The sequence below is a fragment of the Salmo trutta genome, chromosome 19, assembly GCF_901001165.1.
Source record: "Salmo trutta chromosome 19, fSalTru1.1, whole genome shotgun sequence".
NCBI classification, from domain to species: Eukaryota; Metazoa; Chordata; class Actinopteri; order Salmoniformes; family Salmonidae; genus Salmo; species Salmo trutta.
The window spans coordinates 27,532,714-27,600,976 of NC_042975.1; the positions used below are offsets into that span (position 1 = coordinate 27,532,714).

Below are 68,263 nucleotides of genomic sequence, written 5' to 3' on the forward strand. Positions count from 1 at the left end.
CTTTCAACAGAACAACGACCTTAAGCACACAGCCAAGACAATGCAGGAGTGGCTTCGGGACAAGTCTCTGAATGTCCTTGAGTGGCCCAGCCAGAGCCCGGACTTGAACCCGATCAGAGGGACCTGAAAATAGCTGTGCAGCGACGCTCCCCATCCAACCTGACAGAGCTTGAGAGGATCTGCAGAGAAGAATGGGAGAAACTCCTCAAATATAGGTGTGCCAAACTTGTAGCGTCATACCCAAGACAACTCGAGGCTGTAATCGCTGCCAAAGGTGCTTCAACAAAGTACTGAGTAAAGGGTCTGAATACTTATGTAAATGTAACTCTTTTGCAAAAATCTCTAAAAACCTGTTTTTACTTTGTCATTATGCAGTATTGTGTGCAAATTGATGAGGGAAAAAAACAATTTAATCCATTTTAGAATAAGGCTGTAATGTAATTTTTGGGGGAAAAAGTCAAGGGTTCTGAATACTTTCAAATGCACTGTATACACACAATGCCAATCAAGCTTGTTAATTTGTGTAGGTGTAGGACAGGTAATTACCAGAATGTCTGATCGTTGCATAAACTAGAAGTTAAAATCCCAACTGACTATTTTAGGCCTAAAATAATTTGAAGCAAGTTTGGGCGGAAGACCCTAACCAAACCCAGCCAGACTGGAAGGAATTACACTTAACAGGTATGGTGGAGAACCTTATAACTGAAGCATAGACACATTGGTGAACACCAAACCTCTTCTACTGTACTTCAAAGAGACTGACCCCATCCAGTGGGGTCACACATGCAGCACATTGGACCACAGTAGAAAGGTGTGATTCTCGCTCCCCTATGCTCTCCACTGTGACATGTGAGGCTGGGCCCCCAATACTTTAAACAGTGCATTGTGGTCCTTGGCTGGCAGTGCCATGTAACTGAATGGCTTCTAAAAACCTATTCCATTCGGTTCAGTTAAATGATACACATGCCATACACACAGTATCTAAATACAGTATTTACAGGTTAAAATAATGTTTTGTAGTTTACAATATATCTTTGATTACCCAAGTGCCACATCTAACATTGGTGAATAAAGTACTAACACACATAAATAAGAATACCTAAGTCAGACTAAATGTTAAAAAACAACGTTTTGAAACACACTCAGAAAAATAAGTAGTGCAATAAATGCAATGAATGGTAGCCAATAAATTTGGTCCAAGGGGGCTAGTTAACCAATAGCCTCCAGCAACACTGTACAAGAGAGTTAATTGATCATTCTGATGACACTAAAACCTCCCGACTCAAACTGTACATGGTATTAATTAAAACATGGTATTGTTCATTAAAAACACATCTAGAAAAATAGTGCATTTTAACACACCCTAGTTAAACACCAAACATATATATTTTTTAAATGGAAAAAAAGTAATCATTCACCTATTTTGAAAGTGTGTGTATGAATGTGTTTGTGTGTGAGTGTGTCGACTGTGCACAAACACACATTGTCCTCCCGTCCTGTCCTGTGACCTATAGAGGCCACGGTTCAGAGGTCAGGGGTTGAGGTTCAGATGAGGACCTCCACCATGTCGTTGTCCAACTCCTGTTGGGAGGCTGATGGGGGCTGGGGGTGGGACTGCACAGGGGCGCGCCTCTCCAGGGTACTGCTATGGAACACAGGCACATCTACAGACAAACAGGGAGAAGGTTAGTCAACTGATCAAAGGGAATGTCTACCCCTAAAACAAAGACTCATCATAGTCCCCAATCCCCGTATAGATCACTACTCTTGACCAGAGCCACATACAGTTTTTATAAAGTATTCATACCCCTTGACTTATTCAAAACATTTTATTTTACAGCCTGAATTCAAAATGGATTGAATAGATTTTTTCCCCTCACCCATCTACACACAATACCCCATAATGACAAATTAAAAACATGTTTTTAGAAATTGTAGCAAATTTATTGAAAATGAAATACAGAAATATATAATTTACATAAATGTAATACTTTGTAGAAGCACCTCTGGCAGCAATTACAGCTGTGAGTCTTTCTAGGTAAGTCTCTAAGAGCTTTCCACACCTGGGTTTTGCAACATTTGGCCATTCCTCTTTTCAAAATTCTTCAAGCTCTGTCAAATTGGTTGTTGATCATTGCTAGACAACCATTTTCAGGTCTTGCCATAGATTTTCAAGCAGATTTAAGTCAAAACTGTAACTCGGCCACTCAGGAACATTCACTGGCTTCTTGTAAGCAACTCCGTTGTGTAGATTTGACCTTGTGTTTTAGGTTATTGGTGGAAAGCAGACAAACAGGTTTTCCTTGAGGATTTTGCCTGTGCTTAGCTCCATTCGGTTCATTTTTTTTTCCTGAAAAACTTCCCAGTCCTTATCGATTACAAGCATACTCATAACATGATGCAGCCACCATTATGCTTGAAAATATGGAGAGTTGTACTCGGCATTGTGTTGTATTGGATTAGCCCCAAACATAACACTTTGGATTCAGAACAAAAAGTGTGTTGTTTTGCCACATTTGTTGGATTATTACTTTAGTGCCTTGTAGCAAACAGGATGCACATTTGGAATATTTGTATTCTGTATAGGCTTCCTTCTTTTCACTCTGTCATTTAGGTTAGTATTGTGGAGTAACTACAATGTTGTTGATCCTTCCTAAGTTTTCTCCTATCATGGACATTAAACTCTGTAACTGTTTTAAAGTCACCATTGGCCTCGTGGCGAAATCCCTGAGGGGTTTCCTTCTTCTCAGGCAACTGAGTTAGGAAAGACACCTATATCTTTGTAGTGACTGGGTGTATAGATACACCATTCAAAGTGTAATTAATAACTTCACCATGTTCAAGGGGATATTCAATGCCTACTTCTACCAATAGGTGCCCTTCTTCGTGAGGCATTGAAAAACCTCTCTGGTCTTTGTGGTTGATTCTGTGTTTGAAATTCACTGCTCGACTGAGGGGCCTTACAGATAATAGTATGTGCAGTGTACAGAGATGAGATAATCATAAAAAATCCTGTTAAACATTGTGATTTGTTAAGCATGTTTTTACTCCTGAACTTATTTACTGTCAGGCTTTCATAACAAACGGGTTGGACACTTACAGACTCAAGACATCTCAGCTTTTCATTTTTTATTCATGTGTAAATTTTACATTATGGGGTATTGTGGGTAGGCCAGTGAAATTGTTTTAAACAAATGTTATATTCAGACTAACACAACAAAATGTGGAAAAAGTCAAGGAGTGTGAATACTTTCTGAAGGCACTGTAAGTAGTGCACTCTAAAGGGAATAGGTGATTTGCCTTAGAGAAAACAATATCCAGCACACTATATTTGATAGGATGTTTGACCCCAAATTACCCATCCAGAGCATCTGACCCACTCTCGCTTATCCACTTCCCCTACAGCTATTGGTTTCATAACTCCACTTCTTTATATGGTTGAAACAAATTTGCAGTTCTCGGATTATTTCTTGAATTAGTCTCGCAACACGTCAAAACAGATTTTAAACAAAAGTGTATTTGTTCTTGGTTAGATCATTTTCCTAGAAACGATTCAGGTCAGTCTATTGCCTGAAGTGATGGGCCACACTGACAATCACAAGTGTTGTTTGCCATTCTGCAGTGTTAGCACTGCACATTGCAGCTGCATCCTCGTGGGTCAGGTCTAATTCAACGTTTATATTTCTCAAATTGCAGACAGCAAACACTCAATATTAACTGGGTCTGACTCTGGACCCTAGTTAAAGGCTATAATTAGGACCTGTGGTCAGGAAAAACCCCTGGCCCTACTTGTGTCCACAGCAGACTACACTATTGTGGAGCGTTGACCAAAAACCTATTGAATGTAATATACTATAGCATAGCCCTAAAGCTGGCAGCTTGCCCTGTCCTACTGTACCTGCGATGCGGTCTGGTATGTAAACAGGACTGGGGCTGGAGAGTCGGCTTGGCAGGGTCATGCTCTGCAGGGCTGGGGTGCTGGGCTTGCTGCTAGCCTCCTGACCCTGGCTCTGGCCCTTGTCTGTCTGAGTGCAGCTGTCCCTGCTGCCTGTCTTAGAGTGGCCCCCTGTCAGGGGCAGGACCGGAGAGGGAGATGACGAGATGGACTCTGTCCTCAGAGAGTCAGTACGGTACTCTGGACCCAACAGAACTCCTGAGGGGAGAGAACAGAGGAAACCTGTTAGACATGTGGTGGTGCTGGGTTACCCATGACAAGCTCTCAAGTTTTTTTATTCATGCACATGGAAGCAAGTTGAAGTAGATAGTAACACACGGTACATTCAGAATACACACAACAATTAAGCAGCATTCATTCAATCCCAACTGAAAATCAAAAATCTGAGTTGCATAATATTTAACTTCCCACCCTCCTTCAAGACCACCCGATTGTTATTCAGCCTGATGATTACGACTGAACTGTACATTCCATACCCGCAGCTGACGACCATTCATGTCCTTGACACCCTCCACACCCCTTTGTCTGTCCATCATCACGTTCTGACTAACACATCTCAGAGGCCTGTGAATCACCTTCCTGTACTCTCCCTGCCCTCTTCATCCGAACCAGACTTCCAGCTGTTGTCCCTCTACCATGACACCCTATTCCCCTTATAGTGCAGTACTTTTCACAAGAGCCCTAGGCTGAGTCTAGTCAAAAGTAGTGCACTATATAGTATATAAGGAATAATGTGTAATTAGAAATCTCTCCTAAAGTCTGCAGTTCCAGTATCTACCCCACTCAATTCAAATATAACAAGGGAAAACTTAAAATAGCCTTTGTTATGTGGCACATCACACAACCTAACATGAAAACCAATAGCATTCCCACCCAGGCTGCCCTTCCAGCTGCTGTCCTTGCGCTCCTCTGTGATGGGTGAGCTGCTGAGGCCAAGGCTGTGGGAGAGCAGGCCCGAGCCCCCCGTGTTGGCAATGGACATCAGGGACTTAGAGGGCCGCATGATGGCCTGGGCGTCCCGGTCCTTGTTGGGATCCTTCCTGGAACGCTGATGGAGCACCTTGATCATGGCATCCTTCTCTATGATCTGGGCGTGCAGGTTCTTTATCCTGTGGGACGGGACATGAGTACAGTTATTCAAATAAAAGGAAGCACAACATCCTGTAATGTGCAGAATGCATTAAATGTACCGTAAAGACTTATATTGTGTTCTGTATGATCAGTGAGAACAATAGGAGTTTTAGACTGGGTTTGACTGGGGTCATGGTTGCTTTGCTGTACTGAGGTTATGGGGCTAGGGTAAGTGGTTGTGTTAGGCTGTTAAGGACAGTATCTGTATAGTGGTCTGTACAGAATATATTTAATATTATATCAAATTTAAACGCTTCTCCAGGCTTTCCAAAGATCAAACACACAGCTATTTACCTGCTTTCCATGTCTAGACAGCGGCGGTTGGCCATGAGGATTTCCTCCTCCTCCTTCTGGATACGAGCCTCCACTGACAGCTGCTGCTCATAGCTGCTGCTGGGGGAGTGACTTATCACCGACGACAATGTGTCCCTCTGGGTGGCGACAGAGGCGGCGGCATCCAGGGCAAACTGCCTCATAACGCTCTCCTCCAGGTATTTCTGCTCCCATTTGGTCATGTCTGCCTCCAGAGCCAGGATTCTCTCCTCCTTCTCCCTCAGGTGCTCCATCAGGGCCGTGGCACTGTACTCCTGACCACTGCTGCTGCTCTGGGAGACCCCTTGTCTCTGGATGGGGGGAGCGGAGACAATGGGGGTGGAAGGTTTGGTCGTCAGTAAACCTCACAATTATTCAAGAGCTCAACTGCCATCCAAGTGAGGCATCAACTTGCAGTCACAGGCACTTATGCATTTGTAATACACACAATTGCTGTCTAAACCATGGCCCCAGGGGTACGAGGAATTCCGTCAGGGTACGCTAAATAAAAATGTGATTCACATTTTCAAATAGTCCATTTATATTTTCCAACGGGGCTATACATTTGGGTGATGTTTTTTTCTCACCTGAGTAGCCTCGTTTCACTGCCAAAAATAAAATGAAACCATCTAGTGTTCAAAGAAATAACAACAATGTCAAATACAGGCAGGAGATGTTTTGAAACAATTACTGCTTCACATACAAGCCAGTGAATTCTATGCATTACAGCTGAATGAGTCAACAGACGTGGCAGGCCTGGCACAGCTCCTGGTATATGTCCGTTACGTTTATGGAGGGGGGTCAATTAAGGAAGACATCCTCTTCAGCAAACCACTGGAAACTGGGACAACAGGAGAGGATATTTTTTAAAGTATTGGACAGCTTTGTGACATCAAATGGACTTTGGTGGTCAAGATGTGTTGGTATCTATACTGATGGCGCAAAAGCCATGACAGGGAGACATAGTGGAGTGGTAATGCGCGTGCAAGCAGTTGCTCCAGACGTCACTTGTTTACATTGCAGTATCCACTGAGAGGCTCTTGCTGCCAAAGGAATGCCTGACAGCTTGAAAGATGTTTTGGACACTACAGTGAAAATGGTTAACTTTGTTAAAGCAAGGCCCCTGAACTCTCGTATTTTCTGCACTATGCAATGATATGGGCAGTGACCATATAACGCTTTTACAACATACAGAAGTGAGCTGGTTATCAAGGGGCAAGGTATTGACACGTTTTTTTAAATTGAAAGACGAGCTTAAAGTTTTCTTTACTGACCATCATTTTCTCACTTGTCTGACCGTTTGCATTCTCACACGACTGGCCTATCTAGGTGATGTTTTTTCTCGCCTGAATGATCTGAATCTAGGATTACAGGGACTCTCCACAACTATAATCAATGTGTGGGACAAAATTGAGGCTATGATTAAGAAGTTGGAGCTCTTCTCTGTCTGCATTAACAAGGACAACACACAGGTCTTTCCATCATTGTAAGATTTTTTGTGTGCAAATGAACTCAAGCTTACGGACAATGTCAAATGTGATATAGTGAAGCACCTGAGTGAGTTGGGTGTGCAATTACGCAGGTACTTTCCCGAAACGGACGACACAAACAACTGGATTCATTATCCCTTTCATGCCCTACCTCCAGTCCACTTACCGATATCTGAACAAGAGAGCCTCATCCAAATTGCAACAAGTTCTGTGAAAATTGATTAATCAGAAGCCACTGACAGATTTTTGCGCTCAGAGTATCTGAGTGTTAAGACACTGATGCCCTTTGCAACCCCATACCTATGCGAGTGAGAGTGGATTCTCAGCCCTCACTAGCATGAAAACTAAATACAGGCACAGACTATGTGTGGAAAATGATTTAAGACTGAGACTCTCTCCAATACAACCCAACATTGTTATGTCCAGCCTTTCAAGCACACCCTTCTCATTAACCTGTGGTGAGTTATTCATAATTTTTGATGAACAAATAAGGTTTTATATGTAAGCTGGTTAAGTAAAGAGCAAAATGATTGATTATTATTATATTATTATATGTCCCCTTGTCCTATAAGAGCTCTTTGTCACTTCCCACGAGCCGGGTTGTGACAAACTCACACTCATTCTTATGTTTAATAAATATATCGTATAGTGTGTGTGTGACAGGCTTACAACGATGACAAAAAACAACATTTGAGAGTGCGCTGACCCTGGTGCTAGAGGGGGTACAGCTGGAGGTTGAATGTTTGAAGGAGTACGGGACTATAACAAGTTTGGGAACCACTGGCCTATGCAACACTGCCAGGTAGAGAGGCAGGGCTCCAAGTCTGTCTTCTCCCAAAGGCTTGACTGGAATATACATATGGCTGCTCTTCCTCTTTCTCTCCCTCCGCAGACAGAACCTCTGGTGTTCTGTCAGCTGCAACCTTTCCCCCACATTCCCAGCATCCCCCTGGCCTGAATGACCTGGCTGCGCTTAAGTAAATGGAAAACATTCTGTGGTGCTTCGCTTGGACACACAGGAAGAGACGATGGAATTTATGGAAGAGAACATTTTGGGAGAGAAAGAGCCTGAAATTCTGGGTCAGGATGCCCCGCTAACGCTGGCTGCAGCTGAGACACTGCTTTGTTTCCGTGTCTTTAACACACCGTGTGTCTCACCTGCTGCATGCGCAGTGACTCCAGCTCCCTCTCCAGCCGCGTGCGTAAGCGGTGCTCCAGCTGCTCTCTCTTCTCACAGGCAGCCTGGAGCTGGGCCAGGGCCTGCTGCATGCGCTCCACCTTCTCCACATACACCTGCTTCTTCTTCAGCTGCAGCCAGGGAGACAAACACACAGACAGGATGTGGTCAGGGCACAGAAAGGAAGTAGACAGGAAGTAGGGAGTTTGCATTCCATTCCAGAAACCTCCTCCACTTTTAGCCTGGCTGGGTTGGTGAAAGCAATACTTTCACCTTCTTTGCGCCACAATATAATTGCTGTCAACTATTCAGTCCTATTAGGTATTTGACAATGCGTGAAATACGACCAGGGAGGAGACAGGGAAACAGGTGCGCCCTTTCGTCCAAACAACCCCACCCAGTGACCAACCCAAACAGCCCACTCCAAGATAATGCAGTGATTGTGTACCCTAAGTCTCAAAGTCCCTCTGCACTGCAGCCCCTTTGAACTGCAACAGGAGCTATAACTGTGGCTCCACTCAATCGACTGATTTAGCTCAGGGAGACTCTCTGTAAAGAAAGAGAGGAAAAGAGAGAAAGAGGGAGAAATAGAGAAGCATATACAATGTTCCCACACAGAGGAGAGAGAGAGCAGGCGAAGAATCTGGCCCTGTTCAGAGCTTTCATGGCAGATATAAAACTCAAACTCGACAGCCTTTGTTCGGGGAAACAAGCAGGCGTTTGTGGTGGTGCCGGGCAGAAGAAGTGGAGCAGCCCTGTGCTTTTTAGGACACTACCGGTTCGTTTCCCGCTCCACTCAGCCCGCTGGCTAACTGGCCCTCTGGGCTGTGGCCAGGCTATTTCAGACACATTACCAGCCAACAAACAGAACCTACCAGTCAGGGGCATCAATGCTCAGAGCAGCTCCAGTTTTCCACAGGGGAGTTCTGTCCAGGCCCACACAAGGCCACAGAGGCCTTTTGCATTTCTCTGGCCTCCAGTAGGCTAGACCAGGGGCAAGGCTGGGGTGATTTACCCTCTAGTCATCAGGGACAGCTATCTGCTCACTGTAGTGGGACATACTGATCTTATCAGAAACACTGACTTCTGAGGGAAGCAACTTCAAAGAGGAAGGATCTTTATTTGGGGGATTGTTTGTGGTTTTCACTGATTTGGATCTGAGGACTAGTAGCAGTTGCTTCGTTAACAAGAAACTATGTTTTGAGTAAATGTAAAACCACTTTTCAGTCTTCCATCTTACCTTTTAAACAGTGCAAACCAACCCCATGGATCACAACTGAACGCATACCAGACCCTTTAAACAGTGCAAACCAACCCCATGGATCACAACTGAACGCATACCAGACCCTTTAAACAGTGCAAACCAACCCCATGGATCACAACTGAACGCATACCAGACCCTGTCTTCAGCCAATAATGTAATCAATACCAGGTGATAGGATGGATGACATTGTGGTTCAATATTGACATTATCAGGCTATCAAGCTCAATGGTGACACAACCAGAGAAAGACAGGGAAGATAGCTAGATTATTTTACGCTCAACAGAAAGTCATGCCTATGCTTGTCCATCAAGGGGCATAAATATATCCTCGAACTTAATCTGTCATGGACAGATTCTCATGGACAGATGAAACGGCGAGAATCTGTCAAGGTTCACAGAATTATGTGATTACGAGCAGCAGTATTTCCTGGTTTGGGGTTTTCGTTGCTGATTATCTGGACGAATCAGGATTGGGTGAAAGTGGTACTTAAACTGGTACGGTGATTTTCAAGTCGTGTGCGCATGATAAGCGGTTTCCACTAGATTCCACAGCCACAAAGTCAAAATGGTCTATAGTAAAATTCATGAAAACAGACATTTGCTTTTTGACCATGATAAACATGGGTGAAATTAGCGGAAGGGGTTTGGCCGAGAGTTTCCGTTTACGAGGGAGGATACTTTGCTTCCTTCCTTTCCACAAAGGTCATCATAATTGTTATTGACATCCCCCCCAGAAGAAAAAAGGAATTGACAAACCTTCGTGCGAGAACTTGACTTCTGGATAACCGAGATTACCTCAAGCTCAATCAACTGAACTAATGCCAGGATGAATTCAAGCATCCAAGACATTTCTGAAATCACCTATTCATGAAGCAACAGTGAGAACATTATGATACATAAAGCTTGTTAGACTAAGTCAGATCCTCACCTCCTCCTCTAGTTTGACTACTTTGGCCTGGGCGTTGTTGAGAGCCTGGTCTCTAATCTCAATGTGTCGTCTCTGGTCGTCCGTGGTGGAGCGCAGGGCGTTCAGCTCCATCTCCAGCTTCTCCTTCTCACGCACCGTCTCTTTGTCTGGGAGACACATACACCACACACTGAGGACTAGCCCTCTGAAGAAGTGATCTTCCTTTGATTTACTAAAGTAGTTATGTCATGAGCTTACTTTTTGTTCTGATGAAGGTCTGATGACCGAAAGCTCAGCCTAATATATTTAAAATGATTAATTGATCCTGAGTGTGCGAAGGTTCCTTTTCAATAACTAAACATCATAAACAAATGTGTTTTGTGTGTGTGTGTCATTTTTGTTAAATGCCCAGTGCAGTCAAAAACGTGATTTTCCTGTGTTGTATTTACACTGAGTACACAAAACATTGTATAAAAATGTTTCATGACATAGACTATCCAGGTGAAAGCTATGATCCCTTATTGATGGCACCTGTTAAATCCACTTCAATCAGTGTAGATGAAGGGGAGGAAACAGTTGAGACATGGATTGTGTATGTGTGCCATTCAGAGGGTGAACAGACAAGACAAAATATTTAAGTGCCTTTAAACAGGGTATGGTAGTAGGTGTCAGGTGCACCGATTTGTGTCAAAAACTGCAACGCTGCTGGGTTTTTCACGCTCAACAGTTTCCCGTGTGTATCAAGAATGGTCCACCACCCAAAGGACATCCAGCCAACTTGACAGAACTGTGGGAAGCATTGGAGTCAACATGGGCCAGCATCCCTGTTGAATGCTTTCGACACCTTGTAGGGTCCATGCCCTGACAAATTGAGGCTGTTCTGAATGCAAAAGGGGTGGGGAATACTGTGAAATTGTGAAATTTATGATAATGCCCTTTTAGTTTAAGAGCTGTTTGAAAAGACAGTGACATTTCTGCCTGTTTTGGTGGGATGGAGTTTTGGCCTGCTTGGTGGTAAATTAGTTAATAGACCAATAAGAAAGAGAGTTCCAAACCTCTCTGCCAATAACAGATAGTTTTAAGGTTTCCCCTCCCCACTCAAACCACTCACAGACAGTCCTAGCAAAATGTATCTTTGCTAAGAAGCTATTTTTGTTTCTTTTTGACCATTTTAATTGAACACAATCACAGTAAGGAACTTAATTGTTAACCAGAAATGATTTGATATTGAGATAAAAGTGGCCTCATTGGACCTTCAAAAACAGTGACTTGAATGACATTTCTAGTGGATACGTAGTGTTCTACAGTACATGAACCCCAGACCCTTTGCCTGGTTATGTCCTTACTGATGAGGCCACACAGAGGTATGTTCAGACTGGATGTAGAATGTTGGAGAGGCCTGGCCTGGTGTTCCCTGGTAGCTGTGTTAGTGATGTACTCACTCTGGGTGAGTAGCTGAGAGATGGTCTTGCGGTTGTCTTCCGATCCCTCACACTCCTTAGCAGCTAGCTGTTTGTTGGCAGTTTCCATGCGCTCTGCAACAGAGAATGTCATTGCCAAAGTCAGGTCAGAGCCAGCCTGAGGGTCTAGTGGCCAAAGAGACACACTGTGCACACTCAAATGCCCGTGAACACACACATACATGCAAACTCGTGTGCGCGTACACAAAGGCATGCCCAAATATGCTCTAATTCTCATAAATCAAATCTTTGCAGGAAATTAGATCATAAAATGGCAAGACAACATGTTAAAACTGGGGAATTAAGCTCCTTAAAGAACACACTGTTAAACTCCTTGCAGAGTTGCACATTCAATGTGGTCAGCCTCTAGTTAATATGCAGGATATGCATGGTATGTATGGGGATTTTGGTGCTATTAAACAGCTCAAACAGACTTTCGACATACAGCTCTGTGATTGTGTAAATGTAGCCATACAGACAGAAGGCCATGGATTAAAGTGAATATGGAGGTGGAGGGAATTCACAATCCCCTGAAGAGAATTTAATAGGCCTGGACTCAGAGTCAATGTGGAACTCAAGTTCTTAAGATCCAAACCTTCGTTACATGCACATAAAACGCCTTGGGGCCCGGTTGCTCAGCAAAGTCGAGCAAACAAAAACAAAACAATAACTTTACATGCACACATTTCCCCGCAGAGGGAGAGGAGGAGGTCCTCATTCTCTAATGGAGTCACGAGAAAATTGGCCTGAAACAAAACAGGCCATTATTTCTGGTCCAAACGTTAAAATAATATTTAGTTGAGTGCTAAGTCAACCAGGCTGGACCATGAAACAACCTGAGAGAGCATTCCAGAAACAAATATTCAGTTGTTTCATTTCCATTCCTTGTGTTTCTCAAAACACAACAATGAGTGGGGTATACATTTACGCTAAACCCCCGAAAGTGAAGAAAGATATCAATTTCACATATATAAGGCTGCCAATACGATAGGAGAAAAAAAGAGAGGAAGGAGAGTCCTAAAAAAAAGGTTTCTATGTGATTTGTTGTAAAAGCATGGAATCTCCCAATGGACCCGATCTTGGCAGGGAGCCATGAATGGAGGTTTTTCTTTCCTCTGTAGGACTGAAGAGCTTAGTGAGGTAGAAACTAGAGACATGAAACTGCCCCCACCCACTGGGCTTCAGCTCAGAGCTTCCTACAGAAACAGAGAGTGAAGATTGGAGCTCGAAGGGTCTTCGGTCTGCTTTATAGTAAGTTATGAAGTTGAGACTTTGGACTGCCTGTAAACACTAACATATCCCATTGATTGATCATATTGATTAATTGACAGATCGAGCAATTGATTGCTCTTTTACTTTTACTTTTTCTCTGTGCCACAGTAAATGCACAGTAGTACAATTATGAACAAGACCAGTTTCAACATCACAGCTCGTAAACCGCACCAGGCAAAATTGGTGAAAGCTGTCCTCAGAAAATCTATTCAAATCAAACATACCAGTGCAATCAATGCAAACCAAACACAGCTTCTGAACATGAATAAATATTACTGAACAAATATGCAGGCAATGCTGTTGAGGTATCCCAAATCTAATGCAGAAAGGACACACCACACACACCTTTTCCTACTAAAAAGTTGTTTTTCCCCCCAATAAATGCAGTATGGAATAGATTTCATCTACTGCCATAAATCCATGAACAGGTATCCTTTGAACATTAAACTATTATTTTGACCAGCAGGACGTGGTAACCTACATAATGGATATGTATGCATGCCATGGACATTCCAGCTGATTGTGACCTCTTACCTCTGAGGTCCCTGTTGAAGTCGTGCAGCCTGCGCACCTCCAGCTCCAGCTTGTTCCTCATGGTCTTCTCCAGAGCCTCCCTTTTAGTGGATGACTTGGCCAGGTTTTCGTAGGCCTCCGAAACCAACGTGATCTCTGTCTCCAACTGACCAGGGAGAGAAAGGGGGGGAAGAGAGAGAGAGAGAGAGGGGGGGGGGGGGGGGGGGGATTATGCCCAATTCCAAATCCACCCCTAGCCACTTGTGTGGATCTAAAAGGATTAGATGAATTTAAGTAATATGGCAGAAGAGGGCAAGGTGGAAAAATAACCACACTGCTTATACCCATCCAAACCTTTTAGATCTACATGAAGTGCCCAACATAGTGACTTTCAGGGTTGTAACAGCTTTTTTTTAAACAAACTATAATCCGTTATGTTACCAGCAAAAATATTGTAATCTGAAAAAATGCATACATTTAAGTTTGTTCCTGCCTGAGTGAGTCTAATGACAAATCACATTATGATGACACACCAAATGCATTTGATGGATCACAGAAAAAGAGCAGTAATAGGCTTTTGTAGGCTAAAGTCCAAGTTATGTCTTCCAGTTGTGGTCTAGTCTACGGGCGATATGGATATCACTTATTATTGATATCTAGGCTACATAGCGCATTGATGTGATTCACACCGCTGCTCTCTCATTTAACTATTTGCGCCTAAGGCTGTTGCGGTGACCGCATTACCTCCACACCAGCAGTCATAAATCATGACCGCAGTCAAATTCCACGTGACCATTGAGTTACTGTAATCTCCGTTTATGTACTCTGGACATGTGTTGGTAGTATCCAACTAGCTAACAACCGTCAGGTGGCTAATGCCCTGGACCCGGATTCTCAAAAGCATCTTAAGGCTATGTTCATCGTTAGAACCTTCGTATGAGCATCATTAAATCCGAGCGATTTCAAAAAACTATACTTACTTAAATTGCTCTTGAAAATGCTCTTTATTTAACGACTGCGTCTCACCACTCATAGAACAGTTAAGTACTTTTTGCCCTTCCGCGTCACTTTATACACAAGATCTCTGCTAAACACAAAATCAAGATGTTTATCCGTCTTTCTGTGACCCTGATTCAGAGATGAATGTGACAGTGACTACAAATACAAAGTTGCCTATTTCTTTGCATAACAAGTGAAGGACATAGACGTTTCAAATGAAAAGCGAAATTACTGTATTAAAAGATAAATACAGTATAGTCTACATGGACCTATATATTTGAATGATAGTGAAATAAATGTCATGTTGTCATGTTCATTTAATTTAGCTTTTTTGTGTTATTTATACGCTAATGTCAATTTATTTTTATGATGTGGCAAATCTTGATTTAGTGCGTTATTAGAGGGTAAACATTAGAATAAGCTGCCTCAATATTTGTAGCCATATGTGATATATATTTCTAGGAGCTGATCCGTCATCAGTATTGTCGAATAATTATAATGTTAAGGTAAGATTGGAAAGGTAGAACGCGGATCCGAGAGCAGTGCTTGCTTTCTTTAGATCCTATCAGTATCCACACATGCCTCAACGACGCACTTAGCGAACATTCTCTCTGTGTGGTGTTTGGGAAACGCATGTTACATCTTCGGCCGTTGTTAAAACACTCGATTTGCCCAAGTTCCATCGCTATAGGGAAACCGTGACCTGGTACTCACTCTATTGTCCCTCTAACATCAATGCAAATGCAAGATGCAGCCCTACAGTTACAGTTGAAGTTGGAAGTTTACATACACCATAGTCAAATACATTTAAACTCAGTTTTTCACAATTCCTGACATTTAATCCTTGTAAAAATTCCCTGTCTTAGGTCAGTTAGGATCACCACTTTATTTTAAGAATGTGAAATGTCAGAATAATAGCAGAGAGAATGATTTATTTCAGCTTTTATTTCTTTCATCACATTCCCAGTGGGTCAGAAGTTTACATACACTCAATTAGTATTTGGTAGCATTGCCTTTAAATTGTTTAACTTGGGTCAAACTTTACCGGTAGCCTTCCACAAGCTTCCCAGAATAAGTTGGGTGAATTCTGGCCCATTCCTCCTGACAGAGCTTGTGTAACCGAGTCAGGTTTGTACGCCTCCTTGCTCGCACACACTTTTTCAGTTCTGCCTACAAATGTTCTATGGGATTGAGGTCAGGGCTTTGTGATGGCCACTCCAATACCTTGACTTTATTGTCCTTAAGCTATTTTGCCACCACTTTGGAAGTTTGCTTGGGGTCATTGTCCATTTGGAAGACCCATTTGCGACCAAGCTTTAACTTCCTGACTGATGTCTTGAGATCTTGCTTCAATATATCCACATAATTGTCCTGCCTCATGATGCCATCTATTTTGTGAAGTGTTTTTTTTATGGAGGTTTTGGAGCAGTGGCTTCTTCCTTGCTGAGCGACCTTTCAGGTTCGTCGATATAGGACTCGTTTTACTGTGGATATATATACTTTTGTACCGGTTTCCTCCAGCGTCTTCACAAGGTCCTTTGCTGTTGTTCTGGGATTGATTTGCACTTTTCGCACGAAAGTACTTTCATCTCTAGGAGACAGAACGCGTCTCCTTCCTGAATGGTATGACGGCTGCGTGGTCCCATGGTGTTAATACTTGCGTACTATTGTTTGTACAGATGAACGTGGTACCTTCAGGCGTTTGGAAATTGCTCCCAAGTATGAACCAGACTTGTGGAGGTCTACAATTTGTTTTCTGAGGTCTTGGCTGATTTCTTTAGATTTTCCCATGATGTCAAGCAAAGAGGCACTGAGTTTGAAGGTAGGCCTTGAAATACATCCACAGCTATACCTCCAATTGACTCAAATGATGTCAATTAACCTATTAGAAGCTTCTAAAGCCATGACATAATTTTCAGGAATTTTCCAAGCTGTTTAAAGGCACAGTCAACTTAGTGTATGTAAACTTTTGACCCACTGGAATTGTGATACAGTGAATTTTAAGTGAAATAATCTGTCTGTAAACAATTGTTGGAAAAATGACTTGTGTCATGCACAAAGTAGATGTCCTAACCGACTTGCCAAAACTATAGTTTGTTAACAAGACATTTGTGGAGTGGTTGAAAAACGAGTTTTAATGACTCCAACCTAAGTGTTTTTAAACTTCCGACTTCAACTGTATATGTTTTGATTTCTAAGACATTCTTAGGTTTGCATCATTCACAACTAAAGTTGCCAAATAACTCAAACTCGTATAGCGTATAGGACCTGTTTCAAAATATCACTTTTACACTCATATCTACTTCATATGAGCACTGACTCCGGAATGGGAAAATATATATTTTATTCAACGAAGTTAAATTATATTTTTCGTATAAAATAATGGCACGGGACTTATAAGCATATCTTGTCTGCGAAATGAACTAGCCTACAGCCTATGGCATGGTGCATACACAGATAACATGCAGTAGGCCGAATCATATTCTGTTCTTCTGAAATACATTTTCTTTATATCATAATGTTTCTCTAGACCTGCCTAAAATAAATAATGGATTGATTGTGATGGTGTATATTAAATGGATTTATTAGACTTTTTTCAATGTAGATGTTCCAAAGGCATGTTTCAGTGGCTTGAATGCGGAGGCCTGGAGATGCTAAACGTGTTTATGTTAATTAACCATCAATCAGTGGTGGAAAAAGTACCCAATTTTCATACTTGAATAAAAGTAAAGATAACTTAATAGAAAATTATTTAAGTAAAAGTGGAAGTCACCCAGTAAAAGTCTAAAAGTATTTGGTTTTAAATATACCGTAATTTCCGGACTATAAGCCGCAACTTTTTTCCCACGCTTTGAACCTCGCGGCTTAAACAATGACGCGGCTAATATATGGATTTTTCCCGCATTCAAATGTTTTTTCTCCAAAAAAACACATTCTGTGACGTGCTCAGTTTTTTGGCGGCATGAAGCTTTCATTAGACCAATGAAATTGCCGAACGGGTTAAGGTCAAACAACTTTTTTGTTTACTGTTTAGATGAAATCGAGCGCTCTCAAACTTCCCATCATTCTGATTACGGTAGTCATTTTGTCACCCTCATCATGGCAAAGACACAGAGAAATCCATATGATGCAGCTTTCAAGTTGAAGGCGATTGATCTGGCTGTTGGAAAAGGAAATAGAGCTGCTGCACGGGAGCTTGGTCTTAATGAGTCGATGATAAGACGTTGGAAACAGCAGCGTGAGGAATTGACTCAAAAAAAGCAAAAAGACAACTAAAGCTTACTGCTAATTTTTTATTTTTTGTTACAAGCCGTGTTTTGTTAAAGCCTATTTATTTTTGTTACAAGCCGTGTTTCGTTAAAGCCTATTTATTTTTGTTACAAGCCGTGTTTCGTTAAAGCCTATTTATTTTTGTTACAAGCCGTGTTTCGTTAAAGCCTATTTATTTTTGTTACAAGCCGTGTTTCGTTAAAGCCTGTGTAAAGTTAATTTGTTTCAATGTACCGGTAGGCACCTGCGGCTTATAGACATGTGCGGCTTATTCAAAATAATATTTTTTTTTTAATTCAGTGTGTGCGGCTTATATTCAGGTGCGCTCAATAGTCCGGAAATTATGGTACTTAAATATCTAAATGAAATATAATTGCTAAAATATACTTAAGTATCAAAAGTAAACGTATAAATAATTTCAACTCCTTGTTTTTTTTTGATTTACGGATAGCCAGGGGCCGCTCCAACACTCATACATAATTTACAAAGGAAGAATGTGTTTAGTGAGTCCTCCAGATCAGAGGCAGTAGGTATGACCGGGTATGTTCTCTTGATAAGTGTGTGAATTAGACTTTTTTCCTGTTGTGCAAAGCATTCAAATTGTAACGAGACCGTTTGGGTGTCAGGGAAAATGTATGGAGTAAAAAGTACATAATTATCCTCAGGAATGTAGTGAAGTAAAAGTAGTCAAAAATATAAATAGTAAAGTAAAGTACAGATACCCCCCAAAATTACTTTAGTAATACTTTCAAGTATTTTTACATAAGCACTTTACACTACTGTGGTCAATTACTGTATTTACAAGACAATAACCGGCTGACCAAATGTCATGACCGCAGTAGCCCTATTTGCGCCTTACGGATTGTGGTTGTTGTGGATGGCTGTTCACAAATGTATATGTGTATTTTTACCCAATAGCCTAATGTTGAATTGAAGACGTTTAAGATGCCTATCAATCATTGTTTTTGCGACCAGGGGTGTATTCATTATGGAAACCGTTTAAGAATCAATTGGAAGCAAACAGAGCAAAACCAGAGTTTTTATTGGACAAATTCAGGTAGATCCGTCCCCGTTTTGTTCCGTTTGCTTCCATTTAAGATATGTTTTGGAACAGAATCAGCCTAACGAATACGCCCCAGTGGACAGCCAGTGAAAATGCGCTCTTGCAACAGCCTCATAGAGCAGATCCCAGCCTATGGAATAAAAGTTTGTGTTCCTCCCTTCTAAACTCCCCTGTGGTATTGTGCTCCATACTGTCAAAACGAGTTTAATACAAAAAAAATACGATTGAGACTTTTATTTTCATCATGGAAAATTACCATCTATACTGAACAAAAATATAAACGCAACATGCATTACAGTTCATATAAGGAAATCAGTCAATTTAAATAAATTCATTATGCCCTAATCTATAGATTTCACATGGGCAGGGGCACAGCCATGGGTGGGCCTGGGAGGGCAAAGGCATACCCACCTGGGAGCCAGGCTCAGCCAATCAGAATTAGTTTTCCCCCACAAAAGGGATTTAATTACAGAGAAATAGTCAGTTTCATCAGCTGTCCGGGTGGCTGGTCTCAGACGGTCCCGCAGATGAAGAGCCCGGAAGTGGAGGTCCTGGGCTGGTGTGGTTACACGTGGTCTTCGGTTGTGAGGCCGGTTGGACGTAATGCCAAATTCTCTAAAACGACGTTGGAGGCGGCTTATGGTAGAGAAATTAACATTCAGCTCTGGTGGATATTCCTGCAGTCAGCATGTCGATTGCATGCTCCCTCAAAGCTCGAGACATCTGTGGCATTGTGTTGTGTGACAAAACAGCACATTTTAGAGTGGTCTTTTATTGTGCACCTGTGTAATGATCATGCTGTTTAATCAACTGATTTATATTCCACACGTCAGGTGGATGGATTATCTTGACAAAGGAGAAATGCTCACTAACAGGGATGTAAACATGTGTGCACAAAATTTGACCGAAATAAGCTTTTTGTGCATATGGAACATTTCTGGGATCTTTTATTTCAGCTCATGAAACATGGGACCAACACTTTACATGTTGTTTATATTTTTGTTTAGTATAGTTTTTCACATCTAAATAGCACTTTTCAGTAGTGCTCAAAGCATGACATTCTGAGAGCAGCATTTATCTTTCAACTACAAGCAATGAGTTTCAATCAGTCCTCCATGACAACAAAATCCTAGGCTAATTAGTCCTTAGGTTTGGGGTTATGCTCAGGTATAACAATTTGGCTAATCTATATTTCCAAGTCCTATTCTTGAAGATCAAGGGGTATTAAATTAATTGATATAGCCTAATCGTATTACTATCTGAAGTAGAAAGCAATGGGTTAGAAGCAGCCTACATAAACAACACATCAAGTAAAATGCAACATCCATTTATGGCCAGCTATGTAAACTCTAACATTGACTTAGATGTTGATGTTGTTCAATTGGTAATCATTTTTAAAATCAGGTTTTATGACTTTGTGGCTGTGCCAGCTACTAACCTGTGCATCTTAAGGTGAAAATAATCTAAAAGTAACTGAAAGTATTCAGATTACATTACAGAGTTTGGGTAACCCAAAAGCTATGTTACTGATTACAATTGTGGACAGGTAACTAGTAACTGTAACAGATTATATATAGAAAGTAACCTACACAACCCTGGTGACCCTGCCTAGCATTTTAAATGTGTAAACGATCAACCTTTGCCCCCCTTTTACCTTCTGCAGCTTGTTGACCTTATCAGAGCACACCGCCATCTCCTGCTTGAGCAGCCTGTTCTCTTCTGACAGCATGTCCACCATCTGCTGGGCGCGTGCCATCATGGCGAAGGGGTCCCCCTGGGGGTGGGGGTAGTGCTGGGGAGGGTGGCCCTGGGATGACTGGGAGTGGTACTGTTGGTGCTGGAGTTGTTGTTGTTGCTGCTGCTGCTGCTGTTGTTGTTGTTGCTGCTGCTGGTGTTGTTGTTGCTGTTGTTGAAATTGGTGGTGCTGCTGCTGCTGGTGGTGCATCCTGGAGGTGGAGCCGTAGGGGTCGTGTGGGAAGCCGTGGCCCCTCTGAAGTGGAGGGTGAATGGCCCCAGGGCAGTACAGGTCTCCCTGGTGTGATCCAGGGCCCTGGGGGCTGCGGGGGCCCGTGGAGGCGTAGGGATCCCCTTGGGGGTGGGGGGGTGTGTGGGATGGGTGAGAGGCACTGAGGAGACTATTGAGGGTGGAGGACTGGGCTCGGGACAGAGAGCCCACAGAGGTGACAGAGGAGGTGGGGCTGTGGTGATGGACAGATCTCTGGGAGTGGACCGAGCTCTCCTTATTGGATCTGTGGACACGACAGCCAATCAGAGGTTAATACTAAGAAAGGAATGTCAGTTGGTTTACCGTATGACTTTATGTGGGTCTCCAACAGTCCATAGATAGAAATGATGATACTATCTTTGTGCTTGTTTTAGTATACAACAAAACATATCACCAGGCAAAACATATACAATGATACTATCCGTTTACTATGGTCATTCACCTGCCATACACCAACAAGTCTGTTTTTTCCCCAACTGACAAAAAAACAATTGTGAACCGCTTAGGAAATAAGCAAACATTCCTGTGTCTATAAGGGACGTCATCAGAGAGTGAACAATCATGTCGCCACAGGTTTTAGCTGATGATAAAAATTCTGCGGTACTCATCTCTGTTTGCCAGTGATTTACTTTGAGGTAAATGAATAAGCAAGCAGGAGGGAAAACAGGCAGAACAGGATCTCTATCCCTTCTATCCAGACAACTGGCTCTGGCTCTGTGTGTGTGTGTGTGTGTGTGTGTGTGTGTGTGTGTGTGTGTGTGTGTGTGTGTGTGTGTCTCTCTATGTGTGTGTGTGTGTGTGTGTGTGTGTGTGTGTGTGTGTGTGTGTGTGTGTCTCTCTGTGTGTGTGTGTGTGTGTGTGTGTGTGTGTGTGTGTGTGTGTGTGTGTGTGTGTGTGTGTGTGTGTGTGTGAACATGCCTTACTCCTCAGCCTTCCAGCTAATCAATAAACCTGTTCACCTCAACAGACAGCCTGGCAGTCAAGTAGGAAGGCAAGCAGGCAGGCAGGCAGGGAGGTAGGCAGGTAGAGAGGCAGGCAGGCATGCAGACCGGCAAGTAGGGAGGCAGACAGGGCGGTAGGGAGGCAGGCAGGTGGGTAGACAGGTAGGTAGGTAGGTAGGTAGGTAGGTAGGTAGGTAGGGAGAAAGGCAGGCAGGTGGGTAGACAGGTAGGTAGGTAGACAGGTAGGTAGGTAGGTAGGTAGGTAGGGAGAAAGGCAGGCCGGTGGGTAGGCAGGTAGGTAGGTAGACAGGTAGGTAGGTAGGTAGGGAGAAAGGCAGGCAGGTGGGTAGACAGGTAGGTAGGTAGACAGGTAGGTAGGTAGGTAGGGAGAAAGGCAGGCAGGTGGGTAGACAGGTAGGTAGGTAGACAGGTAGGTAGGTAGGTAGGTAGGTAGGTAGGTAGGTAGGTAGGGAGAAAGGCATGCCGGTGGGTAGGCAGGTAGGTAGGTAGACAGGTAGGTAGGTAGGGAGAAAGGCATGTAGGACGGTAGGCAGACAGGTAGGTAGACAGGCAGGCATGTAGGTAGATAGGCAGACAGGTAGGTAGGTAGGCAGGCAGGCAGGCAGGCAGGCTGGCAGGCAGGCAGGCAGGCAGGCAGGCAGATATATGAAGGACAGGTAAGTCGCCCTCCAGCACTGTGTGTGTAGGCAATGACCCCGTTTATGACTGAAAGTCACAGAGTTCAAGGGTAAAAGCCTAAATCACCCCTAGGAATGTTAAAGAGGTCTCAATCATGTTAATTTGACCAAAAATACTCAAGACTAGGGTTGGGTGTTATACTGTATATACCGTATCCCGGGGTGTTTTGAAATACCCTTGGTATGATTTTTCAATAACGTCAATACAGTTTTTGTTTTATAAATTTGATTATTTGTACTTTTTAAATAAATACCTGCAGTCAACTTCTGCACTAAGTAATAGATAAAGCAGATTGCATCATTTTTCATTATGATGCATACTGGTACTAGTTTCTCATACAGCTGTTTTAGCAAGTCACGTGTGTTTATTTACAAAAAAAGCACAACGAGCAAAACAGACGCTTTGTGAGGTGAGTCACTCCTGCAGCGCAATTTACAATGTCTTCAGAAAGGATTCAAACCCCTTGACTTATTCCACATTTTGTTGTGTTAGTCTAATTTCAAAATGGATTCAATATAAAAAAATGCCTTACCAATCTACACACAATAATGACAAAGTGAAAACATGTTTCAATTCCCATCACAATTCTCTCTATATGGTATAGTTTCTGCTCTGACATGCACTGTCAATTGTGCGACCTTATATAGACAGGTGTGTTTCTTTTTAAATCATGTCCAAACAATTGACTTGGCCACAGGTGGACTCAAGTTATTGTGATATCTCAAGGATGATTAAAGGAAATTGGATGCACTTGAATGCAATTTGGAGTGTAATAACAAACAGTTGTAAATTAGATATTTCTGTATTTAATTTTAAATAAATTAGCAAACATTTCTAAAAACATGTTTCCACTTTGTCATTATGGGGTATTGTGTGTAGATGGATGATTCTATATATTTTTTTACCATTTTGAATTCAGGCTGTAACACAGCAACATGTGGAATAAGGGGTATGAATACTTTCTGAAGACACTGTAAGTAAGGTGACGAAGTTACAAGAAAATCACAGTACATTTTTGCCAGCTATATATCTTATAACTATTCAATTAACTATGTAAGATTTGCCAAATAAATTCTCTCCAGCTGGGTTTTGCTAACTTGCTAATGTTAACTAAGATGTTTGGTGCAGTATATCAAGTAAAAATGTGCATGAAAACTAGTTGTCTATCGTTGAATAACAAAAAACACTTCATTGAAGAATCTCTACTGTTGACCAAAAACCGATGAAGGGCCGTAGACTTCAGCTACCGAACTTCGGCTTGCCTCAAGATTTTTTTTTGTTCGTACAGACGGAAAAAAAACGGAACACCAAAACAAAAACGTCACAATTTTGTAATAATATATGCGCAAACTGTTTAGACTGGGAAGCATACAATAAGCTTGGTAGTTAATGTTTGCATTTGCTCGTTAGCATTTACCTAGCATTCGCTATGGGAATTCCTTAGTACTTGTTAGCATTTCTTTGGCATTCTGGTAACTGACGTTTTATACAAACTGTTTTTACGTTAGAAAAAAATGTTTGCCCCTTGTGTGCACTGCCAGAAATACTGTATATCCCAGGATTGCACAGGCACGGTATGAAGGTATGTAAATCTGGATACCATCCAATCCTACTCAAGACGCAGCAGGTATACGAATTGTTGAAGCTTTGGACAGCACACCAACAGAGACTTTAAATAAATGCAGTAAATAGACATTCCTTAGCCAGCAGACAAGGGGCAGTCTGTCTCTCTAGGGCCATGTTGGGGGAGTGTGTGTGTTTCTCAACTGGGTCAGGTGTGCGTGATTCAACTGAACAAGACAATGGGATCAGATTTCTTTAGCTAAGTTCTGGTAACCACATCAACAACATGAAATTAAAGTTTGATACTATAGTAACAGTGATACAGTTCAGACAGACAGGATGTTCACTCGGACAGTCAGACACACAGTGAGTCAGTACGGAGTGAAGTGGGTTCATCTTACTCACCTGAAGGAGCCGTACTCTGGTGGAGGCTGGTAGCGGACGTGTGGCACCTCGTTCCTGCCCTGGTCCCTGGGCCGATGCTCCTGGTAATAGTGCCCTCCTTGCTCCTGATGCTGGGGCTGCTGTTTGGAAGGGGAGCCCATGTTCTTGAAGGGGTAGTCAGGTGGGGGGCCCCGGTGCTGGCCTGAGGGCTTGTAGTAATCCCCCGGGGGACCTGGAGGGGGAAGCTGGGGGGAAAGGGGGGCACTGGTGATGGGGGCATGGGCCTTGACCCCGCTGGTGGCCAACGAGAGTTGCATGAGGCGCTCGGAGAGGGAACGTACGTGACCTTGCTTCAGGTCCTTGAGTCCGTCGTCCTGATGCACTTTGCCCCCGGTGCTCAGCCGCTGCACCGTTGGACGCCCCTCCGTACGCACCTTGCCGTTGTTGGTTGCAGCTGTCACGTAAAACGCAGCGCCCACCGACGGAGGCAACTGTTGTTGTTGTTGGTGTTGTTGATGTTGCTGGTGGTGCGGGTGGCCCCGGAAATACTGCGACTGCACCTTGGCCTCCTCGTAGGTGGGTAAGTCCTCGGGGTTGGGACCCTGGCTACTCCCTCCCCCACCACCACTCATTCCTCCTCCTCCACTACTACCCCCGCCGCGGGAGCCAAGCTTCTCCACGCCACTGTCTGCCTGCAGCTCCTGTCCCTGAGGCTCCTGCCGGGCGATGTGGGGCACCATAGAGTCGTGCCGTTCATCATTGGGGCCAACATGGCCCGGGTAGCCCCCGCTCACCCCTCCCTCCTGCTGCTGCCTCTGTTGTTGTTGATGTTGCTGCTGTTGCTGCATGGCCAGCTGGTAGTTGCGTCCCTCACCATAGCGCATCTGCTCCTGTAGGAGTCGCTGCAGGACAGTGTTGTTGCTGCCGCTGCTGCTGCTTGACGTTTCGTCGGCCACCGGCCTCATTTCAGTTTCCCGAAGACCACGCACCTCATGGAAGGATGAGCTGCGCCCGCGATCGATGTTCCCTGGGAGAGGGTAGGGTGGGACGAAGGAGGGTGGGTGAGATGAGGAGGGGGATGAGTCGAGAAAGGATTGAAGAGAGGGGTTGAGATGGAGAGAGGGTGAAAACAGGGAGATAAGTGATAGGGGAGAGAGGCGTTAGGGTAGGCGGGTGGAGAGAGATGGAGAGGGGGAAAAGAAGGGAGAAATGTGGGGGGGAATAGAGGAGACAAAGTCAGAGAACACACAAGCCCTTTACCAACGACCCCTAACACTCATCATGAGAGTCATAGCTGAGCATACTGAACACTAGACATAAGTGATGTTAAGGTGAAACACATAATGGAGATGAAAACAATGACAACGGGACTGAACCACCACTATGCTCTGAGAAACGTAAAGAAGACGTGAACCCCCCAGCAACTACTCAAGAGGTAGTTCAGACCAAACCAGAAAAAAGCATATCAAACCAAAACTCTTAACATTTTGACAACTGGGTAGCATTGGAGGGTATATCATCAGTTTTAAAGGCCAAATCTGGTGCTTACAAGTGCCGGTTTCTTTTTGGAGCCAAACTACAAATATGACTATATGACACCATCGTCAGCAGAAATACTGACTTATAGTCAGGCCAAATTGATGGTCACCCAAACCAACCGATTACATGGTACTAAATCCCAGAGTCAGAGCGTTTAGGACCACCCAGGTGTGTATACTGTAACCCCATTCCCTTTGTGCAGGACAGGAGAGAACATCTGATTATTACTGTCAACATGCTGTGTGCACTACTATTGTCGAAATTAATCATGACCATTTTTACACACCCAACTATTTTTATCATTACCCAGCAGATAATTTGCAGAATGCAAAATGATTGATTCAAAAATCAAAACTCTTTTATCCCAAGCTAGGCATGTGATTGGTAGACATATGACAATCATACAGTAGGGGAAGGCATATGTGTTTTAGTAAAAAGATACAAAGTCAAAGTAGAAACCACCCAGGGCATGTTAGCTGTGAATTAGCTAACATGCCTGCAGGTCTAAATCAAACACACTCATTTCCGGAGAGTGTAAATTTACGCTTTAACTACATCCAATAAAAAGCCACAAGCAAGTGTTACGCTTAAAGGGCTTCACTAGATTAAGGAGTTCTTTTGAAACTGACTGCCTCAATGTTTTTGGGGTGGGATTTCAAACTGGGTTCTATGGAGTGGTTTCCACTGACAACCTTGAATGCCATTAAAGAGAAATTGTGGTTAAAGAAAAAGAGGCACCATCTACAAAGTAATGAAGGTGAAATTATTACATCTATTGCTTTCTGATATTCTTCTCATTCTCAAGGAGGATGAAGCTTTTTTCCGAAACATCTGTGGTAAATAAATATATATAAAAAAGTCAGCTTTGGGGCCATCCGCAAGCGGGGCTCTCTTCCAAGTCGAAGAAGGAAAAGAGAGAAAAAAAATGAATGTCACAATGGTAGTATACTCTCCCCGACATACTTCCACTGCTATTTCCTGCCGCTCTTCCCCCAAATCTTCTCCTTTCTGTCTCCCCCTCTTCAGAACCAACTAGTACCAACAAGGACAATGGACAAATGGAGGATGGAACAGAAACAAAACAAAAACACACAACTGAAAATAAATGTGGAGAGAAATGGAGGATCCACTGGTATGACAGAGGGAATTGTTTTGACATGGCGAGACACAGTGACTTATGGGTTGTTTAAAGGTTGCTGCCTGCCTGCCACACAGAGAAATCAGGGAATCTGACAGGCAGGCAGGCGGCACACTGGACCCCGAGCAGGCGTTTCACATAGTAGTCTCTACTCTGTACTAATGCTACATTATGAAATGACATTGGCATTCAGAATCGTCTACTTCTATTCAATCAAATTCAATAAATGTTAAAACTACTACTGTGCCAGCAGAATTGTTAGGTTGCTTGAAATCAAAACTCAGTCATACTGTACTGGCTTATTTAAAATCTGCTCATTAACTTTTCCTCTACCCCCCACCTCTGTGAATTCATAACCCCAGCAATCTAAATGCGGAAGACACATTTCAGTTGAATGCATTCAGTTGCACAACTGACTAGGTATCCCCCTTTCCTTTCCCTTCTATATCTCCCCTAGACTTATCCGACTCCCTCCCCCTGGTCACCTACCTGTGTGGCTGCTCTCACCGCGCTCCTCCGGCACCGCTCTGACTAGGCTCTGCTGCTCATGGTGCTGCTGCTGTTGGGGGGGGACAGGTACCGAGATGGGTGTCTCCAGGGGGTCCGGTGGGGGTCTCCTCCTGGTCCTGTAGCGTCACCAGTTCCTCCAGGTGCTCCAACGCATAGATGCGCTGGTCCACGTTGCTTAGCACCAGCCACTCTGCAACAGGAAGAGCCACTCTCAACCAACCAACCTCAACAATGGGGGTGGGGTCCGGTATGCACGGCCGCAGGAGCCGCACAGGGGAAGAGGAGGGGCGGGGATTTTGGGAATGTAAAATAGGGGACACTTTCAGTGAAGTCTTTTCCTCCTCTGGTTCGGCCGTGAGCAGAGAGCGAGGGCCAGAGTGAGCCGTGCACCATACAGCTGTGTGAATGTCTGGCAGGTTATGGGAAGTAGGGGTGTGTGTGTTCAGTGTTGTGTTTGTGTGTGTGTGTTTGTTTTCAGTGTGTGTGCACACGCACCTGTGTGCGTGTGTGTGGGTCGGCCTTTCGCTGGAATCAAACACAGGATGTGAGGATGTGCAGGGTTCAATCAGAACAGAGAGAGAATGGAGAGCTGAGCTGCTCTTGACAAAACAAGACAACTCCCATCTCTGTGTGAACCAGAGGTGATTTTCTGGACACAATCTTTCCTGGCGACGTTACCGAACATTGGTGTTATTGTGAAAGCCAGTTTGGAGTCGGCAGACTCAGCCACAGAGAAGCAGTTACAGCTAAAACAAGAGTTCAAGTGTTTGGAACAACAACTTTGAAAGAGAATGTCAGATTAAATGTTCTTCAATCTCTGTCAACAGACGTTTGAAAGTGGGTGAAATCCCGGGGATAGTATAATCCATTTCTGTTGATGTTTGACTGACTCGGTAGCCATACAGCGCACGCACATGCACACACACATACACGCACACACCGACACGCACACCGCCCTTCCTCTAACACAGCGAGAGCAATCAGAACTGATAAAGCCAGATTTGGATTCTCAAAACACACACCCCCACGAAGACACATACAGTACATACACTTGCAAAAACACATACAGTACCAGTCAAAAGTTTGGACACACCAACTCATTCAAGTTTGTTTCTGTTGAATAATAGTGAAAACATCAAAACTATGAAATAACACATATGGAATCATGTAGTAACCAAACAAGTGTTAAACAAATCAAAATATATTTTAGATTCTTCATAGAAGCCACCCTTTGCCTCGATGACAGCTTTGCGCACTCTTGGCATTCTCTCAACCAGCTTCACCTGGAACGCTTTTCCAACAGTCTTGAAGGAGCCCCCACTTGTTGGCTGCTTTTCCTTCACTGCAGTTCAACTCACCACAAACCATCTCAATTGGGTTGAGGTTGTGGGATTGTGGAGGCCAGGTCATCTGATGCAGCACTACATCACTCTCCTTCTTGGTTAAATAGCCCTTACACAGCCTGGATGTGTGTTGGGTCATTGTCCCGTTGAAAAACAAATGATAGTCCCACTAAGCGCAAACCAGATGGGATTGCGTATCACTGCAGAATGCTGTGGTAGCCATGATGGTTAAGTGTGCCTTGAACTCTAAATAAATCACAGACAGTGTTACCAGCAAAGCACCCCCACACCATCACACCTCCTCCTCCATGCTTCTCGGTGGGAACCACACATGCCGTGATCATCCGTTCACCTACTCTGCGTCCCACAAAGATACAGCGGTTGGAACCAAAAATCTCAAATTTGGACTCATCAGACCAAAGGACAAATTTCCACTCATCTAATGTCCATTGCTCATGTTTCTTGGCCCAAGCAAGTCTCTTCTTCTTATTGGTGTCCTTTAGTAGTGGTTTCTTTGCAGCAATTCAACCATGAAGGTCTCCTCTGAACAGTTGATGTTGAGATGTGTCTGTTACTTGAACTCTGTGAAGCATTTCTTTAGGCTGCAATTTCTGAGGCTGGTAACTCTAATGAACTTATCCTCTGTAGCAGAGGTAACTCTGGGCCTTCCTTTCCTGTGGCGGTCCTCATGAGAGCCAGTTTCATCATAGCGCTGAATGGGTTTTGCAACTGCACTTGAAGAAACTTTTAAAGTTCTATGAAATTTTCAGGATTGACTGACCTTCATGTTTTAAAGTAATGATGGACTGTCATTTATCTTTGCTTATTTAAGATGTTCTTGCCATAATATGGACTCGGTCTTTTACCAAAAAGGGCTATCTTCTGTATACCACCCCTACCTTGTCACAACACAACTGATTGGCTCAAACACATTAAGAAGGAAGGAAATTCCACAAATTAACTTTTATCAAGGCACACCTGTTAATTGAAAAGCATTCCAAGTGACTACCTCATGAAGCTGGTTGAGAGAATGCCAAGAGTGTGCAAAGCTATCATCAAGACAAAGGGTGGCTATTTTGAAGAATCTCAAATATATTTTGATTTGTAACACTTTTTTGGTTACTACATGATTTCAAATGTGTTATTTCATAGCTTTGATGTCTTCACTATTATTCTACAATGTAGAAAATAGTAAAAATAAAGAAAAAACATTGAATGAGTAGGAGTGTCCAAACTTTTGACTGGTACTGTACATTCACGTGAAAACAAATGTAGACACACAATCACACTCTTGATAGGACGGTATGAGTAAGAAAATCAGTATCACAACAAGGACTAATCCCCCTCCCCTCTGAAAAATGACTTCCAGATGGTCCCGTCATACTCCCTCCCCTCCTCACCCGTCTCCCCCCATTTGCTGATGCTCAAATTGTAAGTTCCTTGACTGTTTCAGATAAACAGTTTATTCTGTAGCCAGAGCTGGCCACAGTGCATTCGGGGAATCTGGCATTCTGGCTGCTCCTCAGATAGGTCTCCCTGTAAGTCGTCCCAGTGGCTTTGACCTCTGTGTGTGTATGTATGTGTGTGTGCGTGCTTGTGTGGGTATGTGGGTTATGTCAGCCAGCATACCTGAGCTAGCCTGGGTCTCAGCAGCACCTACAGAGCGCAGCTATGACATTCACCTCAACACTCACACGGTCTGAAATTCCACTATTAGGATTTGAGCAATAACATTCAATTTCATTGCTCACATCCATCCACCTTGTTTGAAATACCACTGCCATGATGCATCTCAACTGCAACTTCACACAAAGTATTAAAAAGGATCACATACCAAGGGAGCAGTAGGCTACAATGAAATATCATGAGATATTCCACAGAACCAAAACAATGCCAAGAGATCCAGCCTGCTTTATTCAATCCAATTTTCCCACAGAGCAGCTCAGTAAGGCAGTTACACACTGCTCTCAGCTTGTACCTTCGTTCTGCAAGAGCTACCACGGCACACCTTTCTCTCTCTCTCTCTCCCCCTCCTTCTCTCCCTCCCTCCCTCCCCCTCGTTCCAGCAGGTGGGGCTACGACCGGGAGGACAGGTGAATCTGTAGGCCCTCCAGGATCTCGTCACACCCTCATACCTGAGCGCTGGCGTAACTGCTCCTTTACACCGTTTACCATTAGCCCGCCCAGCCACCTGCTGCTTCACCACACACTTCCTCTTTAGAGAGGGCCTACGCACACAGGTTCAGGTTCCCACTGGTCCTAGATCAGTGAGTAAGGGGCAGACAGGCCCACAAAGTTGGAAGGGGTGGAAAAGCTGTGCTGGAGTTAGTCAGTCTCTCTACAAAAACCCTAAAGGGAGAGGGAAGAGAGGGAGACAGACTGAAAAATAGAGTTTGAGTGTGAAAGAGAGAGAAAAAGAGAGTGAGTGGGTTTGAGTGTAAGATAGAAAGAGAAAGTAATATAGCAAGACAACAGAACTCCCTCACTCCCTCTCTCTGAGAGATCCATTTCATTAAAATGGCATCATTCATAGGTAGCCAGCCATGTTCTCAGTCGTAAAGGCTTATGACCAGTGTCACCTCAGTGAAACATACAGGTAACTGCCAAAATAAAAGGAACACCAACATAGTGTCTTAATAGGGCATTGGGCCACTACGAACCAGAACAGCTTCAATGCACCTTGACATAGATTCTACAAGTGTCTGGAACTCTATTGGAGCGACACGACACCATTCTTCCACGACAAATTCCATAATTTGGTGTTTTGCTGATGGTGGTGGAAAAAGATGTCTCTGGTACCGATCCAGAATCTCCCATAAGTGTTAAATTGTGTTAAAATCTGGTGACTGAGACGGCCATGTCATATGGTTACATCGTTTTCAAACAATTCTGTGACCACTGATGACCTTTGGATGGGGGCATTGTCATCCTATGGGGGCATAGTCATGGCAGCCTAAATAAAGGCCAAAATAATGGCCTGCCCAGCATTTTTATACATGACCCTAAGCATGATGGGATGTTAATTGCTTAATTTACTCAGGAACCACACCTGTGTGGAAGCACCTGCTTTCAATATATACTGAACAAAATTATAAACGCAACATTGTCAAACGGTGGGTGTAGCTGGTGCATGGAAGTCAGGCGCAGGAGAGCAGAGATGAGTGGACAAAGCACTTTACTGAGGCAATTATTAGAACAGACGCAACCGCGTCACAAAAACAAATGCCCAAAGGACAAGTGAGGCAGCACAAAATACAACAACCAAGTACAAAGTACCGGCTGCCACAAAGCACGGGTACAAAACAAAATCCGGCGCAAACCAGCCGGAAGCGTGCCAACCTTGACAATAAACAATACCCCACACAGACATGGAGGGAACAGAGGGCTAAATACACAGTACTTATGAGGAGATGTAAACCAGGTGTGCAGGAAAACAAGACAAAACAAATGAAAAATGAAAGGTGGAGCGGCGATGGCTAGAAGACTGGTGACGTCGACCGCCGAACGCCGCCCGAAAAAGGAGAGGGACCGACTTCAGTGGAAGTCGTGACAAACATGCACCAATTTCAAATATTCTACTGAGTTACAGTTCATATAAGGAAATCAGTCAATTGAAATACATTCATTAGAACCTAATCTATGGATTTCACATGAATACAGATATGTTAAAAAAACAGTAGGGGCGTGGATCAGAAAACTAGTCAGTATATGGTGTGACCACTCATGCAGCTCGACATCTCCTTCACATAGAGTTGATCAGGTTGTTGATTGTTTCCTGTGGAATGTTTTCCCACTCCTCTTCAATGGCTGTGCAAAGTTGCTGGATATTGGCGGGAACTGGAACATGCTGTCGTACACGTTGATCCAAAGCATCCCAAACATGCTCAATGGGTGACATGTCTGATGAGTATGCAAGCCATGGAAGAACTGGGATATTTTCAGCTTCCAGGAACTGTGTACAGAACCTTGCGACATGGGCCCATGCATTATCATGCTGAAACATGAGGTGATAGTGGCGGATGAATGGCACGACAATGGGCCTCAGGATCTCATCTCTGTGCATTCAAATTGTCATCGATAAAATGCAATTGTGTTCATTGTCCGTAGCTTATGCCTATCCATACCATAACCCCACCGCCACTATGGGGTAAACTGTTGACATGAGGCCAGTTGGATGTAATGCCAAATTCTCTAAAATGACGTTGGAGGTGGCTTTTGGTAGAGAAATTAACATTTAATTCTCTGGTAACAGCTCTGGTGGACATTCCTGCAGTCAGCATGCCAATTGCATGCTCCCTCAAAACTTGAGACATCTGTGGCATTGTGTTGTGTGACAAAACTGCACATTTAGAGTGCCGTTTTATTGTCCCCAGCACAAGGTGCACCTGTGTAATGATTATGCTGTTTAATCAGCTTCTTGATTTGCCACACCTTTCAGGTAGATGGATTATCTTGGCAAAGGAGAAATACTAACAGCGGTGTAAACTAATTTGTACACAAAATTTGAGCGTATGGAACATTTCTGGGATCTTTAATTTCAGCTCATGAAACATGGGACCAACACTTTACATGTTGCGTTTGTATTTTTGTTCAGTGTACTTTTGTCCAGTGTATCCCTCGTTTACTCAGTGTTTCCATTATTTTTGGCAGTTACCTTTCTCTCATCTGAGTGAGTGAGGCCTTCAGCCTTTAGCCTGATGCCAGATCTGTGTAGAGAGACACTGATTCAAACTCTGCTCCCAGCTTCAGCCAGCAATTAACCGGGAGATTTGAGATGCGATGGTATACAGTAGTAGCTAGCTATATGTATTATGAGATGCTCTTTCATATTTTTAATGGAGCCAGAGGTTGCACTGTCTAATGTAAATATTTGCCTTCCATGTGCAAGTTTCCCAGCGCCCCCGCACACAGCCTGTTTATTCTTCTAAAACACCAGAGCGGGGTTAACAGCAGAAGGGGGGAGGGAACTTCCACAGGAAAGCAAGGAAGAACAAGACATTAAGAGTGGGATAGATGGGCAGAGAAAGAGAGCGAGAGAGAACGAGAGAGAGACAGAAAGACAGACAGACAGACAGACAGACAGACGGCCCCTGACATTAAGGTTGACGTTCAAACCTTTATCCCCTCAGGAGACATACTGCAGGATATACACACTGGGTCCTGAGAGCACCACACACACACACACACACACACACACACACACACACACACACACACACACACACACACACACACACACACACACACGGGGTCCTGGGAGCACAAAATACACCCCACCACGGACACACACACATTTTCCCTGGAGGGTGATATTACAGGTTACTTACGGGTCCTGAGAACCCATCACCCACCACTAAATACACCACACAGGCACTATGTTTTCCCCAGGGGAACCATGAATAAGGGCAGTAGGTTAGATTAAGATGATTTACTGTCTATTCATACCAGGAATAGAGCCAGAGGCAGACATGGGTTCAAATACTATTTGAACTCTTTCAAATACTTCTAGCGTTTGATTTAGCCTGCCTGGACTGCCATGCAAGCAGAGTCTTCCATTGGTTTCACTGCAACAAAAGCTCAATGAAGCAGCCAAAGTATTTGAAAATAATATCAAAGGTTTTTAAACCCAGCTCTGCCCAGAGTTGGGGACTGGGAGACCAGGATGGTACGCAAACACTTAACCCGTCACTTCCCTGAGTCTCATGAGAGTCCCAGTCACTTTTTCTCAGAGGGAACTCCCACACTGCTCCATATACACATGTACAGTTGAAGTCGGAAGTTTACATACACTTAGGTTGGAGTCATTAAAACTAGATTTTCAACCACTCCACAAATTTCTTGTTAACAAACTATAGTTTTGGCAAGTCGGTTAGGACATCTACTTTGTGCATGACACAAGTCATGTCTCCAACAATTGTTTACAGACAGATTATTTCACTTAGAATTCACTGTATCACAATTCCAGTGGGTCAGAAGTTTGCATACACTAAGATGACTGTGCCTTTAACAGCTTGGAACATTCCAGAAAATGATTTCATGGCTTTGGAAGCTTCTGATTGACTCAAATGATGTCAATTAGCCTATTGGAGGTGTAGCTGTGGATGTATTTCAAGGCATATCTTCAAATGCAGTGCCTCATTGCTTGACATCATGGGAAAATCAAAAGAAATCAGCCAAGACCTCAGAGAAAAAATTGTTGACCTCCACAAGTCTGGTCCTTGGGAGCAATTTCCAAATGCCTTAAAGTACCACGTTCATCTGTACAAACAATAGTACGCAAGTATAAACACTATCGAACCACGCAGCCGTCATACCGCTCGGGAAGGAGACGCATTCTGTCTCCTAGAGATGAAGGTACTTTGGTGCGAAAAGTGCAAATCAATCCCAGAACAACAGCAAAGGACCTTGTGAAGATGCTGGAGGAAACAGGTACAAAAGAATCTATATCCACAGTAAAACGAGTCCTATATCGACATAACCTGAAAGGCCGATCAGCAAGGAAGAAGCCACTGCTCCAAAACCGCCATAAAAAAGACAGACTACGGTTTGCAACTGCACATGGGGACAAAGATTGTACTTTTTGGAGAAATGTCCTCTGGTCTGATGAAACAAAAATAGAACTGTTTGGCCATAATGACCATCGTTATGTTTGGAGGAAAAAGGGGGAGGCTTGCAAGCCAAAAACACCATCCCAACCATGAAGCACGGAGGTGGCAGCATCATGTTGTGGGGGTGCTTTGCTGCAGGAGAGACTAGTGCACTTAGATGGCATCATGAGTAAGGACAATTATGTGGATATATTGAAGCAACATCTCAAGACATCAGTCAGGAAGTTAAAGCTTGGTTGCAAATGGATCTTCCAAATGGACAATGACCCCAAGCATACTTCCAACGTTGTGGCAAAATGGCTTAAGGACAACAAAGTCAAGATATTGGAATGGTCATCACAAAGCCCTGACCTCAATCCTATAGAAAATTTGTGGGCAGAACTGAAAAAGCGTGTGCGAGCAAGGAGGCCTACAAACCTGACTCAGTTACACAAGCTCTGTCAGGAGGAATGGGCCAAAATTGAACTAACTTATTGTGGGAAGCTACCTGAAACGTTTTACCCAAGTTCAACAATTTAAAGGCAATGCTACCAAATGCTAATTGAGTGTATGTAAACTTCTGACCCACTGGGAATGTGATGAAATAAATAAAAGCTGAAATAAATAAATCTCTCTACTATTATTCTGACATTTCACATTCTTAAAATAAAGTGGTGATCCTAACTGATTTTTACTAAGATTAAATGTCAGGAATTGTGAAAAACTGAGTTTAAATGTATTTGGCTAACACGGAACCCAAACCGGCTGCGCGCGTGCGCCATCGTGCATACATTTATTTTCTCCCCCCACACCAAACGCGATCACGACACGCAGGTTAAAATATCAAAACAAACTCTGAACCAATGACATTAATTTGGGGACAGGTCGAAAAGCATTAAACATGTATGGCTAGTTAGTTAACATGCACTTGATAGCTAATTTGTCCTATTTACCTAGGTTGCTGTTGCTAGCTAATTTGTCCTGGGATATAAACATTGAGTTGTTATTTTACCTGAAATGCACAAGGTCCTCTACTCCGCCAATTAATCCACACATAAAACGGTCAACCAAATTGTTTCTAGTTATCTCTCTTCCTTCCAGGCTTTTCCTTCTCTTGACTTTATATTGCGATTGGCAACTTTCATAAATTAGGTGCATTACAGCCACTGACCTCGTTCGTCTTCAGTTACCCACGTGGGTATAACCAATGAGGAGATGGCACGTGGGTACCTGCTTCTATAAACCAATGAGGAGATGGGAGAGGCAGGACTTGCAGTGCGATCTGCGTCAGAAATAGAACCGATTTCTATTTTAGCCCTTGGCAACGCAGACGCTCGTTGGCGCGTGCCAGCAGTGTGGGTGCAATAATTGAATAACATGGATTTCTAAATGTATTTTGCGACGCGAGCGGTGTGGTCAGCCTATAAGGTGTATGTAAACTTCCGACTTCAACTGTAACTGTAGACGGCAGATAACAGTGTCTAAGTTCTCTGGTTCAGGTCCAACCAGTTGACTCTACCTTCATAGAGAGATGGGCCTGAAGGAGTTCACTGTCATTGTCCTGTATCTGTTTTCTGTCAACTGTACACTAACAAACACAGCATAGTAGCATACTTAGCCCGAGGCAACAACGGTCACATACCGGAGAACAGAGAGGGTAGGAGAGGAGAGGTGAGAAAAGGAGCTGGTGAACAACATTCCAGGGAATATGTAGGTTTTAATCCCAATATGGCAACCAACTCCTGACACACACACACGCACACACGCACACGCACACACACACACACACACACACACACACACACACACACACACACACACACACACACACACACACACACACACACACACACACACACACACTGGGGAAGAGAGAGCAGGCAACTGACCCCAAACAACCCTGTAGCTAAAGTGTTCTGGCCCTCTTCACACACATGCACACAGCGCACAAAACACACACACAATCACGGTCATCTTTCTCGGGCAGTGCTTACATAACAGCGGAACATTAGTGGAAAGTGTCCAGTGGTTTAATGAACTCCAGAGAGCTCTTCCACGTTCAGCATTTCTGTCAACTTATTGTAGGACAAGATAACACTGACAATATTGTTATGGGAAAGAGGAGAGGGAAGGGAGAGGAACAGGGAGGGAGGGAGAGGGGAGAGGGAGAAGAGAGGGCTAAAATAGAAGAGAGAAATATGTAGGGAGGTCACAAGAAAGGCATGAGGGGAGTGAAAAAGAGGAAGGGGAAGAGAAGGGGGGGAATGTGGTGCAGAGCAAGAGAGAGAGCAAGAGCGCGAGAAGACGGGAGAGAGAACGAGAGGAAGACCGAGAGCGAGAGAAAGAGATAGATCGGGGGAACAGGGGAAAACTGAGAAACACATGGCAGGAACCAAGCAGGAAATGCAACATTCCAATCTAGAAAGGCCGCCCATCCTCCCTCCCTCCCTCTGTGGCGGGAGAGAGCATGAAGCCCACTCTCCCTTGGTGTCCATTACTCTGGGGTCTGGCCTGGGAGATTCTCCCACAGCAGCACAACTGGGGAAGACAGAACCGGTCAAGGAACTCTAACACACACACATACAACCTGTATGATCTTTCTCGCTCTCTCCCTTTACCTCTTTCCATTCCTCCTTCTCCTTCGATTTTCTCCACATCCCTCACTCCATGGCTGGCCGTTGCCATGTTTAATATGAGGAGCTGGATCATGTTCCATTAAACATGGGAAGGGCTGGTTGAAAAGGCAGCAAAAATAAAGAGAACGAGGTAGAAGTGGGTGGAAAGAGAAAAAGAGAAAAAGAGAGAGAGCAGAGTCTCCACAGGGTCACATTACTTCGCTCCAGTGAGGATAGTCTTGGAATAATAAGGCGGCCATTGTTTGGATAGAGATGGGCGTCCGACCAGCTCTCTGTCACAATACCTCAATCTGTCAATCAGCGCCCTTCACTTTGCCTTTCAAAAACAGCAGCCCTGTGCCAGAGTATTCCCCTAATTCAGTTTGACCAACATATCAGAGGCATATCAGTTTACTGTTTTTCTGAAAGTCCTTTTTTGGGGAGAGAAGGAATTCAATAACCGTTCATTTTAATGACTCAAATCTCCAGTTCTGGTTGGTCAGGGAGGGTTTGGGGAGCTAACAGAGGGAAAGTGATTGTAACTGACTGTTTGAAGACCTTTGGCCTTCTCCCTAAATGAGAAAAAGTCGTCATAAACGAACCAAACCCGGCAGCAGCCATTTTGACAAAGCTGACATGCTTCCTCTCTCTGGAGCCCTTTCATTCCTTCTATTGCTCTCTTTTCCCAACTCAATCACAATCTCTGTAATGTGGTTTCATTCTCTCCGCAACACACACAAATGTTCCTGATACAGGCCCAACTTTCGGAAACACAGCAAACCTCCTCATCTGCGCATATACAACTTCCTAAACCCCTTACCACATGTGCGCCACACACACACATGCAACGCGCATACACACGCTCGCGCACACACACACACACAGTCTTAATGGGAAGCATGTGCTGCAGAGATGAGAACCCTCTTCATCTCTGTCACTCTGGCTGTGGATTGATTTGGCCTTCCTCTACTGAGCTATGACAGGGACAATCCCCCCTCACATCTCTTCCTTCAACCTCTCTTCACCCCCTTTTCCCCTCACTTCACCCCTGTCTCTGTCACCTTGCCCCCTACTCCCTCTCACCCCTCCCCTTTATTTACCCCCTCGCCTCAACCCTTTCCCTGGCATGTTTCTGGAACAGCAGTGTAAAGAATATCAACCCCCCCATCTCTCTGGTCCTATAATGCCAGATTTACAATACAACGATCAATCACAAGACTGACAGCAGAGGGAATGACTCAGACTCAATGCTCCGTCCTACTCTGTCCCAGTAGACAATGAAACTACCACTGACATGCATCACACATTATATGACTATATCGCTGGAAAACATGCTTTTGATTAGAACTTCATCTGGATTCAGGAGTGAGTGAGATCATCCCATGACAGCAATGAGAATGTGATCGGGTCCTTGACAGGAAATGTTCATGTGTCCAAAACAAACTCCATCTGGAAGTAGAGCAGGACCAGGGTATCAGAGCAGGGAAATGCTGGGACGGTTTCGTCCCACAACACTGATACTGTACTGAGAGTGACACGTCCGCCTGGGGACCTAGTGAATGAATGGTCCGGGGTGTATGTGTGTGTAAATGAGTGAGTGTGCAAGTGTGTATGTGTCTATGTGTGTGTGTCTGGCCATGCCTTTTGCATTATCCCCCTCCCCCCATGAGTTCCAGGAGTCCGTCTCCCACACTGTGACACATTCCAGAGTGGTAGTGGCGGTCTGTTCCCTCCCTGGGGTTAGCAGGTACATTGCCCTGGCCCCAGTCACAGGCATTGGGTTACCCAGCTTCCCACTCTCCCAGCACCAAGGTATGCAATGGCTCTTTTAATAGGCCCACAGTTCATTTCCCTCCTAAACAATTACAGTATCACACCACCCATCGAGAAAAAGGAGTAGGAATGAAGAGCACTTCTTCTCATTTCTGCAGGGGGCTGGTGGGTCATAGAGTTGATTTCAACAGGTTGTGTGTGTGTGTGTATATGTGTGTGTGTGTGTCTTTCTGTGTGTGTGTGTGTGTGACAGAGAGAGAGAGGGAGCGAGGGAGCACTGTGGCTCAGAGGGTGTTAGTAATTCACTGAAGTTGCATTTTCATTAATTAATGAGTATAGTGATATTATTAAGAAGATTGTGGATAATCTGCATAATCTGCATCCATTGTGTACATCATGTGAGCTCAGAGGAAAACAAGAGGCATTTGGGTTATTCCTAGGCTGAGTAAGCAGACGGGACTTTGGGCCTCCTCTACGGAAGCGCGCGCGGGGGGGGGGGGGGAATATGAGGGACTCATATATGAGATTGATAGGAAGTGATTAAGGAGTACGGAGATAGAAGGGGAGGCTGAGGGGGCAAGCAATTACATAGAGAGACAGCACTACAGAGAGAATGAGAGAGAGAGGAGGCGGAAAGAGTAAGACAGAGAGAAAGGGAGTGAGTGGAACAGTCAGACATTCCAGTGCTGTGAGTCAATGGTGCTAGGCACTGCTTTGGCAGACACTTACCACCACCTATACGACTCAACAAAGGCCCCAGGCTCCCTATTGGCCCGGGTAGGGCCACCATACAGAGAAAGGAAGGGGACAGGACACGGGAGGGATAATCAACACTGGTTCAGATCCAAACACACACTGAGACCAGACAAGAGACCAGAGCAGGTCATTGTTCTTTGTCATTTGAGCATTTCTTGGAATCCTGTCAAACGGCAAGAAACAAATCCCTGTACTGGCCCTCTGGTTAAAGAGAATAACCATGGCATTCCCTCTGGAATGTATCTTAACAAACAAACACTTTTAACGGATATGGACTCTGGTTGGCTGGCATGTCTTTGATGTAATATGACTATATTTCAATGGGTTAGGTATGAATAGGGTAGGTGTAGGCCTAGTATCATTGAATTTGATATAAGATAAAAATGAATGAAATAAATCCACTTCCCTCAACATCCGGTAAGGATGACATCATTTCATAAGGCTTTGTGGCAAGTGGGTCAATTAAGAAAATAAGGGTACATTTGTTAGCCTGTAACTAGTGTGTAATCAAGAGTGGACTAAACAGAACAATCCACAACTTCCCTTTAATGGGGAAACAACAACTACAGCTCATATTTAGCTTAGAATGACAATTAATGTTCTTAACCCTGGGCAACATGGGCTTGGCAGGCTCACAGGGATATTGGTATCCACAGTACACCACATATCAGTTTTTTTAATCAAAACTATTACATAAATGCACTGTAATTTAAGCTTTAAAACTGCACATACTTGGTTCATCCAGCCATGCACTGCAGATGTCATAGTAAAACTCATTGTAGACTATATGTATCGCACTAGAGTTGTGTTCTGATTATGAGGGGGTCCCTGATGAATCTGTTATCACAAAAAGGGTCCCTGGCCCAAAATGTTTACAAACGTATAGTTATGAATATATCTACTGTTCCCTGGAGGAAGGAACGAGGTATAACATACTATGGGGGAGTCAGCGACGAATCATACCAATCACCTGAAGAAAACTGAAATCATGCCCAATGGATGCCGAGCCCACTCTCGGAAGCCCTGCCTTCTTGGCTATAATACCAGGGCTCGCATTAATTTCCTCAATTCAGTACAGCTCTTCAGCGAGCCCAAACCCCCTGCTTCAAAAAGGGGTTACAGAAAGATACCTTTTTGCCTAATACTTACTCGAGAAGCCTGAACTGTCAGAGCCCCATATAGGGAACCAGAACCTGCTGCAACTTGGCTATGCGCACTGACACGCTGTCACTGCAGCCCAAGTCCATAGACCCCACTGTTCCAAGAACAATACTTACCTTGCAAGCCTTGAATGTCAGAAGTCTTAAAAGGAACCACAAGTCCAAAACAACAGCACACGTGCTACATAGAATCGACCAGAGTCGATGAACCACGGCATCCCGAGGCTAAAAACCACAGGAAACCTGCAGTAACCAGGAAACTGTGTACTTGTGCGCTGCCGTGGCAACCCAAGGCTCAAACCCACAGGAAATTGTGGTAAACTGGATAAATGTGCAACCTGCGCACTGCCTAACACCCACTCCAGGACCCAGCCAAAATAACACTATGAGCCAAACTGGTAGCAGTAACATCCAAGCGATAATACCTCACAAATGTATGTGGGGAACCCCAAATCGCTGCAGCACAGATAACACCAATCGTCATGCCCCTGAACAGTGCCCAAGAAGCCGCCACACCCTTAGTGGAGTGAGCATGCACACAGCTAGGCAACCCTTGTCCATTGCAGTCATATGCCAGACACTGCTTAAAAAAGCGCCCTACCCTGATCTGGATTAGCTAACAGACAAAAAGCTGTACACAAACGCGGATATCCATGGACCAATCCATATACGTGCATAATGCACACAGCAGAGGCTCAAATGGAGGCTCACAAAGAGCGTCCAAGACCAACGTCAGGTCCCAGATCGGTGCCATAGGCTTAGACACTGGTCTGAGCCAATGCACGTCATTCAGAAACCGCATCACCAGAGGATGAGACCCCAGGGTAGAGCTGTCAATCTCTACATGACACGCCGAGATGGCTGCCATATAAACCTTCAATGTGGAAAAAGAAAGGCCCTGCTCAAAAAGCTCTTGCAAGAACATCAAAATGTCCACCAAAGAGCTCTGAAAAGGAGAAACTCCTTGAACCTGACACCAACACTCAAATGCGTGCCCCTTATATGTATACAACCCGCCGACTATGGTCGTAATCATGTTCGAGGGTAAACTCCTGGCCGTCAAATGCAACCTTTCAGGGGCCAAACCCACAGATCCCTGATCTGCAGTTATGGGTGAAAAACTCTCCTGTGTGCCTGGGACAATAGATCCCGACAACACTGAACCCTCCACGGGTCCCCGCCCAAAAGGAGGATGATTTCTGGGAACCAGGGTTCAGATCAACAGATCCTTCTGACGAACCCTCTCCACGGTGGCCTGAATCATAGAGCAGGATGTCACTGATACACCAAAGAATCCATTCCCAATAGAGAGCCCAGATCCCTCATTGAGAAGAACAGACGACAATTCACATTTCATGCGATGTGCAAAGAGCTACATCAGCCCTGCTGAACCGGTCCCATATTTGGGCAACCACCGAGGGGTGCAGTCTCCACTCAGTAGATAGGACCCCTCTAGAAAGTAGATCCGCACCCACGTTGAGAGATCTGGGAAGATACATCAACCTGGCGACGGGAAATGCATACGAGCAGATAACGGGACAGGTTTAGGAGAGAGAGAATCCCCGTCCCCCCTGCCTGTTGATGTACACTACCGCTGTCCTGTTGTCGGACCTTACCAACACATGCTGGTCCTCCAACATCGGTGTTGACCTAATCCCTCTTTCCAAATAACCCACACATAGCACTCCCAATCCCAGTAAGGTTATGTCTGTCGTGATCACCCTGCGGGACACTACCCGGCCCATGTGAATACCCAGCAACAGCAGTCTCGGGCCCCTCCAAGGAGTCAACTCCCTTAGGCATGACGCGGATACCTCGAACAACCAATGGCAGTGGTGAGATGCGTCCAGACGCGTAACAATCACCAAGCGCTGAAACAAGCACATCAAGTCCCAAAGGCAACCCAGCTATCATAGAGGCCATCAGACCCAATAACCGCAGGTACAAGCGAAAAGGCACAGAGTGCCCCAGTTGAAACCATGCCAGACAGAGCCAGAATGCGACTGTTTGGGAAAAACGCATGATTCAGAACCGAGTCCAGAACGAGACCCAGAAACTGAATGCGCTAAGCCGGAGTCAAACAACTTTTCTTGTGATTCACTATGAACACCAGAGTGGCAGTGTGGAGCTCCACCTGTTCCCTCGACTCTGCTACAACCAGCCAATCGTCCAGGCCAATACTCTGATCCCCTGGCACCTGTGCCAAAGCCGCCTCCATCACCATAGAAAAGGTGCAGGGCAATAGGGAGAACCTCAAAGGCAGGACCAAAAAGGTGTAGGCCACACCCTCGAAATGAAACCGCTGTGGGGGGGATTTATAGCCACATGAAAATATGTATACTTCAGATCTATGGATACGAACCAATCGCTGGGACTGCTCTGTACACCTGAAACAGGGACCACCCGAATAGCCTGCTTTTGAAGGAAAGAGGCAATGTCCTCTCTCAAGACAGGTGCTAGGACCTCGGGGACCCTTGACATAATGCTGCCACGAAATGGAGGAGGACGCACAGCGAACTGCAGACCATACACCTTTCGTCACCATCCTCATCCCCCATGGCAAAATTGTGCACGTCCGCCACTAGACAGAGCACGCTGCCAGGCACTTCGGCAACCAGTAACTTTCCCACATTGACCAAACCACTTGGGAGCACTGTTGTCACAGTAAATACGTTGGGGAGGAGGGCCCAGAGAACACGTCCCCTCCCCTGGCCTCCAGCTAGGGTCGAGATGACTGCTTCTTCCCCTGTGCTGTGGACCAATCTGCTTTTCACACCGCTCTCCTTCGAACCAGCACGGCGTCTGTGCCAAGACGTCCAGAAGTACCAACATGGTCAAAAACGGAACTCGATGCCGGGAGCAACCCGCCTTTGGCCTGGACCCTTTCCTTCACACCTTGGGAACTGCCAAGCCACCCCCATGAAGGAGTTTCCTGTGAAAAGGACCCGAAGAGCTGCATCCTGTTTTGGTTTCTCCTCGAAACGGGCCTGTAAGAACTCCATAGCCGAGCCAAACAACCTTGTTGGAGAAACTGGCTAATCCAAATACAACTGCCTGTCCCTCTCAGGAATCAAGGACAATGTCAGTCAGAGGTGGCGCTGAGCCACCAGCTTCACCCCCATACTTTTCTCCACAGCCATGATAATACAGCGGGATCAGACAAAGCACAAAATCTGCCGGAGCACATATTTTGTCAAGAAGCTCTGAAACTGGCTTCCCCGTCTCCATGATGTTATTCCGCTCCTGCAGCATATTGATATGATACATCTGCAGCATCCACCCCTAGGTGATCTGCCGCTCTACGACACAGCTCCATCAAAGGTACATTAACCCCCAATGGTTCACTCTCCACTGCCGAATCCAAAGCCGGGGTTTTAGGCTGCCCCGGTCTGATGTCATCCAATTCACAATCTGAAAACCCTCCAGAGCCAACCAGGGATAGTATACCATCCCCACACTCTGAAAACCCTCCAGAGCCAACCAGGGATAGTATACCATCCCCACACTCTGAAAACCCTCCAGAGCAAACCAGGGATAGTATACCATCCCCACACTCTGAACACCCTCCAGAGCCAACCAGGGATAGTATACCATCCCCACACTCTGAAAACCCTCCAGAGCCAACCAGGGATAGTATACCATCCCCACACTCTGAAAACCCTCCAGAGCCAACCAGGGATAGTATACCATCCCCACACTCTGAAAACCCTCCAGAGCCAACCAGGGATAGTATACCATCCCCACACTCTGAACACCCTCCAGAGCCAACCAGGGATAGTATACCATCCCCACACTCTGAAAACCCTCCAGAGCCAACCAGGGATAGTATACCATCCCCACACTCTGAACACCCTCCAGAGCCAACCAGGGATAGTATACCATCCCCACACTCTGAAAACCCTCCAGAGCCAACCAGGGATAGTATACCATCCCCACACTCTGAACATTGCCAGAGAAACCGGGATAACACCCGTATCAACTAACCACCACTGCTGCCCTCTCCCGACAACACCATTCTAGAGGTAGCTTCAGGGGAAGAGCCTTTGCCAGCAGCCCCAATCTTTCTCAGCACAACGCCCAATGGAAGTTTAACCAAGCCGGAGACAATGGTCACACGAACAGGTCCGACCCAAAGCCTCCTGAGCGTGTTTCCAACCCAGGTAAAGAGGACAGCACTCATGATTATTTTTCATTTTTTCATTGTGAAACCACATGCCCCGGGGCACGGTCGGAGGTTCAAACTCGGCTGGTTAGCCTTTTTGAACTTACTCTTACCTGGCCATCTTACTCAAGCAAGGAAGCACTGGCTACACAAGCAGAGCAGGAAGTAGTTAGCTTTTAGCAAACACAAAAATGTATAAAGACCCAAAACTTGCAACATTAGGGGGACGACTACTCTCTCCCCACTAGCAGACACCTAAGTCGGAGCCGAATCTCTTAGTCTTTGCGTACTTGAAACTTTATAAATTGCATGACATGTTCTTCGTTCAGGCGAGTGAAGAGCGAAGAATATAGGAAATGAATGCAAACCCTGGTTTTATAGCCAGGAAAGCGGTGCTTCCATTGGCCCGGCTCGGCATCCATTGACCCATTAGTTTTCAGGTGAATATGATTAGTCGTTGACTCCCCCATAGTATGTTCTACCAAGTGACCAGCTAAAAGGAAACCCCTGATGTAAAGCATACTTATAGTCTAGAACGATACAAGTTATTTAACACGTTTAGTCTACATGTCCTCTCTTTGACTATACTAACCCTTCTCCTAGCTGAGACATTATGTGTGCCAGCCCAGCTATCCCCCTGACTACTACTAGCCTACCACATTCATGAGGAGCAGAGGGACATCTGTCCACATTAAGTGAACCTACAGGGGGATAACATAATTTAACAGGAGTCTCCACACAGGCAAACAGAGCTACCCCATGGTATTATCACACAACAAAGGCTAGAGGTTGAACGTGAGTGAAGATACATGTAGACTGATAATAAGCTCACACTGATAAGGCTCATTCATCTGTTGATATGATGAAGCAGGAAAGCTTTTTGAAGACCTCCACAAGCAAAATGAAATGGTCCTATGTCTATGTCTTAACTACTGTATAATAAATGTATAATTAAAGGCATAAAATGTATTTATAGAAGGCAATGCTCAGAAATGAGCACAGGACACAAAAATGCATGAAAGGTACATTAGTCAATTACAGGATTTATGGCTGGCTCATATGGAAGGAATAAAGGGGGTGGGGTATTGTATTGGTAACTACTGAATAAACGTGGGACAAGGCAACATATAACATTATATGCTGTAACATAGTGTCAATGTACTGCTACAGTACATCACATTTGTCGAGAGAGAGAGCGAGAAAGAGAGTAAACATGGTCAATCCTTCCTGTGCCAGTACAATCCCAATAAAAATTTAACAACACACACACACACACACACACACACATCTGCAGACTGTCAAAGTCACGGTGTCAGGGTAGGCTGACACAGGTGTGTCCAAACATGAGCATCATCTGATCACTGTTATTTCCATGGAAATGTCTACAAATGTATCTTGGACTACTGTTTCACTCTCTACACAAACATACCTCTGGTAGCGTGACCAACAAACGGCCTATCCAATCATACACTTTTACAAGACATGGCAAACAATATAAGCAAATGTTTACAGTAGCCTAGACTATTCCGTTATGTAGTCGTGTCTACCTTTCAATGAAACTTCACAGAGAAACTACTACACCGCTGCTCCGTTGTTGACGTCCCTGCTCGGGTATTTCCAAAGATTCGATGAAGAGCAGATATTGTGCAAAATTCCTCAAACTATTCTAAAAATGATGATACGACTAATCCATGTTACTTCACGGGTTTCCTTCGAATAGCATGCTACGTTTGCTCTTATCCAGATAATAACGCGTATGCGTCCTTTCCCATTTCAACTGCTTAAAACGTTGAGGAATATTTTTTTTCCACTTGACTGCGCTACGAAAATAATGGCCCCCTTCTACAAACCGCGGCAGCAGTGTATGCATCTGAGACCGGGCAAGTGCAACCCCCAACCCCCTCGTTGGAAAGAAGTCCAAAGTTTTCAGGAGGGAAATCCCTCCTTCTCCAGTCTGCTATAGGAAGTAAGACAAATTTGCCGGCTTTTCTGTTGGCTTTTGGAATCGTCGCTCAGGCAATAACAAAAAATGACAAAAGCCTTTTTTTGTAAGTTAAGATATCAACTCTGCGGGCCTGCCCCAAAGCCACTCCACGACTGAAAGGGTGGATGGTTGTTCCAGTCAGTCACTATTTTTACGCATCGTGCAGTTAGTTACCTACCCAATCAGTGTCTCTCCTATTTCATTGTATACGACCTTTTCGACGTGAAAATGGTTGCAAGAGTAAAATATATGTCCGTAAATGTACTGTATCTATATGAGACGTTTCCATCTTTACAAACGCACATAGACCTGTGGTATTGTTCTCCGGCTTTTATTAAGTCATCCTGTGTAGTTTTACAGATGTGCCTTTATACCACAGGATGGAGACCGCTTTGGAAGTTGAAAGAGAATGGCAATAAGCACGTGAAGATAAAGGAGTCTCCAAGGTTCAGTTTGAAATCGATTATGCATGGTCTGATGATTCAGACAAAGTCAAATATATACGGAGTTAAATTCCAAGTATCTAAAAAATATGCATTTGGAAACGTTATGTCTCCAAGACAGGCATGCAACTTGTATGATGAGAGGCATCTCCCTCATCTGTCAATGACTGTGGTCCAAAGGTGCAATAGCAGCACATCTCAAATTCCTCTCCCACCTGTACAAATGCTACAGGCCAAGTCCATGTTTTGTAATCCAAACCAGCTCTACAGATACCTGGGAATCAAAGTATTAGGCCTACACATGACATTATTATCTGAGAAGATTTTTTTCCCTCAAAACACGAGGAGCATTATGGGGGAATAGCAATTGAGAAAATAAAACAATTCAGAGCCAAAACATATAATGCATTTTAATCAAGACAAAGTCAGAATATTCTACTGGGAGAGGAAAGTGAATTGTACCATGGAATGCCAAAGTGATTCAAATGTACTGATACAGTCGACTCCTGATTTCAGATAAGTGCACTTTAGATAACGGGCAATTCCACGATAATGGAATTATGCTTTGACTCAGATTTTTCACTTTAAATTGTTTGCCAAACAAACCATACATCTCTATGCACAATAACTACTTTGAAGAATTTACACAAAAAAATTCACAAAAGCACATTTACTGGAAATGTGCAGATGCAAAGTTTGTTAACAGAATTACGGTATAATCTCCTTCAGGTTTTTTATGCAACTACAAAACTCTTAAATATCAGCTCCAAATTGATATTCAAAGATGTTTTACTGAGCTACAGTAGGTAAAGTGGATTTACATCCGGTAATGAAATTATGGTAACAGAATTACATCATTGGTCCCTGATCTGTAGTATATAGAAATGCATAACTATGGGAATTAATATAATTATCTTCATGGTAATGAATCCTGAATAGGTACACAAAGGTAGAAATGTGCAATATCTTTATTTTGCATATTTGGGTATTATTCTTCACACTGGCTATTATGGTAATGAGCTCCTCCCCCAAACAAGACCACATGTCGTTGGTTCGGACCAGACCAAATCTGAAACAATCCGACATCTGTTTCACAAGTTTGGACATCACAATAAAGCACAGTGGAGTACAGTTCAGTACAGTAAAGTAGATATGTTGAGTACAGTACAAAATACTCAACTCTAGTGTGCTCTATTGTACTGAACTCTACACTACTGCACTGTCGTAACGTGACTATCATTAAATGTGAAGACTGTAATATTATCAAATCAATTCTCTATGTAATTATTCCTTACGTGATTCAACTAATCATGTAACTTTAATTAACTAGGAAGTTGGGGCACCACGGGAAAATGTTTATAGAGTCTCTATTTCCGAATTAACTCTTCAGATATTTTCATATCTTATCGATTACAGTCTTCTATTAATGTATTATTACCTCATCAATCTCATACCTGAATGTTGCAAACACCTTGGATATCTGCACAAACCCTAACATAAATCATGAATCAGCGATATACAAATTGGCTTAATTATTTATTTACTAACTAACTAATCAATCACAGAATTACATAAACACACAGTAGGTCATACATTGGTTACTAACATGACACAAAGAAAAGTCCCTCGTGGACGAAACCGATATGATGGCTTGGTAGAGAAAGGAAAGGGGTGGGGACAGCTCAAAAGCGGGAAATTCAGAGTTGATAACTACACTCATGGAAATGCTAATTCTTTGAACATGAACAACAGCGCATTCGAAAATAAATAGCAATTTACATATTTACGAGTGTATGCCTTTGTTGTCCCTCTCTGTGATTGCCGGTCCGCCTGCTGGATAGATTGTCGACAGAAAGTCTCTGGTTTGTCCACCAGAGATCAAAGTCTTTCGTAGATGTATCTTGTTATAATGGATACGTCAGAGTACAATTTGGTAATTCGACCGGTTGCGTTTACCAGATTAAAGTACTTAAACAACTGCAGCTTGAATAATTGTTCTTTAGTTTGTAGATTTCGTAGCCATTTCAATGTGGGAATGATCTCCCCATTCTCTGGCCTTGTCCTTTGTAGAGTTGCCAACCATTTCCACATGTAGTGACATATTCCGTGTTTTCTGGTCCTGTCCTTTGGTAGAGTTGCCAATCATTTCAACATGTAGTGACATATTCCGTGTTTTCTGGTCCTGTCCTTTGGTAGAGTTGCCAATCATTTTCAACATCAAAATCAAATCAAATCAAATTTATTTATATAGCCCTTCGTACATCAGCTGAAATCTCAAAGTGCTGTACAGAAACCCAGCCTAAAACCCCAAACAGCAAGCAATGCATGTGAAAGAAGCACGGTGGCTGGGAAAAACTCCCTAGGAAAAACTCCTGAGAAAGGCCAAAAACCTAGGAAGAAACCTAGAGAGGAACCAGGCTATGAGGGGTGGCCAGTCCTCTTCTGGCTGTGCCGGGTGGATATTATAACAGAACATGGTCAAGATGTTAAAATGTTCGTAAATGACCAGCATGGTCAAATAATAATAATCATAGTAATTGTCGAGGGTGCAACAAGCACGTCCGGTGAACAGGTCAGGGTTCCGTAGCCGCAGGCAGAACAGTTGAAACTGGAGCAGCAGCATGGCCAGGTGGACTGGGGACAGCAAGGAGTCATCATGCCAGGTAGTCCTAGGGCTCAGGTCCTCCGAGAGAAAGAAAGAAAGAAAGAAAGAGAGAATTAGAGAGAGCATATTTACATTCACACAGGACACCGGATAAGACAAGAGAATACTCCAGATGTAACAGACTGACCCTAGCCCCCCGACACATAAACTACTGCAGCATAAATACTGGAGGCTGAGACAGGAGGGATCAGAAGACACTGTGGCCCCATCCGATGATACCCCCGGACAGGGCCAAACAGGCAGGATATAACCCCACCCACTTTGCCAAAGCACAGCCCCCACACCACTAGAGGGATATCTACAACCACCAACTTACCGTCCGAAGACAAGGCCGAGTATAGCCCACAAAGATGTCCGCCACGGCACAACCCAAGGGGGGGCGCCAACCCAGACAGGAAGACCACGTCAGTGGCTCAACCTACTCAGGTGACGCACCCCTCCCATGGACGGCATGGAAGAACACCAGTAAGTCAGTGACTCAGCCCCTGTAAAAGGGTTAGAGGCAGAGAATCCCAGTGGGAAGAGGGGAACCGACAAGGCAGAGACAGCAAGGGCGGTTCGTTGCTCCAGCCTTTCCGTTCACCTTCACACTCCTGGGCCAGACTATACTTAATCATAGGACCTACTGAAGAGATAAGTCTTCAGTAAAGACTTAAAGGTTGAGACTGAGTCTGCGTCTCTCACATGGGTAGGCAGACCATTCCATAAAAATGGAGCTCTATAGGAGAAAGCCCTACCTCCAGCCGTTTGCTTAGAAATTCTAGGGACAATTAGGAGGCCTGCGTCTTGTGACCGTAGCATACGTGTAGGTATGTACGGCAGGACCAAATCGGAAAGATAGGTAGGAGCAAGCCCATGTAATGCTTTGTAGGTTAGCAGTAAAACCTTGAAACATGTAGTGACATATTCCGTGTTTTCTGGTCCTGTCCTTTGGTAGAGTTGCCAATCATTTCCACATGTAGTGACATATTCCGTGTTTTCTGGTCCTGTCCTTTGGTAGAGTTGCCAATCATTTCAACATGTAGTGACATATTCCGTGTTTTCTGGTCCTGTCCTTTGGTAGAGTTGCCAATCATTTCCACATGTAGTGACATATTCCGTGTTTTCTGGTCCTGTCCTTTGGTAGAGTTGCCAATCATTTCAACATGTAGTGACATATTCCGTGTTTTCTGGTCCTGTCCTTTGGTAGAGTTGCCAATCATTTCCACATGTAGTGACATATTCTGTGTTTTCTGGTCCTGTCTTTTGGTAGAGTTGCCAATCATTTCCACATGTAGTGACATATTCTGTGTTTTCTGGTCCTGTCCTTTGGTAGAGTTGCCAATCATTTCCACATGTAGTGACATATTCTGTGTTTTCTGGTCCTGTCTTTTGGTAGAGTTGCCAATCATTTCAACATGTAGCGACAGCTCCCATGTTTTCTGGTCTAATGTAAATTTTGTCAGAAGTGGGTTTTATACTTAGTAGAAAAGGGGGCGTTCCATGACGCCGTGTAATATCTGTGCTCACCGGGGCGTGGCCACTGACTGATCCTATGTTACTATGAAAAACATTTAAAAGACTAAGTTCACATTGTTATCATTCCAAAAGTATTCCTTCATGAGGTCACCAAATGAAACAAACGCGACATGACTGTTCCTTAAGTGTCACGTCCTGACCAGTATAAGGGGTTATTGATTATTGTAGTTTGGTCAGGACGTGGCAGGGGGTATTTGTTTTATGTGGTTCGGGGTTTAATGGGATATGTATTTATGTAAGAGGGGTGTTTGATTTATGAGTTCCGGGGTTTTTGGGTAATGTTCTTGTTTTGTATTTCTATGGTTTTCTATGTTGTGTATTTCTTTGTGTTGGCCTAGTATGGCTCTCAATCAGGAACAGCTGTACATCGTTGTTGCTGATTGAGAGTCATACTTAGGTAGCCCTGTTTCACCTGTCCCTTTGTGGGAAGTTGTATTCGTGCACTGCTATGTTTAGCCTGCAGAACTGTTAGCTGTCGTTCGTGGTTTCGGGTTTGTTGTTTTTGTGTGGTGTTCGTAATAAAGTAAATATGAGTATTCACGTAACCGCTGTATTTTGGTCCACTTCCTACGACGGCCGTTACAGAACTTCCTACCACCAACGGACCAAGCAGCGGGCCCAGGAAGAGGAAGGATCCTGGGCCAGGGAGAGAAGGGAGTGGAAGACATTTTGGACATGGGAGGAGGTAATGGCAGGGGACAAGACCCTGCCATGGAAACAGGTGGAGACAGCGAGGGAGGAACAGCGAAAGTGGAGCAAAGAGCGGGCCCAACGTAGGATGCCTGAGAGGCAGCCCCAAGAATTATTTTTGGGGGGGCACACGGGTAGTTTGGCTGGGCCAGGCTTAAGCCCCAAGCCAACTCCCCGTGCTTATCGGAGGCAGCTTGTTACTGGTCAGGCCCCGTGCTATGGGGTGATGCGCACGGCGTCGAGGCCGAGCATTCACAGGCCAGGGGGAAGTGGGCATCCAGCCAGTAAGGGTGGTGCCAGTACTGAGCTCAAGACTGCCAGTGCGCCTCCACGGCCCAGTGTATCCTGTTCCCGCTCCTCGCACTAGCCCTGAGGTGTGTGTTTCCAGTCTGGCACATCCAAAGCCAGCACCACGCACCAGGCCTCCACTGCGTCAGCCCAGTCCAACTCATCCTGTTCCTGCTCCCCGCACTAGCCTTGGGGTGCGTGTATCCAGTCTGGCACCTCCAGTACCAGCCCCACGCACCAGGCCTCCAGTGCGTCAGCCCAGTCCAACTTGTCCTGTTCCTGCTCACCGCACTAGCCGTGGGGTACGTGCCTCCACTACCAGCCCCACGCATCAGGCTTCCGGCGACAGTGACCCGTCCAGAGCTTCCGGCGACAGTGCCCCGTCCAGTGTCCGGCCACAGTTCGGAACCGAGTGAGACGGCCCACAGTCCGGAACCGAGTGAGACGGCCCACAGTCCGGAACCGAGTGAGACGGCCCACAGTCCGGAACCGAGTGAGACGGCCCACAGTCCGGAACCGAGTGAGACGCCCCACAGTCCGGAACCGAGTGAGACGCCCCACAGTCCGGAACCGAGTGAGACGCCCCACAGTCCGGAACCGAGTGAGACGCCCCACAGTCCGGAACCGAGTGAGACGCCCCACAGTCCGGAACCGAGTGAGACGCCCCACAGTGGTGGCTCAGGCCAGAGCCTGAGCCACCACCACAGTAGGAGGATTGGGGAGGGGTGTAGCACGGGAACCGTCGGTGACGGCAGCCACCCTCCCTTTCCTTCCCTTTAGTTTGGGGGGTTTATTTTGTGTTTATTTTTGTGTGAGGTGCATCTGGGTTCTGCACCTTTGGGGGGGGGGGGGGGCACTGTCCTATGTAAGAGGGGTGTTTGATTTATGAGTTCCGGGGTTTTTGGGTAATGTTCTTGTTTTGTATTTCTATGGTTTTCTATGATTGAGAGTCATACTTAGGTAGCCCTGTTTCACCTGTCCCTTTGTGGGAAGTTGTATTCGTGCACTGCTATGTTTAGCCTGCAGAACTGTTAGCTGTCGTTCGTGTTTTCGTTTTGTTGTTTTTGTGTGGTGTTCGTAATAAAGTAAATTTGAGTATTCACGTACCCGCTGCATTTTGGTCCACTTCCTACGACGGCCGTTACATTTAGTGTCCATGGACCACTCCAACTGCTTGGAATACAGAAATACTGTTCAATTATTCAACCTTTTGATGTCCAAGTGCCTCTCTGTGTTCAACAGTCACATTCCAATCTCACTACTACAGAGCCCAGAAGTAGAGTAGGGTTAAATGCCTTGCTCAAGGGCACATTGACAGATTTATCACCTTGTCGGCTCGGGTATTCGAATCAGTGACCTTTCGGTTACTGGCCCAACGCTCTCACTGCTAGGCTACCTACCGCCCCTCTACTCTACTGTAATGTAGTGTCCTGGTTGGTGGAGAGAATTTTGCAGTTTTAAAACTTATGTCCTGGAATTCTTAATTGTCATGGGTTTCAAAGAAAATGTTGCAGTTTAAAATCTAATTTTCTTGAAATTCTATACATTTTGCCATGTCTAATGTGTATTAATGTGATATTTGAGTGACTCAAATTACAACAATATAAATGGGATAAAAAAAAATACATCAGCTGGACATGGGTTCGTTGATCTGGACATTTCTGACAAGTTATAAATAGCTCTCTAAGGCATGCAATGACTAACATGACAAGAGGAACTGATGATGCACTACCCTATTTCGAAATTGCACCTTGTGTATTCTACTATTACAACTTCCAAGAGTATGTTTAAAGCCGGACTGAGTGGGGGGGGGGGGGGGGGGGGGGGGGGGGGGGGGAACAATGTACAGTTACAAGAGGACAAGGCATCATACCCTGGGTGGTTCTGAACATAATGAGCCGGTTTGTTTATTGTGAAAAGTCGCCGCGGCACACACACAAGACTCCTTTCTATGCGCACCAAAATTACTCTGTTTCTCTGAATTGCCTTGTGAAAGCAGAGTACACCTCGAACTCACTTCGTCACTCCTCCACCGGGATGACTTCTTTCCATTGCGTCCCGGGGCATCAGCTGGCCTTGGCCCTGTGGCCAGACCGAGGCCCCTGCAGTGGACAAGTGGTTTCGGTGCACAGAGGAGGTTTGGAACGCTGCCCACATGAGGATCCAGCGTGCCGTCCACCGCCAGAAGGAGCAGGTGAATGCCACCGCAGTAAGGCTCCCGTGTTCCGTCTGGCTCTCCACCAGGAACCTGCTACTCCTGGTACTGTCACGCCTACTCCTGCTCGATGTTGCCGGTCTACTAACCACCGCCCCTGGCAATCGTCATTACGCACACCTGCTCCCCATTATTACGCACACCTGGACCTCATCACCTTGATTACCTTCCCTTATTTAGCCCTCAGTAGCCTCACTCATCAGGCAGTATTGGTTTGTTTTCATTCACGGTCTGTACGCTTCTCATATTTTATTTATCTGCATTCTTCATTATCAAACTCACCTTCTGCTTCCTGACTCCCGGCGTATAGTGACATATGGTTACATTATGGTTACCACTAATAAATAGTAATATTTTTAGCTAAGAATATAATATAATAAACAATTAAATAAAGGACAGATTTTATTGTCATTATATGCAAAAATATTTTGGAAATATGCACTGGTGGCTGGGGAGGCATCTCATTGTTTGAATGATGGCCCACGTCAATCTTGATACCAACTAAGGCTGACTTCTTTATGGAACAGTACAGTATGGTTTGTTGCCTGGCTGGTTCCTGAGGAGAAGAAAAAAGGAGCAAAAACACGAGTTAATCTTCAGAAATAAGCATGAGTTAATCTGCCAAAATGAAGACAAAATGCTATGCATAATTATTATGATGTAAATTATAAGAACAATTTACATCCAGTTGTCAGCAGCAGGGAAAGAGATGCTCTGCCTCTGATAGGTAGGTTACTGCCAGACTGAACAAAACATAGAGAGCGTGTTAAAAGTAATGTAATGATTAACTAGGCTATTGAATCACCAAGACTAATTACACAATTTATTATAAATAATTTAGATACAAACTTCCTCTCAGTCAGCTCTCTGCCCATCACCTGCATTCAAAAGAGGTCAGCAACAGTCTTCTAATGGCTTCATGAAACAGTCCCCTCACCTCAACAGACTCCACACTGAAATACTAAAATAAAAAGTAACAATTATCTAATTGGCAATGTCAGGCTGGGTCTGTAGCTCTATTCCATAATAGAAAAATTACATATGTTTGTAAGAGTTAGCGAACTATCTGGTAAAGTGGTTAATTAATCTAGCTTTTTCCTGTCAAGCTAGCTTGCTAGCAATGTTAGCTAGCTAGCTTACAAACAGTGCTCAAATTCTAATAAAACGTTACCTATCTAGCCTAGCTATAGTTTATCATATGACTTTGGCTTCATATGTTTGAATTTATTAATCAACTTTGCTTACCTTAATAAATAAAAAAATGATGTGCTTATTGGTAAGCAAGTTCAACCATCGTCCTCTTGCATCGTCATGCTGGAATGAGTCCCAGTCGGTATTAGATAGATCATCACGACCCGCCCGCCTGTGGGGAAAACAACCTGTGGTTACCTCGCTAGGTTACCCTTTTGTCTCACACAAAAATGTCACCTTTTTCAAACTCAATCTTCTTGTTTTCTGCTTGTTTTCATCAATTACAAAACTACATTTAAGAAAAATACAACATGTCAAAAATGTTCTACATTTCCTGCTCCTGAGCATTCTCACTACTTAGAAATACGTAATATTGTAGGGTTTCCCTCATACCCCTTTTCATGAAGGTGCTAGCAGCCACGTGAGTGAGTGCTAGCTAGCTATCGACCAGAACAATAAACTAGCCAAGACCACCACCTGCCCTCCAGGACACCTACAGCCCCCAATGTCACAGGAAGGTCAAACAGATCATCAAGGACAACAACCACCCGAGCCACTGCCTGTTCACCCTGCTATCATCCAGAAAGCACGATCAGTACAGGTGCATCAAAGCTGGGACCGAGAGACTGAAAAACAGCTTCTATCTCAAGGCCATCACACTGTTATATAGCCATCACTAGCACATTAGAGGCTGCTGCTTATATACATAGACTTGAAATCACTGGCCACTTTAATAAATGGAACACTAGTCACTTTAATAATGTTTACATATTTTGCATTACTCATCTCATATACTGTAGTCGATTCTATTCTACTGTATCTTAGTCTATGCCACTGACATTTATATATTCTTAATTCCATTCCTTTACTTAGATGTGTGTGTATTGCGTATATGTTGTGAAATTGTTAGATATTACTTGTTAGATATTACTGCACTGTCAGAGCTAGAAACACAAGTATTTCTCGACACCTACAATAACATCTGCTAAACACGTGTATGTGACTAATAACATTTTCTTTAATGATTTGATTTGACCAGCAAAATCAACAAATGAACTATACAGCTAAAATTAGTGAGTGGAGTTACAAACGGGTACCCATTTTCCATGCCAAATAACCGGAAGCCATAAGGCTCTTCTCGCAAGCTCTATTTCCCTAAGTTAGAGTTTTGAGAAATGTAGGTCTGGATTCTTGACCTGGTTACATGTAAATTAACAACACGGCAGCTTTTTGGCATGTTTTGTTATTTCTGTATGACAAAAAAATCTACAAGGAAGTTGGCTCTTTTACAGTGGGGGTCAATGAGAAAGAATGGTTGTTGGGGTGGGATAGGTGTGGGTGGTCCATGGGTGGCTTTTGACCATTTTATTGGATTCCCCATTACTCAAAGGTAGGAAGAGGTTTGGTCCAAATCGGATGTTGGGTACAGATGTACTTTATTTGTTGAATATTATGTGAATCCTATAAAACAAAAGGGACGATTTAGGTGCAATCAATTAGCGGAATTTCTCAGAGATCAAAATAAAACTATAACAAAAGAATGTTTCAGGAACTACAGTAACGATTTCAGAACAGTCTGTGATGGTGGGTGTCATGGCTTGTAGAAATGACATGTAATGACTCGAGGAAGCTAGAACGCATGATTAGACAGTAACATAGAGGAATGTCACCCATCGCAGACAAATTGACTGCAAAAGCATCACTGTCAAAAGTCAAGATTCATTAGATCATTCAACAAAGGACATAACACACCTCACTCATTATGTGATATGAAAGTAGGCCAAGGTAGACTGTTTCATTCCCCACTGAACAATATTATCCTACCCCCAGTAGTAGACTATATGATTGTTTGGTTTCCCATTCAAACCCACCAAAGGCTTGCAGAACTTTACAACAACTATTCCTTATGTGCGTTCAATAGAAATCGAATAACATGAAATATTTTTGAAGGGATATGTCTGAAAAGTTATAGCCTACCACATATCCTAAGTCACTTATCATTGAATCGCTGAATTCCAAGAGATCCAGGCCGGTGATTGCATTTTCTATGAGAGAAAAGAGAAATGTGTTTGAGGACAATGCTGAACACCATACTGTGATCTCTTGTAGGCGACATTATAGCCAAAATGTAGCCTACAGTAGGGATGCTGTTTGGCGTATGCAGTGCACCACTGTGTGGTAGAAATATGAAGTGCAATGGGGACTGGGAAGAAAGCTGTGCCCTCCTCCAAATTGTTCCAAAGTTTGGAAAGAGCTGTAAATCCGGCGGCCTTTAACATAATATACTGCTCAAAAAAATAAAGGGAACACTTAAACAACACATCCTAGATCTGAATGAAAGAAATAATCTTATTAAATACTTTTTTCTTTACATAGTTGAATGTGCTGACAACAAAATCACACAAAATAATCAATGGAAATCCAATTTATCAACCCATGGAGGTCTGGATTTGGAGTCAAACTCAAAATTAAAGTGGAACACCACACTACAGGCTGATCCAACTTTGATGTAATGTCCTTAAAACAAGTCAAAATGAGGCTCAGTAGTGTGTGTGGCCTCCACGTGCCTGTATGACCTCCCTACAACGCCTGGGCATGCTCCTGATGAGGTGGCGGATGGTCTCCTGAGGGATCTCCTCCCAGACCTGAACTAAAGCATCCGCCAACTCCTGGACAGTCTGTGGTGCAACGTGGCGTTGGTGGATGGAGCGAGACATGATGTCCCAGATGTGCTCAATTGGATTCAGGTCTGGAGAACGGGCGGGCCAGTCCATAGCATCAATGCCTTCCTCTTGCAGGAACTGCTGACACACTCCAGCCACATGAGGTCTAGCATTGTCTTGCATTAGGAGGAACCCAGGGCCAACCGCACCAGCATATGGTCTCACAAGGGGTCTGAGGATCTCATCTCGGTACCTAATGGCAGTCAGGCTACCTCTGGCGAGCACATGGAGGGCTGTGCGGCCCCCCAAAGAAATGCCACCCCACACCATGACTGACCCACCGCCAAACCGGTCATGCTGGAGGATGTTGCAGGCAGCAGAACGTTCTCCACGGCGTCTCCAGACTCCGTCACGTCTGTCACGTGCTCAGTGTGAACCTGCTTTCATCTGTGAAGAGCACAGGGCGCCAGTGGCGAATTTGCCAATCTTGGTGTTCTCTGGCAAATGCCAAACGTCCTGCACGGTGTTGGGCTGTAAGCACAACCCCCACCTGTGGACGTCGGGCCCTCATACCACCCTCATGGAGTCTGTTTCTGACCGTTTGAGCAGACACATGCACATTTGTGGCCTGCTGGAGGTCATTTTGCAGGGCTCTGGCAGTGCTTCTCCTGCTCCTCCTTGCACAAAGGCGGAGGTAGCGGTCCTGCTGCTAGGTTGTTGCCCTCCTACGGCCTCCTCCACGTCTCCTGATGTACTGGCCTGTCTCCTGGTAGCGCCTCCATGCTCTGGACACTACGCTGACAGACACAGCAAACCTTCTTGCCACAGCTCGCATTGATGTGCCATCCTGGATGAGCTGCACTACCTGAGCCACTTGTGTGGGTTGTAGACTCCGTCTCATGCTACCACTAGAGTGAAAGCACCGCCAGCATTCAAAAGTACCCAAAACATCAGCCAGGAAGCATAGGAACTGAGAAGTGGTCTGTGGTCCCCACCTGCAGAACCACTCCTTTATTGGGGGTGTCTTGCTAATTGCCTATAATTTCCACCTGTTGTCTATTCCATTTGCACAACAGCATGTGAAATGTATTGTCAATCAGTGTTGCTTCCTAAGTGGTCAGTTTGATTTCACAGAAGTGTGACTGACTTGGAGTTACATTGTGTTGTTTAAGTGTTCCCTTTATTTTTTTGAGCAGTGTATATTTGTATTTTCTTCAAATCTCACCGCCATTCCCTACTTCAAAGGGTGGTCCAAAATAGGGGAGTGCTGTGTGGTTGTTGGGGCGGCACAGGGGAGGGTAGTGTGTTTTTACCCTGGTTTACATTTGCTCTTCTGCTTTTGTTATGACCCTAACAAAGTTCAGAAACGTTTGTGAAGGTTTGGTATGGTGTGATATTATTAAGCTTTAGCTACTGCCGGTCTATGATATGAAGTCAGTGCATCCCGGCGCTCCAACCGACTCCGACAGTTGAACTTGAGGTGAGGATGACTGTTTCAGGCCTACCACAGTTACTTATATAATCTAACAATATGATGCTTATCTTTCAAAAAAATATGAGGATGGAACATTTACGAATTACCCTCCTGTACGTCTATATCTGTATAGCAGACGCAGTTGCCATCTGACATAAAGAAATGGATGTTGGTGTCATAGCAGTCCACCAGCATATCTCGATCTCTCTGGGGTTAGGCCATAACTTCACTTCCTTTATATAGGATATATATAGGATATATATATATATATATATATATATATATATATATATATATATATATATATATATATATATATATATATATATATATATATATATACATATATATATATACACACATACATACATACATACATACATACATACAGCACCAGTCAAAGGTTTGGACACACCTACTCATTCAAGGGTTTGTCTTTATTTTTACTATTTTCTTTATTGTAGAATAATAGTGAAGACATCAAAACTATGAAATAACACATATGGAATCATGTCATAACCAAAAAGATTTTTCAAAGTAGCCACCCTTTGCCTTGATGACAGCTTTGCACACTCTTGGCATTCTCTCAACCTGCTTCATGAGGTAGTCTCCTGTAATGCATTTCAATTAACAGGTGTGCCTTGTTAAAAGTTATGTGACAAGGTAGGGTTGGTATACAGAAGATAGCTAGGTGTCAGTGTCAGTTATGTGGAGGTGAGGTTAGAGTCAAGCGCAGGACACAGAACTGAGTAAAATAACGTACTTTACTCTCGAAGAAACTCATAAATCATAATCCATGCAGGTATAAATAATCCTGACACAAAACAACTAACACGATGACAAGCAAACAATCACGCACAAAACATAATGAGAACCAGAGGGTTAAATAGGGAAAATAATCATAACGAGATGGGAACCAGGTGTGAACAATCAAGACATAACAAATGGAAAAAGAAACGTGGATCGGTGGTAGCTAGACAGCCGGTGACGACGACCGCCGCACGAACAAGGAGAGGCACCAACTTCGGCGGAAGTCGTGACACTAGGTAAAAGACCAAGTCCATATTATAGTAAGAACAGCTCAAATAAGCAAAGAGAAACGACAGTCCATCATTACTTTAAGACATGAAGGTCAGTCAATCCGGAAAAAATGTCAAGAACTTTGAACGTTTCTTCAAGTGCAGTCGCAAAAAACATTAAGCGCTATGATGAAACTGGTGAGGATCGCCACAGGAAAGGAAGACCCAGAGTTACCTCTGCTGCAGAGAATAAGTTCATTAGAGTTACCAGCCTCAGAAACTGCAGCCCAAATAAATGCTTCACAGAGTTCAAGTAATAGACACATCTCAACATCAACTGTTCAGAGGAGACTGCATGAGTCAGGCCTTCATGCTCAAGTTGCTGCAAAGAAACCACTACAAAAGGACACCAATAAGAAGAAGAGACTTGCTTGGGCCAAGAAACACGAGCAATGGACATTAGACCGTGGAAATCTGTCCTATGGTCTGATGAGTCCAAATGTGAGATTTTTATTTCCAACCGCCATGTCTTTGTGAGACGCAGAGTAGGTGAACGGATGATCTCCGCATGTATGTTTCCCCCCGTGACGCATAGAGGAGGTGTGATGGTGTGGGGGTAATTTGCTGGTGACACTGTCAGTGATTTATTTAGAATTAAAGGCACACTTAACCAGCATGGCTACCACAGCATTTTTATTTTTTTACTTAACCAGGTAAACTAGTTGAGAACAAGTTATCATTTACAACTGAAACATGGCAAGATAAAGCAAAGCAGTGCGACACAAACAACAACACAGAGTTACATGGAATAAACAAGCGTACAGTCAATAACACAATAGAAAAAAGAAAGTCTATATACAGTGTGTGCAAATGGCATGAGGAGGTATGGCAATAAATAGGCCATAGTAGGAAAGTAATTACAATTTAGCAGATTAACACTGGAGTGATAGATGAGCAGATGATGGTGTGTAAGTAGAGATACTGGTGTGCAAAAGAGCAGCAAAGTAAATAAAAACAATATGGGGATGAAGTAGGTAGATTGGGTGGGCTATTTACAGATGGACTATGTACAGCTGCAGCGATCGGTTAGCTGCTCAGATAGCTGATGTTTAAAGTTAGTGAGGGAAATGTAAGTCTCCAGCTTCAGCGATTTTTTTCAATTCGTTCCAGTCACTGACAGCAGAGAACTGGAAGGAAAGGCGGCCAAAGGAGGTGTTGGCTTTGGGGATGACCAGTGAGATATACCTGCTGGAGCGCGTGCTACGGGTGGGTGTTGTTATCGTGACCAGTGAGCTGAGATAAGGCGGAGCATTACCGCGCTTTGGTAACAAAACGGATGGCACTGTGATAGACTGCATCCAATTTGCTGAGTAGAGTATTGGAAGCTATTTTGTAGATGCCATCGCCGAAGTCGAGGATCGGTAAGATAGTCAGTCAGTTTTACTAGGGTAAGTTTGGCGGATTGAGTGAAGGAGGCTTTGTTGCAAAATAGGAAGCCGATTCTAGATTTGATTTTGGATTGGAGATGTTTGATGTGAGTCTGAAAGTAGAGTTTACAGTCTAGCCAGACACCTAGGTATTTGTAGTTGTCCACATATTCGAGGTCAAAACCGTCCAGAGTAGTGATGCTAGTCGGGCGGGCGGGTGTGGGCAGCGATCGGTTTTGCTTGCGTTTAAGAGCAGTTGGAGGCCACGGAAGCAGTGTTGTATGGCATTGAAGCCCATTTGGAGGTTTGTTAACACAGTGTCCAAAGAAGGGCCAGATGTATACAGAATGGTGTCGTCTGTGTAGAGGTGGATCAGGGCATCACCCGTAGCAAGAGCGACATCGTTGATATATACAGAGAAAAGAGTCGGCCCGAGAATTGAACCCTGTGGTACCCCCATAGAGACTGCCAGAGGTCCGGACAATAGGCCCTCCAATTTTACACACTGAACTCTGTTTGCGAAGTAGTTGGTGAACCAGGCAAGGCAGTCATTTGAGAAACCAAGACTGTTGAGTCTACCAATAAGAATGTGGTGATTGACAGAGTCGAAAGCCTTGGCCAGGTCTATGAATACAGCTGCACAGTATTGTCTCTTAGCGATGGAGGTTAGGATATTGTTTAGGACTTTGAGTGTGGCTGAGGTGCACCCATGACCAGATTGCATAGCAGAGAAGGTGTGGTGGGATTCGAAATGGTCGGTTATCTGTTTGTTAACTGGCTTTCGAAAACCTTAAAATGGCAGGGTAGGATAGATATAGGTCTGTAGCAGTTTGGGTCTAGAGTGTCTCCCCCTTTGAAGAGGGGGATGACCGCGGCAGCTTTCCAATCTTTGGGGATCTCAGACGATAAGAAAGAGAGGTTGAACAGGCAAGTAATAGGGGTTGCAGCAATTTTTGCTGATCATTTTAGAAAGAGGGTCCAGATTGTCTAGCCCTGCTGATTTGTAGGGGGTCCAGATTTTGTAGCTCTTTCAGAACATCAGCTATCTGGATTTGGGTGAAGGAGAAATGGGGGAGGCTTGGGCAAGTTGCTGTGGGGGGTGCAGGGCTGTTGACCAGGGTAGGGGTGGCCAGGTGGAAAGCATGGCCACCCGTAGAAAAATGCTTATTGGAATTCTCAATTATCGTGGATTTATCGTTGGTGACAGTGTTTCCTAGCCTCAGTGCAGTGGGCAGCTGGGAGGAGGTGCTCTTATTCTCCATGGACTTCAGTGTCCCAGAACTTTTTGGAGTTTGTGCTGCAGGATGCAAAGTTCTGCTTGAAAAAGCTAGCCTTAGCTTTCCTAACTGCCTGTGCATATTGGTTCCTAACTTCCCTGAAAAGCTGCATATTGCGGGGGCTATTCGATACTAATGCAGTACGCCAAAGGATGTTTTTGTGCTGGTCAAGGGCAGTCAGGTCTGGAGTGAACCACAGGCTATATCTGTTCCTGGTCCTAATTTTATTGAATGGGGCACGCATATTTAAGATTGTGAGGAAAGTCCTTTTAAAGAATAACCAGGCATCTTCTACAGACGGAATGAGGTCAATATCCTTCCAGGATACCTGGGCCATGTTGATTAGAAAGGCCTGCTCTCTGAAGTGTTTTAGGGAGTGTTTGACAGTGATGAGGGGTGGTCGTTTGACCGTTGACCCATTACGGATGCAAGCAATGAGGCAGTGATCGCTGAGATCCTGGTTGAAGACAACAGAGGTGTATTTGGAGGGCAGGTTGGTTAGGATGATATCGATGAGGGTGCCTGTGTTTACGGATTTGGGGTTGTACCTGGTAGGTTCATTGATCATTTGTGTGAGATTGAGGGCATCAAACTTAGATTGTAGGATGGCCGGGGTATTAAGCATGTCCCAGTTTAGGTCACGTAACAGCACGAACTTTGAAGATAGATGGGGGGCAATTAATTCACATATGGTGTCCAGGGCACAGTTGGGGGCAGAAGGTGGTCTATAGCAAGTGGCAACGGTGAGAGACTTGTTTCTGGAAAGGTGGATTTTTAAAAGTAGAAGCTCAAATTCTTTGGGTACAGACCTGGATAGTAAGACAGAACTCTGCAGGCTGTCTCTGCAGTAGATTGCAACTCCGCCCCCTTTGGCAGTTCTATCTTGTCAGAAAATGTTTTAATTGGGATGGAAATTTCAGGGTTTTTGGTGGCCTTCCTAAGCCAGGATTCAGACACGGCTAGGACATCCAGATTGGCAGAGTGTGCTAAAGCAGTGAATAAAACAAACTTAGGGAGGAGGCTTCTAATGTTAACATGCATGAAACCAAGGCTTTTACGGTTACAGAAGTCAACAAATGATAACGCCTGGGGAATGGGAGTGGAGCTAGGCACTGCAGGGCCTGGATTAACCTCGACATCACCAGAGGTGGAGTAGGATAAGGGTACGGCTAAAGGCTATAAGAACTGGTCGTCTAGTACGTTCGGAACAGAGAGTAAAAGGAGCAGGTTTTTGGGTGCGGTAGAATAGATTCAATGCATAATGTACAGACAAAGGTAGGGTAGGATGTGAATACAGTGGAGGTAAACCTAGGTATTGAGTGATGATGAGAGGGGTATTGTCTCTAGAGACATCAATTAAACCAGGTGAGGTCACTGCATGTGTGGGAGGTGGGACAAGAGGGTTAGCTGAGGCATATTGAGAAGGGCTGGAGGCTCTACAGTGAAATAAGACAATAATCACTAACCAAAACAGCAATGGACAAGGAATATTGACATTAGGGAGAGGCATGCGTAGCCGAGTGATCATAGGGTCCAGTGAATAGCTGGGCAGGCTGGAGACACGGCGATTCAGACAGCTAGTGGGCTGGGGCTAGCAGATGGGCCTTAGAGGGGATGTCGTGACGGAAGAAGTCTGTTGTAGCCCGCTCATGCGGTTACGTCGGCAGACCAGTCGTGATGAATCAGCAGGGGTCCATGTAATAAAAGGGTCCAGGCCAATTGGCAAAATAGGTATAGTAGCCCAAGAAATTGGCTGATGGACCTCTTCAGCTAACAGTCCGGTATGCTCTAGACAGCTCGGGCGGATTACGTCGGTAGTCCAGTCGTGATGGATCGGCGGGGCTCTGTATCGGCAATAAAAGGGGTCCAGGCTAATTGGCAAAATAGATATTGTAGCCTAAGGAGTGGCTGGTGGACCTATTCAGATAGCCGGGAGATGGGCCTAGCATAGGCTAGCTCCAGGCTAATTGGTGCTTGCTTCGGGACAGAGACATTAGCCAGGAGAAGCCAATCGGATAGCAGCTAGCTAGCTGCGATGTTCCAGGTGAAGAGGTTCAGAGCTTGTGGTAGGAATCCGGAGATATGGAGAAAAAGAAGTCCGATAAGCTCTGGGTTGAATCGCGCTGAGCAGACTGGCAGGTGTTGTCCGGGCTAAAGGTTGGCTGATGACTGCTAGCAGTGGCTAGCTGACTACTAGCTAGTTAGCTGGCTAGCTGCTGTTGGGGGTTCTGGTTCTAAAGTAAAGAAAATAGCAGATCCATACCACATTGGGTGAAGCGGGTTGCAGGAGAGTATGTTGAAGTTGGGGTTAAGAAGAATATAAAAAATACGTGCGAAGAAAAACTATATAAAAAGATAAAGATATATACACGGGACACGACAAAACGAAGACAAAAGACGCCTGACTGCTACGCCATCTTGGATAACAGTTGGACCATGACAGTTTACGATCCAGGTTAACTCCAAGCAGTTTTGTCACCTCAACTTGCTAAATTTCAACATTACTAATTTCGAGATTTAGTTGAGGTTTAGGGTTTAGTGAATGATTTGTCCCAAATACAATGCTTTTAGTTTTGGAAATATTTAGGACGAACGTATTCTTTGCCAACCATTCTGAAACAAACTTCAGCTCTTGGTTAAGTGTTACAGTCATTTCAGTGGCTGTAGTAGCTGACGTGTATAGTGTTGAGTCATTTACTTACATAGACACTCTGGCTTTACTCAAAGCATGTCGTTAGTAAGACTGAAAAAAGTAAGGGGCCTAAACAGCTGCCCTGCGCAATTCCTGATTCTACCTGGATTATGTTGGCGAGGCTTCCATTAAAGAACACCCTTTTACTTGTCTAACACACTCTTTATCCACAATATAGCAGGGGGTGTAAAGCCATAAATAACACATACGTTTTTCCAGCAGCAGACTATGATCAATGATGTCAAATGCCGCACTGAAGTCTAACAAAACAGCCCCCCCAATCTTTTTATCATCAATTTCTCTCAGCCAATCATCAGTCATTTGTGTAAGTGTTATGCTTGTTGAATGTCCTTCCCTATAAGCATGTTGAAAGTCTGTTGTCAATTTGTATACTGTAAAATAGCATTGGTCAAAAAAAAAAAATTCTCCAAAAGTTTACTATTTGAGCCTGTAAATTGAAGATATGGCAAATAGGAGTGGCAATATCGTCCCCAATTATCCTCAGTAATTTTCCATCCAGGTTGTCAGAACCCTGTGGCTTGTCATTGTTGATAGTCATCAATAGTTTTTTCACCTCTTCCACACTCACTTTACGGAATTCAAAAGTACAATGCTTGACTTTCATAATTTGGTCAGATATACTTGGATGTGTAGTGTCAGCTTGGGTTGCTGGCATGTCATGACTAAGTTTGCTAATCTTGCCAATGAAAAAGTCCTTAGCAATATCACA

The 68,263-nt window shown here is 44.4% G+C and overlaps 1 protein-coding gene and 1 long non-coding RNA gene across 9 annotated transcripts in view; both read right to left on the reverse strand.

The window, feature by feature from the left end:
* Window positions 1–975: 975 nt before the first annotated feature.
* LOC115154275 (angiomotin) lies at window positions 976–48,063 on the reverse strand. Of its 6 annotated transcripts, none has more exons than XM_029700329.1 (14): window positions 47,535–48,063; window positions 27,571–27,781; window positions 26,907–26,975; window positions 26,714–26,774; window positions 24,426–25,431; window positions 20,467–21,061; window positions 13,502–13,646; window positions 11,678–11,770; window positions 10,257–10,402; window positions 8,035–8,196; window positions 5,381–5,709; window positions 4,829–5,064; window positions 3,899–4,153; window positions 976–1,664 (listed from the first exon to the last, which is right to left on the reverse strand). In XM_029700329.1, the coding sequence occupies exons 4-14, from the start codon at window positions 26,772–26,774 to the stop codon at window positions 1,546–1,548; spliced, it is 3,147 nt and encodes a 1,048-aa protein (XP_029556189.1). In that variant the 5' UTR covers window positions 26,907–26,975; window positions 27,571–27,781; window positions 47,535–48,063; the 3' UTR covers window positions 976–1,545. The 6 variants fall into 6 exon arrangements, with proteins under 6 accessions (XP_029556189.1, XP_029556187.1, XP_029556191.1 ...); XM_029700327.1 differs by lacking the exon at window positions 47,535–48,063 and adding an exon at window positions 30,769–31,559; XM_029700331.1 differs by lacking the exon at window positions 47,535–48,063 and adding an exon at window positions 30,769–31,558 and having other exon boundaries at window positions 8,047–8,196.
* Window positions 48,064–54,622: 6,559 nt separating this feature from the next.
* Window positions 54,623–68,263, reverse strand: part of LOC115154276 (uncharacterized) — a 20,935-nt gene continuing 7,294 nt past the window's right edge. The window contains exons 2-7 of one of the 3 annotated variants that reach the window (XR_003867858.1): window positions 58,959–59,026; window positions 57,036–57,153; window positions 56,669–56,751; window positions 56,473–56,533; window positions 56,233–56,346; window positions 54,623–54,748 (exon numbers count right to left, since the gene is read on the reverse strand). This is a non-coding gene — a long non-coding RNA (uncharacterized LOC115154276). Of the gene's footprint in view, window positions 54,749–56,174; window positions 56,347–56,472; window positions 56,534–56,668; window positions 56,752–57,035; window positions 57,154–58,958; window positions 59,027–68,263 lie in introns of those variants that run through there. The other 2 variants (XR_003867857.1, XR_003867859.1) reach the window with 2 other exon arrangements.

Excerpts from the sequence above, each read along its gene's own strand:
- LOC115154275 (XM_029700329.1), bottom strand. The coding sequence starts at position 26,774 with ATGTTTCGGAAAAAAGCTTCATCCTCCTTGAGAATGAGAAGAATATCA. Across the intron at positions 13,647-20,466 it reads AGGTCAACAAGCTGCAGAAG|TTGGAGACAGAGATCACGTT; the intron begins GTAAAAGGGGGG and ends CTCCCTGGTCAG. Across the intron at positions 1,665-3,898 it reads CATACCAGACCGCATCGCAG|ATGTGCCTGTGTTCCATAGC; the intron begins GTACAGTAGGAC and ends GTTTGTCTGTAG.